At 31.8% G+C, this 72,089-nt stretch overlaps 1 protein-coding gene across 2 annotated transcripts; it reads left to right on the top strand.

The window, feature by feature from the left end:
• The first annotated feature begins 15,141 nt into the window (after positions 1–15,141).
• Positions 15,142–60,192, top strand: LOC139501117 (cholecystokinin receptor-like). 2 transcript variants are annotated; one of them, XM_071290098.1, is made up of 3 exons: positions 15,142–15,335; positions 37,400–37,461; positions 58,797–60,192. In XM_071290098.1, exon 3 carries the CDS (start codon positions 58,822–58,824, stop codon positions 60,001–60,003), a length of 1,182 nt encoding a protein of 393 aa, XP_071146199.1. In that variant the 5' UTR covers positions 15,142–15,335; positions 37,400–37,461; positions 58,797–58,821; the 3' UTR covers positions 60,004–60,192. The 2 variants fall into 2 exon arrangements, with proteins under 2 accessions (XP_071146199.1, XP_071146200.1); XM_071290099.1 differs by lacking the exons at positions 15,142–15,335; positions 37,400–37,461 and adding an exon at positions 42,115–42,442.
• Positions 60,193–72,089: the final 11,897 nt, after the last annotated feature.

Here is a 72,089-nt window from a genome sequence, read left to right as displayed (position 1 = left end):
TCTGAGTTTTTTTAGTACAGTTTCAACAGACAGAATTTCTATTACAAATAAGGCTATGCCGGTCTCAGTTTTATTATAGACTTTGATTGTTCTCATTTTCAATGATGTGTTTTGTTGTCATTCGAGTAACTCTATTTTGTCTGCATTCTTCATTATCACAGGACGTTGCCCCATTAAATGATGCATTGTAGCTGAAATTAGCACTTAAATGATTATAAAATGGTTTGTGATTGATTATTATTGTTTTCCATTTCCCTTGAATTGCTTTGTTTACATGCGTTAATTTCTCCGTTATCCTCAGCACTCGTTTCATTTTAGTATGTTTTTGGCATAACTTTCGCTCTCACTCTGTCGACATTGATAAATTTCTCTTCGACATTATTTTGTGTGCTTGTGAAGTTTGAGATCAACCCCAGTTTTTGGTGGGGTTCGTGTTGCTTAATCTTTAGTTTTCTATGTTGTGTCATGTGCACTATTATTTGTCTGTTTGTCTTTTTCACCTTAAGCCATAGCGTTGTCAGTTTTTTTTATTCGATCTATGAGTTTGACTGTCCCTCTGGTATCTTTCGCCCCTATTTTTAAACATTCGGTAATTGTCTGATCAAAGTTGTTTGCAAACTGAAACAAAATGGCGTCCTCTCAGATTATGTAAACCTTGCAATCACTTATACCGTATGATTTCTACATATTAAAAACCTTTCATATTATGTCCATATTAAAAACCTTTCCTATTGTCTACACATTAAAAAGTGGCTGCATAAAGTTGAAGAAGTCTTGTGGAGTCCAAAGTGTAAAAAATAAAAAAAACACTGTCCAAGCTTATCAATACTTGTGTATTTTTTGACACACTTCCGGAAGATTAAAAAGATACCGGGTTATAAGAAGTAAATTCCAAAATAGAGACTTTATCAACATGCAGAGATAGTCAGAAGTCCAAAGAGTAAATTGTAGTTTTATCAAATGTGCAGCTTTATATTGATTTAATTCCTTCTTAACGGAGCTGTTTCTCTCACATCTGGAACGCAGCTAAAATAAAGCCGAAGATGTTATTTACAAAATGTTTAAGAACGTTGAAATATATAATTTCCCGTGAAATTGTGCCGACAAATGGATAATTGTTTATCTTTTTCTTAAATTTAATCTTCAAAACAAGCATGATGACATATACATGTTCTTCGCATTTCATTCATCTCAAAATTTTGCATACTTTTAAGAACTATAAAAATGACACAGTAAATAAGACTTGGAGAACTTGTGACAAACCTTTAACTCGGTTCCAGTTCTGTGCGTTTAGGTATTACTTATAAATGCTGTAACTTTTGCGATAAACTGAATAAAATGTTAAAACTTTGACAAATAACAATGTAACAAACTTATAAACAAATCTGGTTTTCACTTTATCACAAAATATTAATTGGTTGGTTTTATCATCAGTGAAAACAAATTATGTTAAAGTTTTGATTAAGACTATTGTTTGTTTTTGTTAAATCATTATAAATATCAACGTTTCTGATCTATTAGCTTATTCTAATCAAAATAATCTCAAACCAAATCTGTGTAAACGAATAATTCATTACATTGTCATTTCATATAAAAGTAATAGCCAATTCATAGATTAACTGAGCATGCTTTGTCCTTATAAAAACAAAATAAATCATTGTGATTGCTTTTGGTGATTAAAAATTTTGTTCTATTATCTATATACTGAATTATTAAACAAATAAACACGCCGCTCTTTAACTTGATAACATCTACTGATTTTGTGATGTAATAAGAATATTGCAGCTGAAAAATATTTGCAATATTTATAAGTAAGAAGATAAGATAAGAAAATACTTTATTAAAGTGTCAATTACTATATTGTCATACAAAAGAATCACAATTTCACAAATGTATGCACATAAAATAGTCAGTATCGAGCCATCAAAAACGATATACGAGACACTTTAAAAACTGATTGAAAACGTATCCATTAACCTTTTTAAAGTTTACCATTTAAAAACTCATCAAAGATACAAGAAGTATATTCTATTACACCAAACGTTCGTTATGTCTCCGATTATTAATAACGATAAAATTAAAAAAGTCTAAAGTACGAAGTTGAAGAGCACCGACTATTTAAAATTATAAAACGTTAACCAAGTACAGATACGGTCATCTATGCTAGGGTTACAACATGTATTTCTAACAGTTCAAAGCTTGTGTAAGCATGCCAACACTAAGATACCGAATACTTGGATGAATAGAACTTGATCCAAACTTGACAATATATTTCAATATACAACTTAAAAAATTAAACTTGTATCCTTTAAACATTTTCTAAATTATCTTTTAGACTATTAGACTAAATGAAAATTAAAGAATAACAGTACTATAGCTGAAGAATTACCTCCGTCACTTTGCGATTTGACAGTCGCAACTCTTCCACTTCAGTACGGTTTCAATTCTAATGCATTACAAAAAGAAATAATACTTTAGAGATTGAAAAAAATGTATAAATTTTAAATAAAACAAAATTTAACGAAACTTCACGAATGATTTTGGCGCAATGACGACATGGCTAAACGTGACGTCATACAATTGACAATCAATATACAAACTGAAGGTTATTACATTACCTCTACGATTACGATTTGGATAAAACCACATCAAAACTGCGATTTTGAGGTAGGTGATTTATTTTCGATAATATTGTAATAATCGAACATTTGTTGATCCAATCGTTTCAAAATGCGGGTCCTTCCGGTTTTATAACTGGTTAACTGTGGATTTGACGGTAACTTTTCGCCAATGAAAACAAATTTTACATAAAAATTGAATTATACGACTTTGATATTGTTTTGTTATGCCAGAAAACAAATGTATTAATATTACAAAGAGAAATACTTGACCGGGACAATTCATAATTTCAATAAATTTACCGTATGAATTACAAGTTGGTCGTGAATATTTTTGATGAATGATTAAATAGTATAGTTTATCGCGTTGAAGTCTGTTTTATATGAGTGTACGCAGGTTGTAGTATCTGCCCCTTTCGTACATGAGCAGGAGTACTACGGAACATTATCTTTATTGTATTGGTGTAATAAGATAAACATTTTTTTTTTATTATTTAATGAATGGCTATTATCTATTTTGAATTTATTGAACCATAAAACTAATTTTTGACTCTTCACATTAAATGTGAAGAGTCAAAAATTAGTTTTATGGTTCAATAAAATCAAAATAAATTATTGCCATTCATTATAAATAAATTTCTATCAAAAATAAGGCTCAAAGAACTTTTTATATTATTTAAATTAACAATAACAACGTACATACATGTTGGCGTATGAATACACAACGTCAGAGTGGGCGTGTCGCCATCAAAATTGACAACATTGAAAATAAAACTAATAATTTTAACCAATCAGAAGACAGTAAAAACACTAAATTTATTTATACTCATATAACTTTTCATTGATCTTTAAAAATGTTTTACGCAACTACAACTGTTTCTTACTTGCAACTTGGAATTTAATTTTGCACAGAAACGGCAATTGTTTATCTAAACACTTTCAAAAGACAGCAACAATCATTATGTTCGCAAATGCTCACACTTAGCTACTTGAGTGAAGTCATTATTAATCAGACAACTGTTCGCGTATTTTTTTTTAGCTCCAAAAAAAGGAACATGCTGAATTCAAATGAAAGTTACTAAACAGAACTGGACTTACTTAGACAGATTCATAAACAGTCCTGAATTCACAAATATAAATAAAGACAACAGTAGTATACAACTATTCGAAAGTCATAAATCGATTGAGAGAAAACAAATCCGGGTTACAAAATAAAACCGAGGGAAACACGATCATAATATCTGTAGTGGGTATATCTTAAAAGATAATTCACAAGGCTAACGTAAGTATTCATATTTATCTGATGATGTTAAGATCAAAACGTTCCATGTAACAATACAATTCATTTACAAGTGTACTCGAGTAGAGAATGAATACGACAACCACTGAACTACGGGCTACTGACTTGGGAAAGGCAAAGAGAGAAAGTAGCGGGGTTACATTGTAAACTAGTTTAAAGGCGCGCTAACCTTCCCCACACTTCGGAAAGTGGTTCAGCAGTTCAAAATTAGAACAAACGGTATATTTCTGTTCGAATTGGCTGAATGCATCAGATCGATACAAAGTAGAAGTATATCCAACAAACACACAGACTTTATTAATAACAAAAATCAGTTAAGTACTGAAGTGCTTACGGTGATATAGTTAACAAAACTATAACAAAACTACTCAACGTACTGATCTCTGAGTACTCTCATTTACTGAAAACTAGTTCAAAAACAACTAATTGAAAAAAAAATCCTGCATCTACTCTGTTTTGAATTATTCAAATTATCCTTGTAAAAAGTGGTTTTCGTTCACATTATTTTTTGTTTTTATTAAAAAAAAAAAAAGAGAAGAAAAATCAAAGATACCTGGCCAGCGCCTCACAAAGATGGTCGTACAAAATGTAAATCATGGCGTAAACAACTGAAGGTTTATCCAGTCGTTTCTTAATCGAAGTTTTTGCACGAATATTATTTAAATCGTAACTAAAATAGATGAAGTGTTTTTCTAGTCAACAAAGACGAAACAAGAAGACCAACAATATTTTATAACAGAGCCACCCTTTCTTCAATGATATTGATAAAATTTGTAGATATATGATTGATAGAGCCATTTTTAATTCTGTTGACTTAGCAATAGAGACAGGTATCAAACATGATACAAACAGGTCTCATGTTCTACAACCTTCAAAACAAGTTTTCTTAATCTTGCGTAGACAAGTGATAGTTGATTAAATATCACCGTGAGCACTTCAGTAGTTCAGCGAAAATGTACAGAAAAACAGAGAATGTCTATACGACAATGCATGAATTCCAGATGGTGTTGGTCAAATATACGGGACACCAATTTCTTTTATAGATACACAGAATAAGTGCCGGCATGTTTATGTCGTAATCATTTCCATGCATTAAATGTACAAGCAATGTGTCTCCGATGCAAATCTAATGTGTAATTAAATGGCCAGACGACTGCTTCGTCGACAAATCAGTGATATCGATGCTCGAATAAAAAAATAAAGTACGAAGAGAAGTAAAAACCCTAAACTACGTAAGGTTTTGCCAAATACAGCTAAGTAGGTATATTCTCTATGTAGATACATGTAATCATTAGTATTTTCCAAGTTTGTAAAGGATTAATTTATAAATTTGACAGTACAAATGAGTGTGGTTAAACCATCACTTTGCATCTATTTATCGTCATCATCCAGTAATTTTCACAACAATATTTCCTTCTGAAACTAAGCACAACTTGGTCATGATCATCATTGGGGTACATATATAGCGTCGGATGATCCAGCTGACCACCGAATGTGAGTGTTTCGAGGATTTTTCATATCGGTATTAATGTTCGAATAAAAGAAAACGTACGGTGACTTATATTCCTTACATGCATTTAATTTTGACTTTGGTGTATATTTATTGCATTTTGGAATTATATCGCATTTTGGAATTATATCGCATTTTGGAATTGTATCTTTGAACATGTGAATAAGGGGTATATTTTAATAATGAAAAAAAAACCTCTATAAAGTTTAAGAAGCTGTTTTCTGGGCTTACCCCTAATAAGAACTGCATACATAAACATTATGTAGCCAAAGATGAACAACTAGCTACATAAGACCAACATGTAAACACATCCCAAAAATACAAGATGTAAAGCTGACGAACAGTAGTTTTCTAATTCGCCTATTCAGAATATAATGCATTCTGGGTAATATTTTAAAAAAACGTACACAAAAACGTTGTGATAGGTTTAAAACGTTCTAAACAATGGAAATTCAACCAATGACGTAACGTTATATTCATTTTGGTGTACGAACAATGAGATTACCCAGAGTCCTTCAGATTCTGAAAAGGTTTATTATTGAAGACCATACGGTGACTTAGAATTAATTTAAACTTTTAATATGGTGGATAGTTGTCTCATTGTCATTGGCAATAATAATACATATTATTATTTAATTACATAGAGGTAATCACATTGTTTATGTTGTTAATGTGAGAAGCGAACATTTTAATGTGTATTTTGTAATACACAGATTTTTTGGGGAATACTATTCAATAATTTTACAAGGAGTCCATTTATTTACCAATATTGTTTTATTTTTTTGTTGTCTCTGCAAACCGATTCAACACTTACAATGTCTTATATGTCTTGTTGGAAACCTTTGGTATTCAGTATGTATTTTACCTTCTGTTTATACATTTGATTACTGCATGTATGTAGGTATGGGAAAAAAGATGACTAAAAGCAAAATGTCGACATCGTCTTGTAAATGACCAAATCTACCTGTATTATTAATGTGTGAATGTTTCATTTTGGTTCAAATGGTTCAGAATTTAGTTCTGTTATGATTGGTTAACACTCGGTTGAGTTTCAGCGCCTAAAAGGCAGTATTTTTTAATTGAGGAGTCCATATTTGTGAAAAATCTCTTGCATGTTTATGTTGACTGTCCCTTTGGTATCTTTCGTCCCTCTTTTATTAAGTTACTGTTTGCTCAAATGGTGTAGGTGAGGTGTTTAATTTTTTTGTTGCATAATTAAATTATGTTATTCTTACAGAAAAAGGGCAGTGCTACATAATTTAAAACGTGTTACAATAAGGATGGGCATTTTTGCTTGCAAACACAAGGCGATCGTAGACTTCTAATTCATAAAACTAACTGCAAACAATTTAATGTACAATTGAATTAACATTTATGAAATGGTACTTATAAATTGCAAGCAAATCGTTGAATCAGCATCTGTGTTTAATCAGATTGACATTATCAAATATGTAATTGATGTTCAATGTATTGCTTGTTCAAATTCATGAGTGGTCATAATTGGCCGTAATTTGGTCTATGATGGAGAGATGTCTCGTTGGCAATTATTTCACTCCTTATCTATATAAAAATAACATGCTCTTATTTTTTTCAAATATAATCATAGAAAATAGTCTCTACAATTTTATTATTAAATTGCCTTCTCTGAATTGTCTCAATAAATACACGCATGAGACAGGTCACAATATGTAAGAGTAAATACTGGTATTTGGCCCCGAATATTAAGTCCGTTGTTTCATGTTCAAAAAATATTTCAAGTTGACGAAAAGACACGTTAGATAGTAAAATAGAAATAGCTTTGTGTAGTTTCTATTATAAGGCGTTTATATTAAGATCGCAGCTAGGACAGGAGTAGATATCTTTGTAAAATTTTACACATTCGTCTTGATTTCAACCACATTTAGGCTTAGGAAAAATAGAGCGCAGGTTTCGGAAAACTAAATATTGAAATCAGATAAATTATGTAATTTGTCGTAACAAACATTATGTTTAAAGATTTTTTTGTCGACGCATGTGCTCTGTTTCGAGAAACAAAATGGAATTGAATTTTCTTGCAATTAAACATACCTTCTTTTAAGTCAATGAATACGCTATCATTCATAAATTCTTATCTAACTCTTAAGGTAGAAATACGGCACGGTTTATACCGTACAAAAACTTATTCGTTTGCTAGTTCGGCAATGCAATCATGGGGAAAACACTCATCAAAGATACATTATCTAATAGGTTTATTATTTTATACGATAGACGCACATTTCGTTTACAGATACTCATTAGGAACGTTGGAATAAAAAACCTAAAAGATCGAAAATGAACAAAATTAAAGAGACACGAAAATAGAAAAGGTAAACAGTTGACTTGGATATAAGGAATAAGGTAATATTTTGTCTTCTGCAATCAGGCACCTGAACGGATTCCAGAAGTCGATATACCTGGCCTATTTAACTGTTTTATATGGAACGCCGGAACTGTCTTATAGTGTAAATATTTAATGTGTTCTGTCACTTTGTCTTTACGTCCTGTCATTTCTTCTTTATATTATGTGTAAATGTCTGTATTTTTTGACACGGCATCTCTGTGTTATGTCAAATTCGTTATTTATTTGGTCAAACAGTAGTATTATATGTCATTGCTAAAGTTTGTTGTGTACAATAGGCATTACATCATGCTTTTACTACTATATATTCTGTGAATACTTCGAAACTTTATGATCAACCACCTTAACATTCTCTCATATTTTATCTATGTTCTGTCTATTCTTCTTTTACGTAAGTCAGTTAAAAATTGCGTCCTGTCTCAAGTGTTATTGTTATGCCGAATGTTCTAAAGGTTTTGTTTTGATACACCTTTGTTCTATGTAAACCTCATGATATTATAGTCTTTTGGCGTTATGTTGTGTTAATACATATGTATCTCCAGTGAAAAACACAACACATCATGGTATAGTTCCTATGCGTTTTGCCGAACAATTGATACTCTCTGTGAGCATTCATTACGTCATGTGCAAATGCCATTTACATTATGTGCAAACAACGTATACGTTTTGTGCAATTCTTGTTTACCTTATGTACAAACATCGTTCCCCTTATGTGCAAACATAGTTTACCTTATGTGCAAAGACCTATTGCGTTATGTGCAAATACCTATTAAGTTATGTATAACAACTACATCATTATGTGCAAACACTATTACGTTATGTGCAAATACCGCTTACATTATGTGCAAACACCATGTAAGTTATGTGCAAATACCTATTAAGTTATGTATAACAACTACATCATTATGTCCAAACATCTATTACGTTATGTGCAAACACCTATTACGTTATGTTCAAACACCAATTACGTTATGTGCAAACACCTATTACGTTCTGGTAAACGCTTTTTTGACACAGATTAAAACAAAACGCATCAGTGATATACACTTTGAAAATTAAGAAAATTATAAGTTTTAGCTTTCTAAAAAACTCTGAACTACTTCGTTGTATTCTTTTTCAAGGTAATATCCATTGGATGATAAATGTGAACTGAAGGTTATATATGTGCATCGGGATGTTGATTTAGTATTGGAAATGTAGTATTTTTATATATTGATTGATATAAAAATGTTATATACATATTTAGTTTTTTGTTCTACTATAAGAGTGTGCGTTATACATCCATTCTTTTTATATTTTGTTCACTTTACTTGTTGAAAATTAAAATATTTACAAATATATAGACACGATTCTCGAGGTGTGTCTCTCTGGGGGTGTGCCTAGATTGACAAAAGTCATAAAATACATTTAATGCATTTTTGAAAACATTGGACAGGAACATTATTTAGCAAACAAATCGTGCATATTGCAGATTAGCAATGCAAATAAACACTTGTTAAAGATTGATATTTCAATTTTCAATTTCAGTGTGTAATATATATGCATAATAAAACGACCATGAATTAATAACATTTGATCTGAAATATAATACACATAGTTAAATTTCCGGCATTTGATGGCTTAATATCCTCGGAAGAGAACAGTTTGTAATTATTTATCACATTTAAGCCACTAGTTGCTGCTTAATATCAGCCACATCATGAAGCAAACAAACAGAATTTATATGTGACAATTTATTATTTCAAGATGGCGTGTATATAGACTGAAACTAAAAGCTCTGTCCTGTTATTCGAAGCAAAAAAAGCTACATGTGAAAAGCAAAATGCAACCTCATTTTCCACCAAAAATGACACAGAAATTAACAACTTTAGGTAACCGTACGGCCTTCCATGTACACACCAATAAAATGGAATGTATAATTGATCACAAACAAATAAACAAACACGCATTAATCATTTGTCAATAACATAAACGTTAGTCATTTAAAGTTTAACTTTTTTAAAAGATAAGCTTATTTACTGAAAAAGTCGCGACGTCGTGTTACACTTGTATGCACGAACATCGCGCGTAACGTCTAACATTTAGATCCAAAAGAATATATTTGTATGAAATTTTATATTTTTTAACAGAATATTTCTTAAATAATGATGTGCAGCAAATCCCTTTTATGAACATTTGGCTTAATTGTGTATTTAGCTATATTTATCGAACCATTCGCGTTCATGACTAAACGCATCGAAGCTTACCGTTTATACCGTATATCCCGCAATAATATTCATTGAATTTATGACTCTCCGTTCGGAAAATAGGTTGATGTTTCTAGTTTATACGACGATATTCATTGAAATATTGAACAAAAAGATAAATTTATATCAACAGGCCGTACGGTGACCTATAGTTGTTTTAATGTCTTTGTCATTTTGGTCTTTTGTGGATAGTTGTCTCATTGGCAATGATACCACAGCTTCTTTTATATATATCAACAACTGTGGAATAATGAATTGATTATAAATGTACTTTGTCGGTAAACGTGAAATTTATTTGTACGAGCTTTAGAAACAGGACGAAAAGCGAGGCTTACCGAATTTTCTCCTGTTTCGTAGCGAGAACTAATACATTTTATATATCTGACAATGTACATATATTGTTTACAATTTACACCTGGTATTTGAGCATAAGTTGTTTCAATCTTAACCATTGTCTTTGATTTTTACAATTATTGAAACGCGGACTCGAGGAAAACTCCAAAATGAAGATTACCAGAGAGAAATATATTACCGATTGATCAACATAGAAACGGGTAGCAGGAAAATTTATTTGTACATGTACAAACAAAGCAAAAAAAATGTGTTTATCTGTTATTTGTATACAATAACTAGCTAATTGCAGGATAAAAGCGAATTACTTAACTGTAACCATTTTTTTTTAAACTGGTGAAAAATTAAATGGGGTAGAAAAATAAATAGATTAGATGACTATGAGGTATGGGTGTTTTGTTAAAGGCCATACGAAGATCTATATATTGTTATTTATTTCTTTGTCATGTGGTCTCTCCAGGAGAATTGTCTCATTCATACCACATCTTTTTTTTTATAGATAGTCCGGTTTTTTTTTCTGAAATTCAAAAGGAAAATTATGTTAAGATGACCATTTTAGCAACGAAATTATTTATTATTCTTATAGACAACAAAATAAACGATATGCATATCACTTATAAAAAATTAATAGAAGAAAACATTTCAATTTACTTTAATATTTATTTTTTGGATCGTTCTTGATGACACGGTTCGAAAAGTTACCGGACCAAATACGGATAAATGAGAGTCATTATCTGGAGTTTCAAGTTGCGGGATATAATTTCGAGTATGGCCAGTGAAGGTGAAACAAGGCTGATAACCCTTTCATTCAAAAAAAAAATTATGTGTATGCGTCATTTTTGTAGATTACAGGATAATGCAGTTTTTAATATGAAAAAAAAAATCTTAAACATTTGTAGGATTCCTTAGCTGCTACATGAATCGTGGGAGACGTCATTACATTTGTAGCATTAATCTAGTACACGTTTCTCGCTAGATGAAAACCGTACTTGGAGGGTAATAACAAATCATCATGGTCTCTTGTGAAGAATTGTCACATTAGCATTCGTATCACATCTTCCTTTTTATATTGTATTGTTCCTTTCGGTTGCACCTCTTGAAAACTAAAGTCGTGTCTGTATATTTGTTATAATTTTTAACAAGTAAAGTAAACAAATTTTCAAAGCATTGAGCAAAATAATTTCCCATAAAACTATATACATTATATGTATATAGCATTTTTACACCAATCAATATAATTAATATAAAAATCCACAGTTTGTTAGAAAGGTCAAACTTTTAATTTTCTTCATTTTCAAAATGCATATCATTGATGTGTTTTGTTTTAATTTGTGTCAAAAAAAGCGTTTACCAGAACGTTATAGGTGTTTGCACATAACGTAATAGGTGTTTGCACATAACGTAATATATGTTTGGACATAATATAATAGGCATTTGCACATAACTTACATGGTGTTTGCACATAATGTAAGCGGTATGTATTTGCACATAACGTAATAGTTTTGCACATAATGATGTAGTTTTTATACATAACTTAATAGGTTTTTGCACATAAGGTAAACTATGTTTGCACATAAGGTAAACGATGTTTGCACACAGGGTGAACGATGTTTGCAAATAAGGTAAACGAGAATTGCACAAAACGTATTAATTGTTTGCACATAATGTAAAAGGCATTTGCACATGACATAATGAATGCTCACAGAGAGTATCAATTGTTCGGCAAAACGCATATGAATTACACCATGATGTATTGGGTTTTTCACTGGAGATACATATGTATAAACAAAACATCATGTCAAAATACTATAATATCATGAGATTTACATAGAACAAAGGTGTATCAAAACAAAAGCTTTAGAACATTTGACATAACAATAACACTTGAGACAGGACGCAATTATTAACTGACTTACGTAAAAGAAGAATAGACACAGCATAAATAAAATATAAGAGAATGAAAAGGTGGTTGATCATAAAGTTTCGAGCTATTCACAGAATATATAGTAGTTACAGCATAATGTAATGCATATTTTACACAACAAACTTTAGCAATGACATATCATACAATTGTTTGACCAAACAAATTACTAATTTTACATAACAAAGAGATGCCGTGTCAGGAAATAAAGGCATCTGCACATAACATAAAGAAGAAATGACAGGATGTAAAGGCAAATCGACAAAACACATTAAATATTTACACTATAAGACAGTTCCGGCGTTCCATAGTTTTAGATACGAACGTCACTGGCGCCAATACAAAATTTCAATCCTGGTATCTATAATGAGTTTATCTGGTCCTTATAATTATGACGCCTTGAAATGCTATTTAAAAAAAACCAATTTGTGACGCCTTTCTAAGACTTTTCAGAAAAAAATTGAAATAGGCTTTAAATACGTCATACTTATTTTGACTATGTTTACTTAACAATCTAATTAAACACACTATTTACTTTGCAGTAAGTATATCTACAATGTGATACGAAAATAAACAGGATAGTTGTCTCATTGGCACTCATACCACGTCTTCTTATATCAAACAACATTTCTGTCTAGCTTTATCTGTCCAGGTGAAATCAAGTTCAGGTACGAAAATTGGTTAGATATACCAAAATCTATTTTTGTAGTAAGATACATGTAAGTTTACAGTGCCGTTTGGTCAATATTACAGAGATATGAAGGACCATGCTTCCAAAAAAAAGATTAAAAAAAATTAAAACTAGTTTTGACTTTAATTTATCACATCGGGTTCCAAATTTGGAGTAATTTTATCAATTGAATGTATCTTTGAGTAACGATGTCTATCAAGGGAACAGTTTTTGCTATTTTTGTACCATGGTCGATGGTTTATAGCCGAATGCATGTTATATTATTCCATTGTTTCTCCCACGTACTGAATGACATTTATGCCAGGGAATAGCTGTTTGAATTCGGAATAGGCAGATTGAAGGGGGCAGGAGTAGAAGGAGTTGGTTGCTTAGAGAGACGCTTTTCAAGGTCTTCAAAGAATGGATGACACATTCTTGAAATAAGAATGGTCAAAAAAGGCAACAGTAGTATACGTATACCGCTGTTCAAAATTCATAAATCGATTGAGAAAAAAACAATCCGGGTTACAAAACTGAGGGAAACACATCAAATATAAGAGAACTACGACACAACAGAAACACAACACTAAAATGTAACACATACAGAAACGAACTATAATATAACAATGGCCATTTTCCTGACTTGGTACAGGACATTTTAAGAACAAAATAGTGGATTGAACCTGGGTTTGTGGTTAGCCAACACTCCCATGATAAGTGATTACAAGTGGTGATATGCTGGGTTCTTGTTTAAGTACTCCGGAAGCTCTTTGTTATCATGTTTGTTTGCTTTTTCGAAATCTGAATCTATTCTTTCGAATGGCAACCTTTTTGTTATAGAAATTGATGATCATAGTAAACTTCATTAACCAAATTCTGTAACCCGACATGGAACAGAATAGCAGAATACTGCTTACCCATAGAAGGAAACACAATGTGTAATCACAAAAATACTGAACTCAGAAGGGAAATTCAATAAGAAGAGTCCTTCCTCAAATGGCAAAATCAAAGGCTCAACCACATCAAACGAATGGATAACAACTCTCATATTCGTGCCTTGGTAAAGGCATTTTCGTATGTAGAAAATGGTGGAAGTGAACTTGGTTTTATAGCTAGCTAAACCTCTCACTTGTATGAAAGTCGCATCAAATTCCATTATATTGGCAAAGAGATGTTAACAAAACAAACAGATACAATAGGTACAAATGTCAAAAATATGGGTACAGCAGTCAACACTGTTATCATCTTAATCACTATCAAAACAAACCAATGTAACAAAGAAGCACAAAAATACACACATCAAATTTAACAGCCTCCTTTTGCTTTTTATTAATCCCTTTAATTTATGTATGTAAAATCAAACCATAAAAGATTGAAAGAGACGTAGAATCGCGCGTTTGATATCACTCAGGTAAACCTAGTATGAAAACAAACCAGACTGATAATTTAGTACGCCAGACACGCGCAATAGACCCATCAATCTGGAATTTAAAGATATCAATTCCGCTATTGTACCCTAAAACGCATGAAATGGATTGAAAACAAATTCACCTTCAATGATGGCATCTTCATAACTATTTATCATGTCAATTGATTTCCAGGCATGCTTCCTGTTCGAGAGGTTCTGTGTTTTCTTTTTGGTTAATGACCATGATGACTTCACGGATCATGGAATGAAATAAATATGTTGCACTGTCACTGTATGATGTACTACCTCAGTTCCTTTCTTGGTCACTACATATCCATGGTTCCTTTTTATTTTCAACAAACATACGCTTCGTCTCGGGTACTGAGCTCAATCCATAAGCATTGTCGGGATCTATCTTAAGGTGTTAGAGAGAACAAACTATGAATCTGTGTATTAATTTTGTTGGTTTGAATAAAACATGCATACATGAACATTAAAGGTTATAAGAAAGGAGAGAAACTGCGCGCCTTTCTCTTTCCTACCAGATACCAAAGCATTTAGGGAAGATTAGTTATATTGTTGTAAGTGTTTTTTCAAACCAGTTAAATGACGATTAAAAAAAAAATTCTAATTAATTAAAAGCAATTATTTTTTTGGACTATCATGTATCGGAAAAGGTTAATTATTAAATATTTACCTCGGTCTCTTAAGAAATATTATCCAATAAAATCAATGATTGCACTTCACTTCTTTTGTCTTAAACACGTGCCTTTATGGCAATAAAACAGCTGAAGGCGCGTACATTGCTGTATTGATTTATCTGTAATTTAAGGTATAAAGCCAGCGTATTCCCTACAGTAGGTAACATACGGAAAAGTTTCCTCTAATGAGAAATCAGAGGCAGAATTGTGTAGGATTCTTTATCTATAAACAGGTAAGTGCATATGTTGTTAGAAGAGATAATTATAAAAATGGCTGTGATTTATATGTAAGATTAGTACGACGTTTAGATGATATGTTGATGGTATTTCTTAAATGGTAAAATTTTTGTTTTCTAAACGCGAAAAAGTGCATTTGATGTTTAGAAGAGATAATTATAAAAATGGCTGTGATTTCTATGTAAGATTATTTAGACGTTTAGATGATATGTTGATGGTATATCTTAAATGGTAAGTATATTTTTATTTTCTGAACGCGATGAGTTTTAATGGTTATTGTTTTGATTTTCTTATTATATAAGAATTAATATTTCAAAATAAAAATATGAAAAATAACCATTAAATGTAGAAATGTCTAGTTTGTTTACCTACAATGATTAAGGTTAAGGACAACAAATTGATTGCTATTTTAAATCCTTTTTTTATTTCTTTTATTTTCTCAAATTGAAAACAAATAATATAGAGTGTATTATCATGATTATTGAAACTTTTAATAAATAAAGGGACAATGTTGTGCAATATATATAGCAAACACTAATGTAATTTCAAGCTGTTGGAAAAGAGTTCCATACCATGAGTAAAGAGACCAATAGCATTTCAATAAGTTGCTAGATCTACACGTGCTTTATACAACTAACGTTTTTCTTCGAGATAGGGCAATGTATGTCATTGTTGGGGAGAAGTACATATTCAAGGGTAATGTTTGACAATGCTGATGGCTAATTTGTCAACTACGAGCGTACTTATTAACAAACTATGAGAACAAGTTTAACAAAATCCAAAATTATATGAGAGGCATAGCTATTATGTATTGTAATTAATAACTACATTTTGAAAGAGACGTCTTCAAATGACAAATTGAACAGAAACATGGGAAATTTGCTAGTATACAATGTATCTTAATTAGCAATAAGTGGCACTAAATAAAAAATACTGAGAAATTGGCCCAACCTCTTTATTAATTCATTGAATCTGTCTTCTTAGTTAAAACAGGAACTTTCTATTCTAAGTATACTAAGTGGTTTACATATGACCTATTAAGGAATAATAATGAGTGAATTTGATAACTGGATATAATTTGTCAGTATGCATGACAAAAAAAGTAATAAAAATGATACAAAAAATAGCTTGAAATCTGCACATTTTATTCATACTAATTAAATTAATACACAGTTTTTAGAGATTAATTATTATAAATTATACATCAAAATTGCATTCGGTACCATACATATACGTGTACGTACGCATATTCAAGTGTTTTAAAACACTTTGCACATGTCATGCATATAATTCTTAAAAATCAATATACTTGAAGAAGGTCGTAAAAGCTAATATGAATTGCAACTAAGTAAAACGGAGTAATTTTCAACAATTATTGAACAAATTATATAACTCGACTTCGTCTCGTGATGTTTGGTCGTTTATTTGAACCAAAAATTCTGATAACATTAATGGAACTCAGATTTATGTAACGAAATTAATTGCATCATAGGATGTATATTTTATCAAAATGAGTGGTATTGGTACGAAAAATACCGATTCGTACACATTTTAATTTCTATCAAGAATGACTTTTTATATGTTTTTGAATGATGGATGAACTAATTAGTGTTCAAAAACTTAAAATATTATATATTGAAATATTAAAAAAAGTTTGATGAGGTGTTAAATATGACATTTCTTTACGAGTTTTTGGTTTGGTTAAAGCGTCCTGTATTTTTGGTTAACTTTGTCAAAATCTTTATCTATTGTTGCTGTGAGTCATCATTTTTTTCTTTACAATGTATATATGATCGGGTATATATATCTATCACGAAACACGCCAAAATGCTGTTGGAACCTTTATTATAAAAAAAAAGAAGATGTTGTATACGTAATTGCTAATGAGACAAGTTGAACTCTCCACCAGAGAAAAATAAGATGTGGTATAAGTAATTGCCAATGGGACCAATCTCAACCAAACCGAATGACATAGAATTAACAACTATATGTCAACGTACGGCCTTCAAAAATAAACAAAACCAACACCGCATGATCAGCTATAAAAGTACATCAGCTTTATACCATATATGGTTCTATGAATTTTAGCTAAGATTCAAGACTTTGCCAGAAAGAAGCATTGGTGTAAAATGAATTCTCGGGAAAATGTCTTTTTAAAACGGAAAGTAAAAAGTCTCAAATAATAATTAAATGGATTGTCTAAAAATGCTGCATGTTCGCTATGTTATTTTCTACCCAAGATATATATAACATTGACTGTAGATGTAGATAGCAAAACCTTTCAGAGATTTTGGTCTTAAATGCTCTTCAACTACGTACTTAATTTTGACTTTTTTATTCGAGCGTTATTGGTGAGTCTTTCAGACGTCTGGTCTACGTAATTATAATATAAAATAAGAAATTTGGTATGATGGTCAAAACGACAACGCTCCACAATAGAGCAAATGCCACAGCAATGAACAACTGTAGATCACTGTACGGCCTTCAACAATGAGTAAATTAAACCTACCCTACACAGTCAGCTACAAAAGGTCACGGAATGACATATATAAAAAATAAACAAACGAGAAAAACCAGCGACCCGGTATCTTTCAATAATTGTGTTTATTGTATGAACCCGACACGAAATTGGCAATTAGAAGACAAATAGTGTTTAACTGAAACAAATTGGAACAAGTTTCCAGATCACTGTCGAAATAATCGGTCACTCTTTGGAACAAATTAAATTTCCTAGAGAAACGATACCTTAGCTACATGAATATTGATACAAAACTGACTTTCATGTAAGGAACAAGAAAAAAATCAAACCTAGACATGACGTTCAATAGAGACTATAACATTAAATAACTCTAACGGTATCAAGTTTACTGCACTAGATGTGCATTCGACTACAAATTAATGTCTCTTCAGTGCAAGATCAAACATGTGAAAAATCAAAACTTATGTAATTAGGTATCAAAGGTACCAGGATTAGAATTTAGAACGCCAGACGCAAACGTTGAATATATAGTTATCAAAGGTACCGGGCTTTTAATTTAGATACATCAGGCGCGCGTTTCGTTTACTGAAGACTCCTGATGTGACGCTCTCGGCTGATGAATCCAAAAAGGAGCTACGATATAGCCAAATCGGAACAAGAAATTGGAGCTTAAATGTTTATTTGTATGTCTGTGTTGATAGATTAGTTGTAAGAGAGGTTCGCCGATTTTGTTTTTGACTTTATGTTTGGTATTTGGAATCCTCTGGTTTTATCTACATGTATGTAGTGGCATTAAATCATTTGCCAACTCACTGCTATTTTCCTTTTATAATTTCATTAAATATAGTTAAAAGTGTCATTTTTAAAACTCTTGTAAAAACCTTTTATTATTTTTTATTATACTAGATTTTGAAATAGACAAGGGTGACATTTCCAAATTTTTAGAAAAAATCTAGAAAGAATCATTTACCCGCCTAATGTATAATAGCTAATATCTCTTAAACAAGGACATGGACCTTTCATTTTTTTTTCTGCTTTTTTCGTTCTGTTATCTATCAATTCATAGCAGTCTTTTAAAAAGTAAAATCATAAAATACTGATCATGAACTCAGAGAAAAATTTTAAACGGAAAGTTACTTAGTATCTAATCAAAATTATGGCAAAATTAAAAAAAAAATGTTGTTTTGGAACAGATCAGCTAATATCCTTTGTATGATAAACATTAGCATATTGTTTGAATAGTTTTGTCTGTATCCTTGCATTGGTAATTTGTTATAATAATCACGTAACAGTTAAGCCATTATTATTTCTCTCTTTGACAAACTATAATTGTTCATTTGCATTGCTGTAGATCCGAGAAACTGATCATTATTATTTCGTTAATGATACAGATCTATTTATATTACTTATTATTGATTTGTTTAGAAATATTAACATGCATTATTAATGAAATGAATGAAATGAACATTCCAAATGTGTTGTGTAATTCCCGATTAATTCATAAAAATTGTTGTGTAATTCTCAATCAATTCATAAAATGTACTCGTGTAGTGATTTTCCGTGTTGATGTGTATTCAGCAAAAAAATTATTAAAGATAATATCAATATTTACCGATTGCAATATTGCATTAATTGAATAAGAGCACGCGTACGGCTAACTTATATAAATTTAAACAACATGCCAGAAAGAAATAAAAGAGGATGCCATCTGTAATTGCCAGATTTGTTCACACGAAATAGTTCGTAATTTGTTTATAATACCCCGCAGCTCTGTTCTACATTGCTTAAGATGAAGTATGATAGTCGACATATCGCAAAGAAATGCACAACATCCGGTGGAAGGGACCGTCTGTTATTTGTAATGAGTTGTGAACGACAAAATTCATAAATTGTTTATAATACCCAGTAGCTCTGTTCTACATTGCTTATGATCGACATATCGCAAAAAAAAAATCGCCAACATCCGGTGCAAGGGACCGTCCTGAACTTTTATAACAGAAAAAAATCGTTTCATGAGCATAATTGTTAGACTGAAGGAGCGTATAAAAATAAGAAGAGACAGTATGCATGCCAATGAGACAGATATCAACCACAGATTGATTGGCGTGTATGTCAGAAACAATTAAAAGGCCACCGTACGGACTTATACAATGAACCTAACCCATATCGTTTTGCCAGATACATTATGAGTTGCTTCGGCATGAAAACAATGTGAAACTATTTAACAAGAAAAACAACGGCCTGATTTTTAAATAAGGCAACAGTAGTATACCGCTGTTCAAAACTCATAAATCCATGGACAAAAAACAAAATCGGGATAACAAACTAAAACCGAGGGAAACGCATTAAATATAAGAGGAGAACAACGACATAACACTAAAATGTAACACACATAGACAAAATCCCACGAACATTTTTTTAAAAGAAAACAGATATGACAGCCAGCAACCAGCGACAACCACTGAATCACAGGTATAAAGAAAATAATTTTAGGAACTGGAAATTTACTTCAAATATCTTTCATATAAAAATGCAAATAATGATTGACTACGGGGATTATATCATCTTGTTTTCGAAGATCAAGAGATTGTGGCTTCGCTTCTGATATCCGTTTTGTCTGTGTTCCAAGCAATAATTTCTATGACAAGACAATAGATTCGGACATGTAAAATATATCTTGTCATAACAAGATTTGCAAATCACCGGTGTATGTAAATCCTCTAACGATAATGTATGACGGAACGAGTTTGAAACAGAATTACGGAAAGGTTTTTCTTCTGTATAAAGAACAGAAAATATAATGATACTATTAGGTTCAACCAGATATTAATTAATTCAGAAGAGTATAGGCGTATCGTTTTGGAAAAGCGAGATACTAAGATGTTTTAAGATAATGCATTTAGACGTCATATATTTCTCGCTAATCATTTGCGCACATTTCTTAACCCAAATTTGCATTTGGGTGTCACTTTTTAAAAAGTTTACAATGATAAAACATAGGAAGATTGAATAACATTTTGATAGAAAACTGAGAAAAATAGATAATTATATACTATATATGTTATACAAGATATCAAACTACTCAAAATAGATAATTTTTATTCTTATATAGTATACAAATCAATAAGTAGAAATGTCCTTATAGCTAAACATTGGGGTACAATAATCCTCAACTTCGTTAATAATTTAGCCTTCCAACTGTTTTGACTTTCGAGCCCAGCTGATGCTTCCTTTGTAGAAGAAAAAACGCGTCTGGAGTACTCAATTATAAGACTAGTCTTTGTGTGTAATACAGATTTTCGTAGACCGCCCTTCGACATGTCCAAGAGCACTCACAAACATGTTTAACTCCTCCACATTCTTTATGTGCCTGTCCAATCCAGGAACCTGTAGTTAGGTCAGTGGTTGTCGTTGGTTTATGTCTATCATATTTTATTTGCATTTCGTTTATTTTTATTTTTTTATATATAAATTATGTTAACTTTCTCAATTGAATTGTTTCATATTTTTCATGTCGGGGTCTTTTAAAACCGACTATACGGTATGTTTGTTTTTCTTATTGTTGAATGCCCTACGATTTCCTATAATCGCTTACATCAATCTTATTTGAACTGTGGTTGATAGCTGTCTCGTTGGCATTCGTACCTCATCTCTTTATTTTTATAATATCATTGGCATCTTCGGTTTGAGGAATTTTGACCGAAAATACTAGCGCGCTAATGCAATACACCGATATTTTACTACTGTTTCCTGTAAGCATTTTATTTCAAAACAGCGACGATGGTAAAAGCAGTTTTACAACACAGATTTATTCTACATGCGTGTCCCTGTCATACCTAATCCATTTCACTGCTCTGGAAACTATAGACATTGGCAGGTATGACAAATTAATCGGATGTTTATAGAGTGATGCTATGTCATTAATATACATGATAATCACAAACTGTTTCCAATTTACTTTGTCACAACATTCCCCATTTAAGTTCATATGTTATCATTTATATATATGTAATTTGCTATTATTTGATTTATAACGGCGAAGATGCCGCGGTTGATTTATTGCTCTGATCAGGATATGGAAAATTGGATTTTTTCCCGCCAATTTGACTCATAGAACATAAAAACTGACACTGGCAGTAAATCCAATGTCTGTTACAGCATGTTCGATATCAAAAAGGAAACAAATGAAGCCCGTTGATTGTCTCATGACAAATAAATTCTAACCTTTTCGTATTAAATAGGAATACTTTTTGATGATAAAGAATAAGAGCAATAATTCATGTTATATCAAAAGCGGTTTGATTGTCTGATCAGATTTTGAATTCATGATTAAAATATATAGCTCAAAAGTCATTGCATTTACATATTTGTAGTATTAAAATCGCTTTCTTCATGCATATTTACTGTGAGCTATTTGCAAAATTAATCAAACTTCATCATTTCTAAAACATTCTATAAAGTATTAAATTCACCGTGTTAAAGGTTACATCTGATTAAATATCAGTAAGCAACATTGTCGATTTTACGACTTTTTACCATAATAGTGAAATCACGCGAGATTTCATCATAATGTTTAGGGTACACACGTGCAGGCTAGCTATAATTTCAAAATTTGCAAGTTTTGTTAAAGTCCCAACATATATGTATTTCAATGCAAATTATAACCAATGCCTATATGTCTCATTTATCACATACCCAAGGGATTTAATGTACGTTTTGTTCCTGCGAAATACCGACCAAATATCTTTCCTTTATGACGTACTCCCATTAAGAGCTTGACTTATTGCATAAAGACTTGTAGGTTGACCTCTAAATGTAGTTTTGTACATGTAGTTTATGTCGTTGGATTGCTACATCTCATTTACTTAATACCAAAAACTCTCAGCGTATTCGTTATAGAAACTAATTAAGAAAAGTACACTGTTTTTATGTTTTCCCGTCAACTGTTTTCTTTGGTTAACTTAGAAAACGAACTTCAGTTACTATGGGTGTTTTAACGGTAAGGCTGTAGTACCATGAACATTAAAATGTCTAAATTCCCCTGCGTTTTAAACAAAAGGTCTTTCAATCTCATGTTTCAAAATGTATTGAATAGTTTCACTTCGCTCTCTATTTCCACATGTTCAAGTAACGGTTAATTAAAACCAAAAAATAATTCAAGATTACAATTTAGATGAATTTTTATATCTTTCAAAAATGTATTCAATATATTGCACAGGTGGGGTGTTCGTACACAAAAATAACTAGGAAAGCATGCAAAAATTAAAAGAAAAAATGACTTCAATATCAATAATTTTTAATATGTAAAATTGATGCTAAATATATAGACTCTTTTATATAAAATCTTGCGTATATTTGAATTTTGTGAGTGAAACAATACTGATCATACTTGTATATATGATACATTACTGTCAGTGAGTGATTACAGGAACAAATGTATACACAAGATCTTTGAACAACTTCAGTTAAAATCTTGGAAAAGGTGCGTTCCTTTGAGGATTAGAGTGTCAGAGTTTGACGATAATGATTTTCTAAATCTCGTCTTCACAAACCTCTATTGCATAATCTAATTGAAAAGACGTTGTTCGTCGACTCAATAGCATATATTGAATAAATGTGTCTGACTTTATGATAAAGACCTGACGTTATCGTGTGTATAGTATGTAATAAGAAATAAGATAGCTAACCGCCAAGGAATGACCTTTAGTCTATACAAAAAAATAACATAAAAAATATGGTGCACACTGAATTACCCGCCGGTATGGAAATGGCTGTACCAAGTCAGGAATCGCTGTTGTTTTCCATTCATTTGATGTGTTTGAGCTTTTAATTTTTTCAATTTGATAAGGGACCTTCCGTTTTAAATTTTCTATGGAGTTGTACTCTTAATAGCCATGATATTTACAGAGAGCAATTAGTCAAATCACATAACTTTTAAGATAGTTGTTTTGCATTCGTTTGATGTGTCTGAGCCTTTCATTTTGCCAATTGATAAAGACTTTCCATTTTGAATTTTCCTTGGAGTTCGGTATTCTGTTTTTAAAATACTTTTTTAAATATTTAATGGAAGTAATTAGTCATATTCGAGCTGTTATACAGTTTCCTTGCACTTTTTAATTAATTGTTTCTTTTGATCGTACATTAAACATATCGAATAAATGCTCTTGCACTAAAACTTAAATAAACAAAACCCCACTTCAACCTCATTAAAAGTTTCAGGCAAAGTAATTGCCAAGTATAATTATTATTAAATTTCATTAAAATCATTTCAAAATTGATAGCTCCAGAGATCAAAATTGTTCTTATACAACACAGAAACTGATTAAAAGTTATTATATTTCTATAAATATTTTGGTTTTCATCAATTTTCTACTTTGAAATAGCTCTAATTGAAATCCTTATACGTCTGAACCCTTTGACGAAAATACCATAAGGTATATTAATATCAGTCACTTCCGGTTCCGGTCTGACGTGCGCTATAATTGTAAACTTTATCTTTGTAGATGGTCGATTTAGCCTGATGTCTAGTGGGTAGAATAACTAGTAGACAAGTCTCAATCATTTAGATAATTTCAGACTTGCGAACGTCGCTTACATCATTATAAGAGGGCCTGGGTGGGGTTTACATTTATATAATAGAAAAAAAAGGTGAAGAATGAAGGGCAAAAAGCAAGAATAGAGAAATAAGCAAACATGATATAGAATATAATAGAAAAATGGGCAAAATAAATAAGAATAAAGGAAGTCTCTATCGTAAAGGTAATTTCGGATTTGCGAATGTCAGAATCATGTTATTAGAGTCTGGATTGGACTTTCAGGATAGTAAATAAATGGGCAAAAATTCAAAATGAATAGAGATTAATAGGGTGCAAAAATAAGTAAAAAAAAAGAAAAGAATAATGGGCAAAATAGATAAAGAATAAAGAAAGAATTATAAAAGAAAGTCCCCTTCCAGAACCTCTTATATTGTGATTACATTTTATAAAACGATTTACATTGATTTTTTCGATAGCAAATTTGATATAAAGAGTATAATTTATCAATTTACGTCTGGTTATGGCGTATATGTGTTTTTTCTTTGGTTCTCTCGCCGTCTCTTTGAAATGAGTTTCTGTTGTGTCGTTGTTCTCTTCTTATATTTGATGTGTTTCACTCTTTTTTTTTTCTCAATCGATTTATGAATTTTGAGCAGCGGTATACTAGTGTTGCCTTTATTTTTGACCTGTTGTTATGTTGCTATAGTCCTTTGTTTTAAAATATATTTGCTCGTAGGCTCTTACAATTTCCAAAATATTATAAAGTACAAATGGACCGAACATAAATTACTTAATTTGTACGATGCAGTAACAACACGATTTCGACTACTAGTTTTTGAATGGCTGTTTGATGATTTTTGCGAGGGGTACCTTGAAAAGACTGTGGACAGATAACAGTTAAAAAACTTATATTCGAGTTGATTGCACTCATGTTTCTGACGCCAGCGCCATTGTCAACAACACTAAAATAAAATAAAGAACTCGTGCATGTTTACTGTATCGGTACTTTAAAACAACTTTCAATTATCTTTTAAAGGGTACTGTATCAAATCAATATTAACAAACAACGGATGCCACATGTGGAGCAAAATCTGCTAACTCTTCCGGAGCATCTGAGATCACCTTCCGTTTTGGGTGGGGTTCGTATTGCTTGGTCTAAAGTTTTCTATGTTGTGTTTTGTAGTTACTGTTGTTAGTCTGTCGGATTTTTTTTTTTTTTTTTTTTTTTTTAATCTTTTTTGGCAATAGGGGTGTTAATTCATTTTAAACTTAATATGAGTTTGAAAGCAATGAACTTTGGTGTCTGTTATCTTTCTTTTATAAGTTTCGAGTGTTTCGTAAAATTTTAAACACACAACTAAAATAATAACAGTTACGGGATAAATATAAAGGAAATCTTGCTGTGTTACATGTACTTCATGTCTGTAATTCTTTAAATTTAAGGTCATGTTTCGTTATTCTTTACGTTTTATCCAGCCTTCCCTTTTTTATATTTTAGCATCCTGTTAGCATTCCGTTATTCCTCATATTTTTTTTGTCAATTTTTCTTGAACTTGGCCTATCGTCTCTCTATTCTATAAACTTGATCCATTCAGATCCTAACAGAGTACCAATGTCATATCATATAGAAAAGACAAAAGAAAAACATTATATAACATGTATAACCTTCGCTTATTTTTATGAGAAATAAAATGTTTATTAATTAAGAATAAATTAACCCCCACATAGTTATCTGAATAATGGTTAATTATTTTCCATCAGTTTTATTGGCATTAACTTTTTTATTTCCAGTAAACAGTTTTATGGTCACTGCATGGCTTTTTTTGTCCGTGATTGGTATTTTAAAAATGTGATCCCCAAGTCTCCTGCTGTTAACAATTAAAGCAAAAACATAAAGAAATTTAGTTCGAATTTTTTCGTTTTTGCATCGCAAATATATAGAAAACAGTAACTAATAACCGTTGAAATAATATACTTGTTCTTTTGTAACTTATATGGTTCGTAGTTTTTAGATTCCAACATGATATTTTGATTCTCTTTTTGCTATAAATGCAGATCGGCATCGATGGCCTTCGTCTGTGATCTGATCTTTGGTCAGATTGTTGTCCCCTTTATATACTTATTCCCCATTTCAACTCTATATTTTATTAAAGCTACAAAATACATGTAGTCTACACATGACTGCATAGAAAACTAAAGACTTTACAACATGTCCTTATGTTGCATCCGTTTATAATCTTCTTTGAAATAAGCAAGCCTAGCTCATTGTAAAAATACACGATAACATTATCACATTTAATTGATCGTGATAGCTCGTACTTTCTGTTTTTAAATCAACCAAGGTCGAGATGATCCCCGCGTGCTTACTAAACTTTAAATGTAAATTTTGTGTTTAAAATTTGTATTTCAAATTACCTGCAAACCATTATAATAATATTTATATATTAAGGTTACTACATGTCAGGGGAATACGTTTTAAAAGATAAATGTCAAAACAATTGAATTCGAAGAAAGTTCTTTAATTACATTCTGTTAATCAATAACCAAATTTCCAATTGACGGGCAGACATTTACTTAACTTTATACCATCTTCGAGGCGGGGGTATAAGAAATGGGTGCCTTCATATAAAAACAAAAAACAAAATGCTAAATTAAATTAATAATCTTTTTGCCGAAGTAAGAGTCATCACAAATAGTAGGTGCATTCTTAATGAATGTAATGTACCTAATTTAAATACATGTAGTTCAATGACATATCTCAGTTTTCTCAGAGTAAGACGATGATCCTATAAGGTATAATTGTTTGTTGTTCATTGTAAACATCTCCATGACTGTCATTTTTGTTTTGTTTTATGGTGGTTGTTTCCGCATATCCTATAATTCTTAGTAGCGACATCAAACAGATCATTGACACTCACAAATAAAGTTAATCCGTAGAAAATATTCACACATAATGCAACGCGCCTCAAAACTCATCTTCATTCTCAAACAATCTAGTAGGCAATCGATAAAAAAATACAAATGGAGCTACGAATCTTAAGATTTTATATCTATTCACAAATAATGCATCGCGCAGCAAAACTCATCTCCATTCTCAAACAATCTAGGCAACAGATAAAAAAAGTATAAATGGAACTACGAATCTTAAGATTTTATTACCTATTCAAATTATATAGTTATATCTTTGGTACTTACTACCAATTATGATGAGATGACAGGATATAATGGCGGCAGATTAATAAGGCTGATTATAAATTGAGATTCGGAGACAATTTAGATATGACCCCTATCATCAAGAGCGGACATATCACTACGAAATGTCCACAAAAAGTAGGATCTTCTGATTAGGTCTATTAGATGAGGTTTCCCCTCGGCGATACCGCGACGATCGACCATAACTAGTCTGACATCGGATACATTATTTACTAGCATTAATTTTGTTTATCTCTCATTGATATACATTGATTCTAATATTTATTACTGTTCTGGCTCTGGTAATTATAAAGTGGGCATAATGCAATACAAGTTTAATGAGTCAAGCCATTTCCAACTGATTGTTCTAGCTGTTATATTGTACTGTTATATTTGTATCCCAGATTAGATTTAGGAATGAGCACTCATAATACTGATTAACCCCGCCAAAACCTTTATGTACCAGTCCGAAGACAGGAGGCTGTCACCCGTCGGTTATCTTTTATTGGTGATAGTCTCATTTATTTTTTTTAACATAAATCAAGCCGTTTGGTTTCTCTTTGAATTGTTTCATATTTTCTCACTTCAAGGCTCCGTGCTGAAGGCCATATTTTACCTCCATTTTTAGTATAATAGTTTACTTTTACAAATTGTGACTTAGATGGAGATTTGTCTCATTGACACTCATACATGTACCACATCTTCTATATCTACATTATTTAGTTTTATAGCTGACTTTATGGTATGTAGTTTGCTCATTGTACGACCTTACATTTTTTTATTTTTTTTTACTTATACATGCTTTAAGTACCAATATACTCCTCAAACTGCTGTTTTTTTTTAAATCAACCATCTATTCAAAACATGTTTAATCTTTACTATATATATATTTATATATTCTCTTTGTCTTTTATGTCGGCATTTGACAAAACAGATTTCTCTGTTCTAAGCATAATAGTAATGCGCAACTAGAATGAAATTCAAAACAGTGTGGCTGTGGCCATTGATTGACACATTAAATTCATCCATTGACTGGGACAATTTAGGTGAACGTTTGTATGTAACAACCACTGCTCACTATGTACTTTTTAAAGACACTTAAACTATGGGGTCACCAAAGGTTCTCAACACCTTAATAAAGTAATTCGAAAAACTAATCAGAAATAACACGATGTTTTGATTTATATCAATTATATAAATCAAAACATAAAGGTTATTCCTGATTAATTTATTGAATTATTTTATAATTAAAGGCGTTAAGAAACCTTTGGTGACCCCACAGTTTAAATATCTATCGTAGGTACGTCGTGAACAGTGGTCGTTACAGACAAACGTTCATGTAAATTGTCCCAGTCAATGGATGAATTTAATGTGTCAATCAATGGCCACAGCCACACTGTTTTGAATTTTATTCTATTTTGAAGTTCTTATAACCAACTATTGATCAACTTGCAAGAAAACTAAGACCTTAATGCATAACAATATAACAAATCCCAATGTTTCTTTTCATTCGTGAAATAAACCTTGATTATAGCGAATGATCCCCTTTTTATTTGAATATAAACCCATCAAAGCATATAATAAGCAATGGCTGATTGAAATCTTTGATCTTATAAAACTTTTCTGGATTTAATCTTTACAAATTTTTCATTTCTCTTTGATAACTATCTATCCCAGGATGCATCATTATTCCCTCAATTATTGTGAAATTGATTTCCAACGCTCATTATTGTATAACATGAAAAAGCTGTCATATTGATACGTCTTATAACCGAATTTCAATATTAAACAGCAGGAGATTAAGGCACGATTAATTGCATTAATTGATTGGTTTACGCTGATTCGTCTTTAAATCAAAAATCAAAAGTAAAAAAAACATAATAAAAACATGGATCTAAGACGGTTCTGATCAATTCATTGTTACAAGAGAGAGAGAGAGAGAGAGAGAGAGAGAGAGAGAGAGAAAGAAGAAACCCGACACGGTGAAATATATAGCGACTGTCTATGAAATATAGAAATGTAAAATGTATTGTTAATTTAATTGATGTATTTTAAGTGCTTATATTCCACAATTTATTTGGATTGGAGACCTTTCACAGGAAACCTGGAAATCCTTGTCAATGAAGATTCGAGTCGCAGGCACTTGCCACGTGTGAAGTCGAAATTTTCATGTTTTCATATGCAGCACTACTAGTATTGCGAAATGCATAAACCTTTCTTTGAACTAGACCTCTGCGAACAGTAGCATTTAAAACGTGCCAACTAAGTAACTAACACACAAGGAATCAGTTAGAAAGAGAACAAACAAACTTGCTTGGATCGTTGTCTTATTGATGTAAAAGTCGAAAACTTATTGCATTGATGTTTGATAGATTTGTCTGACTAATGTCATTCTTTGAATTCTTAATATAGCCGAGACACTTTGATGGTCGTTTAATTATCTCCAGTGATCACTAGATTTGAGTTCGAACGTAGCTTCGGTAAGGTGCCTGTATTGACTACATGATAGATAGTTTTTCTACTAAAGGGTTTTGGTTCTCTCTGAGTACACCGGTTCTTCCACCGATATTAACATGGACGTCATATTAAAACCAAGAACGATGCGTTATATACTGTACAGCGTGACTGTTATGTGTATCGTGATAAACAATCTGTATATCTTAATGATACACGATATAAATAATATGAATCACCGACATTACTTTTTACCGCTAAGTTGACCATATTAGTTTAATAGACTACAAAAACCATCAAAACATGGCCACTACGAATAACTTGTTTATTATTTTGAGTTTATCATGTGAAGTATCACCCTGCGGAACTCGAATTCTGTACATCTGTGATACAAGTCAGCGGTCAGCGCTCTTACCAAATGAACTCGAACCCTGTATTTCTGTGATTCAAGTCAGTGGTCAGCGCTTTTACCAAAATGAGCTTAACTAAAAGTAGCACTCACTCACGCAGCTCAACCGCTTACGGCTTGATCAGTATATTTTATTGAAGGAAGTAATCCCGTCACACATTGATAGGAATTATATACATTTGTACATTTAATCATCTGCTCAATTTGCAACTCCCATGGGCAAAAAAGACTATAGACAGTCGTAGTAATACATACTAATCTTCGTATTTTTAAATATCAATCTTTCTTTTGCATCCTGGTAAAAAGTATAAATAAGAAATAAATGCACCTCATTTATAGATTGGACTTATTCTGAGTGAAATTAATCTGCTTTGAGAAATTTTTAGGCTAAGCGTTTAACACTCTGCGTGTTATGTCTAATTCTAGCGGTCGGTTTGACTTACTTTCTTTTCCTACAGAGAATATCTTTGTATTGATATGACACATATTGTTAAGCCTTATGAATGGTCTCTATGGACAGATTTCTAGACGAGGAAATCCCATTACAAGTAAAATAAACATATGGTACAGATTTCAGTGCAATCAACAACAGGAATCTGTTGTAATAGTAGAAACTGTCTATTTCTTCTTGATAATTGACGTTACCTATATATGTAACTGCTCGTTATATCTTGGTATCAATCTCTTTTCGACTGCCGGAGATCGTGCGTACGTCCCTGATGACATCAAAGCGCGAACTATTATGTCTTTACAATTTTATTGTAATCTGGAAGGAACACTGAAATAAGAAACAATAATTCTTATATAAGAAAATTAAGAAACAAAGACGGATCGGATCGGCTTGGAGTCATAGCAATGGGTCCAATAGAGATATACTATTTCCTTCTGTATGTTACATTATGAGTCTCCACGGTAAAATTCGATTCAGCTCGATGATTAAGTATAAATCAATGATAGTCATGTCTTTATGATCTTTTCATTATGTAATGGATATGCATATACTATTTGTAACTAGACCCCAAGCAGCTATTTGTCTCTTTTTCTATTGAATTCAAAGATTTCAAATTAGGCACACGGAAAAAAGGCACATTTATAAACCAATCGTCTAAACCCGGTCGATTCCGTTTGACAAGCGAATCCACACACGGATTGCATCAACCATTGTTTGTATATATAATATTGTAAACTTAAGGAGGAAGTAATATGTAAAAAGACAGCACTCTTCAAAATCACTGATTGGTTTGCTTTAACCATTTTCATAAATGCACGCAAAGCCTTTATGTATAACAAAGCAAAATTACGTCTGTATCATAAAATTGTGTAAAGAGCATTGACTAACTAATCTCTCATTTACGGTATTGCAATCTTACATGTATGAATTTAATGTATAACTGGTTTACCTTGGGAATCAGATACTTTCAGTCATTCAACATTTGAAAAAAAAAATTAACCCTGGATTTGAGCCATCTTATCAAAACATATTCATTGCAAACATTATCTACCAACATATGGAGCACAAACCCTCCCCAATCTGATTGAGGTCCTTTTATATTGTTTGCATGTCTATTGACTGAATTTATAACTCATAGTGCCTCCCTCACTTGTTTTCCAACCCTTGATTCGATCTATCGTGTCAAAAAATATTCAAATCAAACATTATCAACATATCAATGAAGCACATATTTTCGGCGTTATTCAGAAAGCTGTTGACAATTCGGGTTGGTCCTTGACGGCGTATATTTATTCACTAAATTTATCCCTTTAAGCGCATTGCTCATTAAAAATGTTACCTCCTTAAACTAAAGGTTATTCCCCTCAAACGAAAATAACATATATTTTCCATAGATAACCATGTGCTTGAGGCTTGCTGTAAATTAACGAAGTACATTTCATGCTATTGCAGTGACTTTAAAATTATTCGTTTAGCAAATTGATCTTCTGCGTCTTATTTGTAATGAGCAATTTATAAAGAAATTGATAACAATCGGCTAATTTTGACATCTCGACGAAATCTAAACACATACACATTAAGAAGAATGTCCTTGATCTGGTACATTAGCTATGTAGGTTCCTTGCACTATTGTAGCAATTTACAGCGATACAGGAACAACACAACTATTAACTTTGTCTTGCACGTGTATTTTAATATAACATAAGTCATAGTGGGTTGAAGACCCATTGATGGCCTTCGGGTGCTTTCTTCTCTTTAGTCGGGTTGTAGTCTCTTCGCCACATTTCCAATTTCCATTATTATTTTTATTTGGAGCATGTATTATCAACTGATGTTTGCATAGTCCCGACAGAACTGTCACACATAATCGAATATATTGTTAATATATGTGTTAACACCAAGAAAGCTCGTGGGCTCTGTGTAGTGGAATGTCTACATGGTATTCGTCGTTTGAATTTTCTTTTTGGTGGTTTAAAAAACAAAATAAGAAAAAAACAGACAAAGTCATGTTAGTCTTTTTATCAGAATTTAGATCAATTCCTTTTCTTTTTTACTATCACCTAAACATATTTTAATTGTTATTTCATGTCTTTGATTCCGTGCAAATTCCGCCTTATATATCATAATTCTTAACGTTGCAAATATCGCAGGATGAATCAAGTCACTTTTTTTTTCTTTCCGAAAATTGTTGCCACAAGGTACAGATATTGTTCATGAAATATTTGTTGAGAGCAGACTAAATTATTAGATTTATGACCCTTTTTCGCATGCTGAAATTAAGAATTCTTCAAACAAATTGCTTATCTTGATCATATTGTAATGTCATAAGACCATTAGTTGTCCTTGAAAGCAGCAGCTGCCTTTGAATGAGAAACGGACGATTTTTCTGAAGGCTTGCCAGGTATTGACGTGATTGCTAATTGAACAGGTAATTATAGATTATTTATGTTTTTTTAAACGAGATGCATTTTCTCATTCTCATCTCATCGAAGGGCGGAGCCCTGAGATGAGATGAGAATGAGAAAATGCATCGAGTTTAAAAAAAACATAAATAATCTATTTATCGCTATTATTTGTATTTTCGAATGTCATTTAATTTAAATTTCAGTAAAAAAAAGTATCTTATACGATGATAATGCATTTTCTTTAGTGGTACTATTTTTTTTGGCGTAGGCTTATTTGATATATATACGTAGTCGCTCAGGTAGTTCATTCATTTGAAAAAAGATGTCTCATCTGACCATCCGGCGTGTTCAAATATGGCGAAAACCATTTTCACTGTTGATAAGCTGTAATTTGGTGTTTTTACGTATCAAAATGAAGTGAACGGTTGAATATGTTATGTATTTTCAAAGCAGACGAAGAAATATACATGCATGAAGAAATGTACATGCAGACAGACCTACGATGATTTGAAGTAGACTTATGTAAAAAAAGGATTTTTTTATTTGTTAATAACATGATTTGATTACTTTTATTAACTTCCAATAAATTATTTAACGGCGAAATTCACGGTAAAATATTAAAACGAGAAATCATCTTTTATTGTTGACAGTTCAGCGAAGTCATCCGATAACAGTTTTTTTGCAAAATGGATTCAGGAGACATCGTTCTTGCGAAGATCACGTCTTTTCTCTTAGTAGTGTGATTCGGAACAACGCTAATGTAATTGCAACATTTGTGGATCTAAAGAAAGCTTTTGACTTTGTGGACCGAGATATGTTACTTTATAAGCTTTTACTAAACAATATCGACGGCAAAATGTACAAATCTATCAAAAACATTTATTCCTACACAACAGCTAGTATTCGTGTCAATCAGAAGATGTCGGATTGGTTTGTTTGTAACTCTGGTGTGAAACAGGGAGACAATTGTTCGCCAACTTTGTTTTCTATATTCATTAATGACCTTGTGCAAGAAGTGAACAATTTGGATCTTGGTATAAATATCGAAGACACCAAATTGTCTATGTTGTTGTACGCAGATGACATTGTACTACTAGCATACAACGAGACGGATATGCAAAAGATGTTGGATAAACTACACGACTGGTGTAAACGGTGGCGAGTTCTAATAAATACAGATAAATCCAAAGTAGTGCATTTCAGATCTGGCAGACGACAGCGTACATCTTTCCAATTCAAGATTGGAGACAATGAATTAGAGGTTACAAGTCAGTACAAATATTTGGGAGTAATATTCAACGAGAAAAAAGACTTTGCATCAAACGCAGAAAATCTAGCAAAAGGTGGTGGACGTGCTCTAGGAGCAATTATCTCAAAACTTCACAATCTGAAGGAATTTGGATTTAAGACATTTGAGAAGCTGTATAATTCTTGTGTGGTACCAGTATTAGACTACAACTCCTCAGTTTGGGGATACAAAGACTTCTCCGGAATCGATAATATACAAAACAAAGCAATTAGATATTTTCTTGGAGTACACAAATTTGCACCAAAACTAGCCATAGAGGGGGATATCGGATGGCTACCTTCTAAAGAACGACGATGGCTCAACATGATAAGTTACTGGAATAGACTGTTGTTAATGGATAATTCAAGGATTTGCAAACGTATCTTTCAATGGGACTATAGCATATGCTCAAACAACTGGTCGGCAGAAATAAAAACTATAATGACAAACATTGGAGTTATGGAAACTTTTCACAATAGAAAGAGTTGTGATATAAATAATGCAAAATCAGCACTACTTGAACAGCATAGTCTTGATTGGTTAAAAAACTTAGATAGATAGATATCCAAAACTGCGAACATTCAAAACTTTCAAAAATAATTTCTGTGCTGAATCATATGTGAACCTTAACCTACAACGCAACGAACGGTCGATGTTGGCTCAATTTAGATGCGGCATTCTACCTCTAAGAATTGAAACAGGACGGTTTAGTGGCGAACCTGAAGACAACAGACTTTGTAAAACGCAAACAATATATAGACAATAACTGTTTAGTGTCTTTAAATATAAGCTGTATTTGTACGAGGCTAGGAAACAAGGTGTATGCGAGCTTTTAGCGAGCTACTACACCTGTTTCGAGCCGAGTACAAATACAGCTGATATTTAAAGACACTAAACAGTTATTGTCTTTATCCTGCAATTAATTCTGTATATTGTTTGCGTTTTGAAAGACACAAAAACTAACATATTCAGCATTTATTTTCAATTTGTAATCCCTTGAGGCCCGCGTAGTAATATCAAAATCACACATTACGCTGAAGACGGGTTCGCAAAAAAAGAATCTAGAATGGTCAACAATAATACAATCGCTTAAGGTGAATAATTATCTATTTTAACATAACAACTAATTTCAGCAGTAAAAACAAATAACAAAGCATTGTCAAATTTGAAACAGAAGTGTACGAGTTGTCCTACGCTTCAGACTCGACATTCACTAAACATGCATGCTGAAATTGACATGGTTGATTTTGTAACACAATCATACACATTCAAGTTTTGAAATCGACAATTGTCATCGTCATTGGAATGCAACAGGAATACACATTCTGAGGTCACACAGGTTCAAACAATACTCAGTCCGGCAGTGGGCGGAGTTTTAAAGCGATATCTGTATGGTATACAGATACAGCATAGCGATATATGTAGGGCTGTATCTGTATAGTAGGACACCCAATTGCAGGATAAACAAAATTAATTGCAGGATAAAGACAATAACTGTTTAGTGTCTTTAAAGACACTAAACAGTTATTGTCTATATATAATGACAAACTTTTATCTGCCGGTTTTCTTCACTTGTCGGCCCAATTCTGTTAAAACATGATTTTACATTAAATTACACAGCATATTTGTTAATACCCGCTAAAGAAACATTTATAAGACACGTTCATTCTAGATCCAAGACGGATATATATCTTTTAGTCTTGATTATCTGCAAATTTGAAATAGAATGTTCCCTTCGCGTCAAACAAAAAAATCAGCAATAATAATTTTGGGAATCAGTAGTGGAATTGCCATGACATTTATCTTTTTCTTATACGGTTATGTTACTCTGACGGAATAAAATTTGGTATTTGAAATATTATAAAATAGTTATTGGTTAAGGTTTGATTCGTGCCATGAAGTCATTTCAAGGTTTTAAAATTACTTAAATTCATTGCTCTATATATTGGTAATTACATCAGCAAATTGATTTGTTCAATTAATGTTGGAATTTGCTGGGCAATGAAATTGCTCTTAACATGGAAAAGCGATTGCAATAATTGTTAATATAAGAACTTGTTAAAGTTATGCGTGAAATGCATTGTGACAACGCAAAGCTTTTTCACAGACAGGTTTTAAAATAGTAGGAGGCGTGGGGTACGCGTCCATGCTACAGTAATCAATATGTAATATGGTCTAGATGAGCAGGTCAAAATATAAAATTATGGAAGATAATGAATAGCGAAATACTGTCTAGGAAATAAAGACGAGAGAAAAGTGTGTTAATATTTTTAAAACAATTATGTTGTCCAGATCAATTGCAGAATACAAACAATAAGTGTTTATTACAAAATAGGTTTATGTTGTGGTCGGTTCGAAACGAGAGAAATGCTCGAAGAATTTAAGGTTATAGTGATAAAGTAGTTTCTAACCATCTACGTAATTTGATTCTTTAAAAAAAATGTTTAATTAACCATTCATATCCCATCTTAACTTTCTTCATTTCAACCATGTCGGCTCGTACAAAAACAGCTGATATTTAAAGACCCTCAAACGTATTGCCTATGTACTAGTATATGGAGCCAAAATATCCCTCTTTCCTCGACCTATTTACTGATGACACCGCACATTTGCGCTGACGACAGAGTACATTTCTACTTTTTAAGATGACAATGGTGATTTTCTAGTGTTATGCGTGTCTGTATTTTTTTTTAATTACATGCACTTGTAATGCCATAATTACTCTTGCCTATTTACCATAAAAGTTTAACTTGACTGACAAAACGATTGTTAAAAGAGAGATGCATTTCTATAGAATATAGTTCTGTTACATCACAATATTTTATTTAATTTCCTCTTATTTGTAGTTACAGTGACTACGTTATAGTACAGTTGGAACATCAGATAAAAGATCTGGAAGACATATTGCGTAAGTAGTTTTTCTTGTAATTATAACATTCTGAAAATTGAACAGTAAAACCTCAATTGGCAACATCAAATTATTACTAGATATAAGAAGATGTGGTATGAGTGCCAATGAAGCAAATCTCTGTTAAGGTCAGAATTTGTAAAAAGTAAAACATTGTAGGTCAAAGTAAAGCCCTCAACACGGCGCATTGGATCAAACCGAACAACAACCCATAAAGAGCCCCAAACATGACTAGTGTAAAACCATTCAAACATGCAAACCAACAGTCAAACTTAATATATAAAAATGAGAAAGGAGAAACACTTACGAACTACATCAACAAACGACAACCACTGAACAACAGGTTAAAATCCTAACCTAAACTCAGACAGTATCTAGTATCTTTTAAAAAAAAACTGCAGCTTGCGTTTCAACCGGGTCCTTAAATAATGTTTTTAGACAGATATTAAGTGCATGTCTTGCATATGAAAATAAGAAGATGTGGTATGTTTCGATGAGACAATCATCATCCAGCAGAGACCAAATTACATAAAGGTTATATAGAGGTAACCGTACGGCCTTCAAAACTTGAATTGTGTCTTTCCGACATTAGTTCATGGATGTCAACAAATATGCTAAAACTTAATTTAAGATAAAACCGAACTTATCATATTCACACCGAAACATCTGAAAGCAAGTGTACCAAATATCCAACTCAAAATCGGTTATACAGTGATAAGTAGTGTATCCTGCGTGAAAAACCTAGGTGTACACTTTGATCAACACCTTACGATGGAACGGCAAGTTTCTGCCATAGTAAAATCTTGTCATTTTTATATCAGTAACATTGGACGTATTCGCAGATTTATAACAACATCCGCTTGCAAGGCACTAGTGAACAGTCTAGTTGCATCCAGACTTGATTATGGGAATATTCTGCTGAACGGTATTAACAAGACTACGATGACAGATTACAAAAAGTACAAAATACAGCAGCTCGTCTTATCACCAGGACAAGAAAAAACATGAACATATTACGCCGATACTTGCCGATTTACATTTGTTACCCGTCCAATACAGACCACAATTAAAAATACTTACTTATGTGTACTGCGCTTTGAATGGCGTTGGTCCTGCTTACATTCAGAAACTGGTCAATTTGCACGTACCAAACCGATCTCTGCGTTCCAGCTCAACTAAACTACTTACAGTTCCAAAAGTGCGGACAAAGACATACGGTGAAAGACAATTCGATTTGGCAGCGGCATCTCTTTGGAATAATCTCCCGGACAGTTTAAGACAATGCAAGTCCTTAGAGTGTTTTAAATCTAAACTAAAAACTCATTTTATCGCGTTGCCTTTTAATCAGAATTTTTCCTTTCTCTTTTACGGTTTTTTACTATAGTTCATGTAGTTTTGTATAAACTTTTAATGCTTTTTGTTTATATACCTTTTTAGGATGTTTGTTTGTTTTGCATGCTATTAACCTAGATTGCTATTTATTTTTTAATTTGGTGTTTTACAATGGTTCTTTTTTGTATCGACCTTTTATATTATGGTGGGCATTTTTGTTTTATATGTTATGTTAGTACTTGAATCTAACAGTGTATGTTTTATGTTTATTATGTTTTTGTCTTTGATTTGTTTTAATTATTAAAATCGATACGTAAATCACAATTCCGAAGCAAAGTTGTAACTTTTATAAAGTATGCATAATCCGTATGTTGTTTCCAAAAAGTACCAAAAAAGGGATACCGATCCCCCTATTTGGTTGTGTAATAAAAGGTAACCTATAGTTTCCACCGTATCATCATAATAAGTTATTTTTACATTTAGACTTCCACCTGATTTTTTTCTAAATTCTAATTGTAGATTTCCTTTTATTCACAAAAATGTACTTTTTTTATGAATAATTTATACAAATTTGGGTAATTTGTAACGACTTGTATCTTGAAAAATAGCACTGTGAACCATACTTTTTATTACGTTTGAAAAAAACAAACACACATGAAACCGTGATCTTGGCAAAGTTTAAGAAAACATTCTATTTTCTATTTGGGGAAATATATACCGATCATCCTTTTAAAAAAGAAAACACGAGATAATATTACACATATTTCCAGTCTAGTGCCATCGGTGATCAGCGAATCTAGTTTTTAATAGTACAACTGTATAGACATTTACGTAAGCCAAAATGAAAATCTGTTTTTCAGTCAAACGAAAAGAAAGTTGATATCGGATAAGTGTGTACTTTTAAAACAGAATTTCGAATTGAACTTATACAAACATAAAATGTTTTCTAGAGAAGAAATACAGACATACACATAAAATACACAGCCAGTAAACATTTGATTTAAGACCTTAAAAAAATATGACTGTTTTAAGCTCGTCAATTTGAAACTTTATTAAAGTACATAGATGGCAGTAGGCTATGTTATTCGCGCTTACAAGATATGATATTATATATATGTATAGGTAGATAGATGAATACCATTGAGGTGTTACGCGCAAGGTTAAGAATGGTTCAAACGTTGTTATGCAGCAAGAGGTTACACGCAATAAAGTATATTACCATTATGTATTTCATCATTTGATATTGACTGAAATGTCATGCATAAATAAAAATTAAAATGTATCGTCAGGGAATGAGTACTTAAATGTACTCTGAAGATACGTAAATGGAACAAATCGTCATAACGAAACTTCAAAAGATGTCAATTCATTTCGTAATATAAAAGCTGAAAAATATGAAGTGAAAATTTCTTACTCAGCATCAATACCCATAGTTCCATAGTATCTTCTTACAGGAAGTTACTATAAACCAAATCAGGTTTAGTAGGCAGACCTTTGGTGATTTCTTACAAGTTTAATCACAACCTTCAGACTCTGTACGATGGAAAATATTGACATATTGTATAATAGACACTTATCTAAATTAAAATCTTACATGAAACAAGGAAGCAAATAAAACCAATTAAAACACAAGGTGTTGAAAAAAGTATCAATCTATTGAAGGACGTGGTTTTCACAGTAAAATGTTTGACGCTTTTAGTATGATCAACTCTAATAACTTCTATTTTGTGCAGTTTGAGTTCACAGTCTTACAAAGGGATTTATTTGAAGAAAAATCTTACATACATTATAAAACATTTTATCACGGAAAGTAATTGCCTTTTTATAAAGTATATTTACCAAAGGGAAAGTGAAAAATAGACGAGGTTCTGTGTGTTTGATTGATTGAACGATATTCCACGTGAAGGCGAACTCAATTGAACATTTATGTTTTTCGTCTATTTGCTGTTGACGTGTACCCAATATCATAATCTGTTTAATATACCGACTACTTTTGATATAATTTACGCCCAATTTTACCTAGAAACCAGTGGTGTGTAGCATAAACACGAGGGTTAAGCATTGAAATCAATCTTAAATCATACAGTAGACTTTCAATGGTAATCTCAAACGACTTTGAAAAAATAAGAACATTCATGCTGACTAACACATTTCGTTAAGGTCTATTTTGAATCTAGAAAGGAAAATCATAACGACAACGGTTATAAGCTTAATCATGGATATAATAGACTTTAAACGGTATTCTTAGACGTCTATTAAAACTAACAATTATCATCAAGTATAAAAAATTCGTTATTTTAACAAATTGAAGATTTGCTTTCTCATAATCGTCACTCAAGATACATGTATAATTACATAATCGTTATCAGATAAGACACCGAAAACAAATGTCAATTTATATATATAATGTGTATTATTTGTTTGACGCACATATGTAGATGGTTGATAGACGTACCAAATGGATGCGAGCTCGATGGAATAATTGTCAATTGGCTACATAATAGAGGATCTGGAAGAACGTCGGTAATTTCTCTATTTTCAAACTTGTCATACATTTTCTCTCTATTATTTTACCATTTTGATCGTTATTCTTTATTCTGTATAAAAATGTAATTTATCTTCTCCTGTATTTTCTATTCTTGATTGTTTTTCCTACTTTGTTTATTTTTTGTGTGCACTTATTCTGCAAGTTTTGCCTATTCCATTATTCAATTTTCTGTAAACCCCATCCAGACCTTCATATAAATAGCTGACTAAAGTTATTTGTTCAAATTTACCTTGGAAAACAGTGCAAAAAGTATAACAAAAGGGATAAATCACTGATCTGTTATAAAATAAATGAAGTTTCAACAGTATTTCTAATCGTGGTGTAATTTAGCGTTTTGTTAGTTTTGTCGCTTCTGGTGGAACATAAAATATTTTCATGTAGAAAAATATAATTAATATTTAATGGTATTTTCAAACGTGCTGTAAATAAACGTTTCTTGCTAGTTTTGTCGCTTCTAGTGAACATACGATATTTTCATATACAAATATGTAATAAATATTTAATGGTATTTTCAAACGGGCTGTAAATACACGTTTCTTGCTAGTTCTATCGCTTCTAGTGAACATACGATATTTTCATATACAAATATGTAATAAATATTTAATGGTATTTTCAAATGAGCTGTAAATAAACGTTTCTTGCTAGTTCTGTCGCTTCTAGTGAACATAAGATATTTTCATGTAGAAAAATATAATTAATATTTAATGGTATTTTCAAACGTGCTGTATATAAACGTTTCTTGCTAGTTCTGTAGCTTCTGGGAGTACATTTGATAGTTTTCGTGTAGGAAAAATCTGAAGAAAGTGAATTAGCAGAATATATGGTATACTGTTTGATAAAGAGATATCGATTATTTCCCGGGAGCCAGTTTTCTATAAATTGAAGTTTCATTAAAAGGACGACAAATATAACACAGCGAGAAATCTCAATTGTTCAAATTATCAAGTCTTAAGAGTCGTTCGATATGTTTTTAACATCGCAGTAAAACTGTCGTTAGAAGGGATATTTTGTCAATGACGTTCAATGGAAGCTGTTGGTTATTTATTGTAAAAACAATTTTCTGTGATGTTTATTCAGAATGGTGTTTTTGTTCACATCAAGGTATGTAAAAACTGATTTTTTATATTTATGTATAATCATCGAATTAGCCAGCTGTCATGCTGTCATGCTCAATTCAAACACCAATTTAACAATTTCTTTTCATAGAAGTGCAAATTTAAATGATTAGTTATAAGAAAATAAGACGACATGAACATTAGAGGGCACACAAATGACAAAACAGAAATTGAAGAATTTAGCAAAACTGGATCGTTTAAAATGTAAATGATTATATAATATTATTGATAATAGAAAAATAATATTAAATAAAAACATTTTTTTCATAATGCAATTTCTAAGAAGTACATATGAACATGGTGATTCATTAGATGATTGAAAAAAATTACCAGACGCACAAAGAATGGCACAAATGACAAAACATAATTTAAGAGATTGAGCATAATTTGATAGTTTAAATAGAAATGACAATACTTTTGATAATAGATAAGCTTTTAAATCAAAACACTATTTAAAGAATGTATATTGCTAGAAGTAAATTTTTACATGTACATGACAATTCATCAGTTGATTGAAAAACGACTACCAGACGCGGAAAGAAGGCCACACATGACAAAACAGAAATTTAAAGGTTAAGCAAAATTTTTAATAATTTCAAATGTATACAATATCTCGCAAACATGTTTAACCCCGCCGCATTTTTGCGCCTGTCCCAAGTCAGGAGCCTCTGGCCTTTGTTAGTCTTGTATTATTTTAATTTTAGTTTCTTGTGTACAATTTGGAAATTAGTATGGCGTTCATTATCACTGGACTAGTATATATTTGTTTAGGGGCCAGCTGAAGGACGCCTCCGGGTGCGGGAATTTCTCGCTACATTGAAGACCTGTTGGTGACCTTCTGCTGTTGTTTTTTATTTGGTCGGGTTGTTGTCTCTTTGACACATTCCCCATTTCAATTCTCAATTTTAATAATATTGATTGTAGTAGACGTGATAATAAAATTATTAACTCCATTAATGAAATAATGATTTTAATGTAACTGATTAATTTCTTCGAAGAAAGTTAAGACAAACCAGTACTTAAAAGCACAGTAGACATGGTAGAATGTGATCAATTATAGCGAATTGTGTTGAAAAAATTTATAATAAAGGTGCAATAAAATTAGTAAAATTATGACAGTGAACTTTCTCAAAAGGGTGATCGTTTGATCTTTATGTTGGTTCTTTCAAGCGTTTTACTCATTCAATTTAACAAGTAGACTTCAAATGTCTCGATATCTAATGATGGTTACTATAGAAACACAGTGACTCGTCGTGAACATTGAAATCGAAAAACAGCTAATCGAAAATAGTGGTGAATAAATAAAAATTAAATTAAAAAGCGTACAAAAAAAATCGAGTATAATGAGATACTGAAATATGGAAAGAGTGAATAATTGAGTGTTGAAATATAAAAACAAAACGGACAATAATGGTTCAAAAGAATAGTAGAAATGAGGAAAAGTAAAGAATATAGAAAGCAAAACCATTCCTGATTTCGAAATGTGTACAGTAAACGTTAAACGAACAGTATAACGTACAGTTATGTGCAAACATTACCGTGTTAACTTTTGTTTATGGCTGGTTTAAAGATTTATTTTTCATAAATCTGTTATTGCATGTGTCTAGCTGCGCAGTGGTGAATCATGATGTTCCAGTGTTTTGTTTAGCGACGTCATGACAGTATAACTAGAAATGCCAGCCCTAGTCTCACCGACTTTTACCAAACATCGCCTATAAGTACATGTTTATGTTTTCTTTTTCATATTCTTAATATCCTTAATGAAAGTAGTTAGCAAAACACTTAATTAAATAAAAATACTACACGGCTCCCGTCGTACTGATGATCATAGAGTGTATCACCAGCTCAATCTTCGGTACGGACATGATTTATAATAATGGATTTATGAGTTTTTAACATCAGTAAATTACTGTTTTCAGTTTATTTATTCAACACGTATTTCATTTATCTTCATTCATATTGTATTGAATGGTGACATATCGTTACATTGTATGACTTGTACTAAACGACTCATCAATACTTATGTTTCGTTTGTTTGCATTGTTTTTAACAAATAACACAAATGGAGGAAACTTTAACGACATTGATATTTAAGAGTTATTTAAGTAATAAACATAAAAAGTATTGTGTTTGCAAGTAAGATTATTGGAGGTTTGTTTTTCGTTAACAGATGTTTTTTTCTTTCTTCTGTAAACACAATTCTCCTTTTCTTCATTTTTTCCATAAACGGCTGCAACTTTTAATTTTTTCCCGTTTATACAAGAGAAGGAGAAAAAAGAAGAAATTGAAGGGTTCTTTCTTTTTTAAATAGAACCAAAAGGCCTTCAAGTTTCATATCAAAATATAAAAATCTAAATTTGTTGCATCCAAAGCGTATTTCTTTTCATAAAATCATTTTACCTTAATGGATCTTAAAATATATTATATAGTCCAAGCATTAAAATCACAAAAATAATGAACGCTGAGAAAATTTCAAAACGGAGAGTCCCTTATCAAAATTTTTAATGACAAAATCAAAAGCTCAAAAACATTGAATGCCAACTTTGCCTGGATTAGATGGCATCCGTTTCTTTAGGATCACAAATATATCAACTATAAATAATGTTAGAACTGTTTCTATGTTATAATTAAATCATGTCAGTAGCAAAACAAAAACTACTGGGATATTGATACTCTATGGACTTGCAGTACACATATAAGGAAAACCTACTGAATGATGTATGTCTGAATTGGGTACACATATTCATCGGAAACTTAAAACAAAAGTATGTTAAGATCATTTCAAAAAGCTAAATACGTGTGCTGGGTTTCACCAGCGCGTTTCACAAGTTTCACAAGTCAATATGATTAGCAGTTTCGGTTACAAGAAAGGCACGTAAAACAGTATGAAGCATGTGGTTTCATCAATGCATTGAACAGGACCATCTGAAATTCAGCGTCGGGTAAAAGGGAAACACGTGAATCACTATGATACATGTGGTTTCAATAGTGTATTGAACAGGTTCATATGAAAGTAGCAGCTTCGGTCAAAATAATGCAATACAATCATTATGATACCACTGTCTCAATCGTGTATCGACCTGTTCCAGATGATACAAGCAGCTTAGTCTAAAAGCAATGCACAGAAATATGCAACAGTGCATTGAGAAGGACCATCTGAAATTAGCAGCGTCGGTTAAAGGAAGGAACGAAAATCATAACGATACATGAAGTTACAACAGGACTATCTGGAAGAAGCAGCTTCGGTTAAAAGGACGGCACGAGAAGCATCGTGGTTGATATGAATTCAACAGTGCGTTGCACCGGCATTACAAAATGTAGTAACTTGGTTTATAGGAGGACAACAAGTATATTATGATATAGTATTACATGGTTTCAAAAAAGGCATTGCACAGATCTTCATTGAATTAATAATAATTTCGTTCCAAGGAAGACAAGCTAACCATTATGAAGAATGTGGTTTCTAAAGTTGATTTAACCAGGTACATTTGATGACAGAGACCACAATACGTCTGTTACAATGAATTCACGATACCAAAGTCACTGTCTAATGAGACAAATACATGTATCAATATTGTCACAATTTCAGGCAACTTTCTTGTTCTCATTTAATTTTTAATGACAGAAAATTTACCTCAAGATAACTTTTTATTCAAATTCAGCAAAGCAATCATCGATTACGGTCTCCCTGCTATTATTTACTCCCTCTGTTCATTTCCCCTGTACCTCACCCTTTTCAAATTTGTTTCTGATCAACACCCAGATGAGCAAGTTAAAGCATGTGAATTTTGTTTTCATACTTATCTGGAATACGACAAAAAAAAACGAACATAAAATTAGTATATTTGTTTTGTTTTGTTGTTTTTACTGCAATAACGCGCGGCCACGAGTACCATGTGTGATGTCTATTCAAGGAAAACTGTAATAAGTTTAAATATTCGATCAAAACCTCTTTGTAGGTTAAGTGGTAGAATCTGAATAAATCTACACTGAACTTTAAACACTAACGTAAGATAAAGGGATTAATAAACATAAGTACTGATAAAGTCTTCATAGTTCAAGTTTGTATCATTCATTTATAAAAACACACTTTTCCCTAGCAAAAATCAAGACATCATTTGTCATATATCAGTCGTTTCTTGGTATTGTATATTTACAAAGCATGCAATTTTATAAAAATTTGTAAAAAAAACTATCAATCAGAAAGCAACATAAATTCACAATAACTACTTAACTTTGATTTATTCTCCAATAAAACAGTATAAAATGTAATGCTCTACAGACACAAAAACCTTATTATCGGAATAAATATTCATTCAAATATCACTTCATTGAAGAGTTAAGAAATGGTTTTGACAGGAAAACATTACGTAATGCTAACGAAATAGGAAACGTAGAAAATCCAAATTATAGAAACTTAAATTCGTGCAAATGGGTTTCCACATGAATGAATTCTCTAATTCAGAGTGACACTTCGACAAAACCCAAGTTTACTTTGGATCTTTATGAAGAATTGATTCTTAACTAGTATGATGTATTGAAATGAAGCACTGAAGTCGTTTCAGTCAATGATTGATCAATTTGTGTTTGGCAGCCATTTTTTTGACATGTGACCTCATCAACACTCCATCATAAATGACATAATGAAATGTAACGAAGAACATCAATTTAGCCAAAAATGTAATCTTACTATCGTGACCTACTGTGCTTATTTGTTTTTTTTTTCTATGATTCCGGGTTTTTCATGGAACCATTGGTACAATCTAGTACATCTGGTGTCCTATTAATAAATTTCGAAAAATATTTAGTTGGCCTTAATTCCAACTCGTTTGATTGAAGCGTCACCGGTTAGCCTATACAAAACGTGCATCTTACATACTTTTGATTTTTAACCCTGTGTGCTAACATTTTAAATTGTGAAATTTTAAAATTGTTTGTATATACATTGAACGACAAATATATGTGACGTATAAAATTTTCTGACGTCAGACACACGAATCAATGAATGTGTTTGTAGATAGATGTTTTTGTGTTCTGTTAAATTGTTCCTTTTAAAATTGTTACACGATGATGACTGCTGTACCCATATTTTGACTAATTTATTTATTGTTGAGCCTTCGACTTTAGTCGAAAAAGCGAGACTAAGCGATCCTACATTCTGTCGTCGTCGGTGCCGTCGTCGTCGTCGTCGGCGTCGTCGGCGTCCACAAATATTCACTCTGTGATTAAAGTTTTTGAAATTTTAATAACTTTCTTATAATATACTGGATTTCTACCAAACTTGGACAGAAGCTTGTTTATGATCATAAGATAGTATCCAGAAGTAAATTTTGTAAAAATAAAATTCCATTTTTTCCGATTTTTACTTATAAATGAACTTAGTTTTTCTACGGGGAAACATTACATTCACTCTGTGTTTAAAGTTTTTAGAATTTTAATAACTTTCTTAAACTATCCTGGAATTGTACGAAACTTGGAAAGAAGCTTGTTTATGATCAGAAGATAATATTCATAAGAAAAGTTCTGTAAAAATAAAATTCCAATTTTTCCCGTATTTTCTTATAAATGGACTTAGTTTTTCTTCCAGTTAACATTACATACAGTCTGCAGTTAAAGTTTTTAAAACATTTTTAAGATTCTTAAACTAGCCTGGATTTTTACAAAACTTGGACAGAAGCTTCTGACAATCAAAACATAGTATCAAGAGGAATAATTTTTTTTTTTCATCATTTTTGTTGAGTGTGTAATTAACAGCAAAAGTAGGCGAGACACTGGGTTCCGCGGAACCCTTACAAATTTTGATGTCTGTTTAGTTCACGCATCATTGTAAATATAACGGAATGTGATGAGACTGTAATCAAAGTGAGAGGGTTAGCGCTATAAAACCAGGTTAAATCCACCATTTTCTACATTTGGAAATGCCTGTACCAAGTCTGGAATTTGACAGTTCTTGTTCATTCGTTTTTGATGTGTTTTATTATTTGATTTTGTCATGTGATTATGGACTTTTCGATTAGATTTTCCTACAAGCTCAGTATTTTTGTGATTTTACTTTTTGTTAGCCAAATTGTCAGCCTGTTATCTATGATGATTTTTCTCTAAGTTTGGTATTTAGTTGTTTATTTCAAAATAAAGCTCAGCCACAGTAACTTTGTAACATGAGCGAGTATATATTTATGTTTACATACGATGGTAAACATATATATTATACAAATATAGCCTTTGTATGAGGTCGATACAAGGATATATTGACCTGAAAGAAGTATATTGACCTCATACAAAGGCTATATTTGTTATATTATTAATTTCCGACCATATTTGTATCAAAATCGTCATTTAGGTTTGTTGGAACTTTATAGATATTACATTGTCTCCTTGACAATAACAACATATTAATTGTCATTTCTTAATTTTTTTTTGGACATCTTATGTATTTGAAGATTTATTTTCGTCAAATAATCGATCACAGATATCATTTGTTTCAAAACGTTAAACAATATCCTGAAATTCATTACATGACGTCACAAAGTATATCGGTTCTTAGATATTCTAAAAATAACCGTGCAATATGTTTTTTGCAGGTCAATATGCTTTTTGCTATCCGCCGTTTTCTCTCTACCTTCGAAAATATAGTTTAACATGTGACTATCCCTAAACGAATCAAATTTGTTAAAATATACGAATTAATAATATATATATATATACAACATTTGCAAATAAGTTGAATAGTTTTCTTAAAACTTTGACAGTGGGTCTTCGTGTAAATGAGAAGGATGCATGGCTATACGTTATTTGATTTCTAAAACCATGAATTTGGCCTTCAAACTGTTTTTATTGAATCGTCACTAATAGTTCCTATAAGGACAAAACACGCGTCTTGTAGACCAAATTGTAAGCCTTCTATCTTTGATAAGTTATGATTCATGTTTGATGTTCAGCTATTTATTTTCAAATACAGCTGAGCCACAGAAACGGAGCAAGAGTAACAAAATACATACACGTATATTTACGGCTGGGTCTTAATGTATAGGTGTAGGATGCAGCGTTATAAATAAATTAAGTTCGATAATCATTACTTTGGCATACAAACTACTTTGATTGGATGGCCACTGATGAATCCTATAAAAAATTAAACGCTCTTCTTATTGTCCAAATTGTAAGCCTTCTTGATAAAAATATAGCTCAATCGCAGAAACTGCGTAATAGAAAGGAAAATAGATACATGTCTATATACGATGGTAAGCATATAAACATAAAACATTTTCATTCGAACCTCTTTATTTTTTTAAAACTGTGAAAACATTGATAGCGGAACATAACTTTGTTGCATATTATCTTAAATATTTATGTTTTTTTTATGCCGTTGAAAATGATCTGAACATTAAGCATACTCACCAATTAAATCTTAAGTAAGCTTATAAAAAGAATGATGCATACTTTTCCAAGGCTTTTGTGAGTCATGTGTATTTGCTATAATTGTTTTTTTTAAAATTTTATTTTGGTTCATTCATTTTTGTCGGAGTTAAGTGTGACGTACATTTGGCCGAACTAAGGGCCAGCTGAATCCAACCTGAGTGTGTGTGATTTCCTTGCTGTGTTGACAATCAATTGGTGGCCTTGGATTGTTTTCTGCTCTTTAATCGAGTTGTTTTCTCTTTGACGCATTCCCCGTTTTTATTTTCAATCTAATTCCTTTAAAATGTTATATTTCATGTACTTTTATGTAAATTAATTAAAATGTCTAGGTTTATTATTGCATATCAAATTGATATTTAATATCTTTCATAGCTTTGTAAATTAAAATTTAAATTACGTTATCAAACGATAATCATTCAATTCACTGTAAAGCGTTAAAAACTTATGTTGCAATTACTGTATTTCATCAATTTAGGAATGTCAAAAAGTACAGAGCGTTAATCATTTTCTAGTAGAAACAACAAGAAAACAACAAAGTTACAAACGCACTCATACACATGAAACACATACACTAAGCTCACAACTAACAAATTTCAATATACGTTACTTATATTTTGAAAAAAATTAAAGGCAGATTTGAAAAAAAGAAAAATTCAAAACGGAAAGTCCCTTATCAACTCCAAAAATTAAAATCACAAAGACATAAAACGAATGGAAAACAAATGTCGTATTCCTCATTTGTGTTCCTGGACGTGGAGCATACATTTTCTGATTTTGAAAATGGTGGATTGACCCTGATTGATATCTAGCTAAACCTCTCACTTGTATAACAGTCGCGTAAAAAAAACATGTTTACAACAATGTGTTCAAACAAACCAAAAACAACAAAATACTATAAATTGAAACCAATAATATCTCGTCTAAGGATATATATTAAACATTATAAACGTGTGATTATCTCGTTCGCTTCGTTCAGTTATCATGCCTATTTTAATCTTCAGCGAATGCGGTCAAAACTCTTTAATAGAAAAAAAACCTCACGATATTAACTTGTATAAATAATTGATACAAATGAAGACCTCTGTAAAATTCAGTTGTCTTTTCAATTTCAACAGTATCTGTTTACTCTGAACTTTCTAATACAGCTTAAAGATGAATATCACAGACAAAGAATATAATTAAGAAGATAATGGACTAGTTGAAGGCACATCTTGATCAAATGTATTGGATTGCGAACTTAAAGTTTAGATCAAATATATTAAATCTTCACTCTTGTTTGGTCTTTTGAATTGTCTATGCATTCAGTCGTATTTGCATTCATTGTAAAAAGCTAAAGATAATAATAGTATTATATTGTACTCCTTGTTTTTCGAATTCTGAAAACTCATTACTTTAAAAAAGATCACTATACCGACTAATTAAACCTCAAATGAGATTTAGTGCTAAGAATAATTGAAAAATAACCTTCCGCCTGTTATTCTATTTTCTGTCAATTCAAAAAAGAATTAAAAAAATTCATTTCGTTTCATTAGCATTGGATAAAAATAAATCCGGCACATGTCCCTGTATTGGCTAAGATCTTTAATCAAATCATGTATTTAAGTTGGACTTGAAAATTAGAATTGTATTTGAATTTCACGCTCTCTGTATTGGCGAAGGACATTTTAGTGTATTGATACGACATTTCATCGAGTGAGAAAACCGAACGTTTATGCGCTTAAGTATAACCCATTTTAGCTCATGAATCTTTACTAGTGGCGCTTTAAGTGGAATTTTTATTGCCCATTTTAGCGATAAAAAGAAATCATTGTAGATAAATAAATTTCATATAGTATCATAACAGTATAAAAATCCAAACAAGAAAAGAAACTGCAAATATAAAATAACAATAAAACAAAACAAAAAATAAACCAAACCAAGAATAACTACAAGGTATACGTTTTCCTTACACATATTTCATATTATTTCGATAATCTGCAAAAATCCTGAAAGAACAATATGAAACGTGTAAGAGCATATTAAGCAACGAACATTAAAAGCAATCAATTCTGCCTTAGCTTCAAAAATTACAAATGGCGATTTTTTTTTTCAAGGGCTGACAGGTGATTTGTACTTACATTTAAATATGGTACACACATGTACCTCAGGTGCCCTTCATATTGTGAAATCATGATGAAAAAGCTGGATTGACTAACGATATCAACAGTTATTATATGTTATGCTCAAGTTTAAAATACAGGTCAGGAGCTAGCAAATCAGTGGTTGTCTGCCTTATTTATTTTTGTTAGTTGCGTAGTCATAAAAGAGGCCGTTGTTTTTTCTCTTTGAATGGGTTTATATTTTGCAATGTTGGGTCATTTTCTAGCTGACTATACTGTATTGGTGCTGCTTATTGGCAATTATACTACATCGACTCATACAATATATTAACTGATATCTATGAAGGACATGTCCAGATAATAAAAATTACAAGAAGAAACTAAAACAACAAAAACAAACCATAACTGAGTGAAAGACAGATGTCATAATTGAAAACTTTAAGAGAGAGAAAAAGAGGACAATAGAAATACAATAAAAAACTTCACTAAAACCAAAGATGGAGTAACACGAACATTCCAGGATACATTTCCATGCTGCGGAAGGGTTAAAAAGTCTTCCTTATGAGTGACACCCGCACGCTGTCTTGCTCATTAGGAATTTTTGAAAGTAACTCTATTTTTTGTACAATTAACAAAATGTCCACATGAGATACGCCTCGCTTCATTTACACTGGATATAGAAGATTCTAAAATCAAACAACACATCATATGCATTCATTGAAATTGCATATTTTTAAGAAAATAACTACGAATTTAAATCATATCTTTTTGTCTTAAATGGGCTTACGTAAAGATGTTATCCTCAACTGATGATCCATTAAACTTATTGATTCATACCTGAATATAATTTAAGGCAATTACTTCTAATGTCCTCCTTTTCTCTCTCGAAAATTATTAATAAATACAATGCATGTTACCTTTCACTGCTACTAAGTGTTTCACATATAAATAGATATAGGAAGATGTGGTATGAGTGCCAATGAGACAACTCCCTATCCAAGTAACAATTTATAAAAGTAAATCATTATAGGTCAAGGTACGGCCTTCAACATGGAGCCTTGGCTCACAACGAACAGCAAGCTATAAAGGGCCCCCAAAAGAAAATAGCTTTTTATTTTAGAAAAAATACTAGTGTAAAACCATTCAAACGGGGAAACCAACGGTCTAATCTATATAAAAACGAGATTAATAGTCTTAAATCGATTAAGCGAAATATAAATTGAAAAAAAGTCGGCACTCGATATCTTGATGTGTTTTTTTATTTGTTTGCTCGGTTAAGTTGCATTTTCATAGGTATATACATTGTACCTCTTATATCCTAAATATTTATGTTAAACATTGAATTGTGCTCTTTCAAACATAGCGATGTATATATTTTCATAGTATATCGGTAACATACTAGTTCTACATACTAGTGATTCAGTAGCACACGTACAAACTGTATTCCTTAATGTTTTTTTTCTATTATTTTCTAAATAAAGGACTTCGTGTTATGCGTATTGATGAACTTTCTATGGTAGTTTATGAATATATTCTTGATCAAATTAAAACAAAATATATCGTCAGTTCATTTTGAAAGCAAATAATGTCGTTTTCCTTTATCAATTTGCGTCAATTTAGATTTTATCGTCTGTTTTATTTGAACCACTGTACTTTCTTACAGACACTATAATCATTTTAAGAATTTTGTCCACATTTATTCCAACAATTCAGTCAATTGTTACATTTATATAATTGAATTGTATCACCATTAACGATATATTGTAAATAGAGCTAGATGGTGAAAGGAAAAGCAGTGACTTAAATTAAATTGCATTTGTGAAGGCTTATCGCGACAGACCAGACAAAGTAAAATGACGTAAATACAGCCATGACGCACGATGAATATCAAAAGTGAAAGTGTGTTGTCGCTTTATATCCATTACATGTTTTGTTACCATATGTTATAGTTCTTTTCAACGTTATTGGAAGTGTTCAAAAGCACTCTTTTCAAACCTAGAACCGCTATCAATTGTGAGAAAGATCGCGTAATGCACGACATTCGGTGACGGAATCTTTTCTTTAATGATTGATGTTTTCTTTTACAATTATCTACAAAAGCAACAAAGTTTGAAGATCAAACTAACCATAATGAGCCTATTAAAACAAAGTTCCAATAAGAATAAGAGAACACCATGATATAACATTCTGCTTCCTAATTGTTATAGTCTTCTTTACAATTATATACTGCTTGCTTTTTTAGCATTTGTTTATGTAACTAGGAAGTCAAAGTATCATATAAATTTTACTGCAATTTATTTTCTTTACCTTGTGAGAAAGACAATACAAGGTTCTTGTCTCTTTGTTATCAAGGAGACAGAATTGAATTGAATACAGAGAAACCTGTCTGAATCCGAACCTCTTCGAAACTTGAGATTTGTTTTCGGATTTGGCAGATGTTCTGTTTATTAGGTTCAAAACGCTTAAAATTTTATAATACTGGACTTCAAAACACATTTTGTTTTGACAGACTTTTACTTTATACGAGATTTGGTTTAGACAAGTTTCACTGTATATGGAATACATGATGAATCGTAACGGGTTCGACAAAAGTGTCTATGCGATTCCATTATTATCAACGTAACAACATCCTTAACTTAGCATGTCATGTCCAATTGTCTTTCATATCAGCGAGGGTATCAAGAAGTTTCATTACATTTTTAAATAAAACAACTTACGTATGCTGATACTAAATCTGTTAATGTTATGACGCCGTTTCCGAGTTCTGTGTTCGAGAAGGTAAACATAGATATAAAAGATGTCTTAGAAATGGGAGACTGTTTCCTATTCTGAACTGTAAACATTGCGTGAGCGGAAACTATCTGATCTAAACTGATAATGCTTATAGTTGTGACGATAGTAAACGGGAAAAGGAAATGAATGATATTAAAGTGAAGGAAATTTACTTTATATTGCACGGCACATGTTTATATTAAGATTCATGTGTTTTCAGTCATTGATCAATTATGTAATTTACATAGATCAAAACGACGCTTCCTTAACTTAAAGACGTTAGAATATTTTAAGAGTTAGCTAAATTGTTTGGTAAACGCTCTTCGGACGACAATAGTAAAATGAGTTAACTGATTATAACTGACGCAAGTTGCATATCTTGTATAGGTATATCATTGTGTAAAAAATATAAAAATATGAAATGCCCATTATATTTTTTATTTTTAAGATTTTGTAAAACGCAAAATTACTGGTTTTGTTACCATCAGTATGTAATTTACAAATAAAATTGGGAATGATAGTGGAGAATTTGTCAAACAGACAATAACCCGACCAAAGAGTAGAATATAACCAGCAAAATAAAATGTCAAAAGGTCAATAATAGATATGTTTGAAAACCCGAATACACGGAAGCTTTATGACCAAATTGGACCCAGAATTAAAGCACATTCATCTTTGGTCAATTGTGTCTATGGGAGTAAATAAATCATGTCAGCGTTTAGAGAAAAAAAGTAAATATAAAAAATGCAGAACTCAAAGAACAATTTAAGTTTGAAAGTCCTTTATCAAATGGTAAAATCAAAATTTCAAATACATTAAACGAATGGAAAACAATTGTCATATATCTGACTTGGTGAAGGCATTTCTTAATGTAGAAAATGGTAGAAAAGCAAAACTTAATAGATTTCTGCGTCCGAGCTTTTCAGTTTAAGCAACACGCTATTCGAAAGTTAAGAAATGTATCAATACTAAAAGACGTGACATTTTTTTATGACAAGAAGGGAACATCAAAATTTAGCCAAATTCGTATAAGGTTTATTTCGCAGGAAATAGTCGAAATCTTAGTTCCTTAATAGTTCACCAACGAGAAAAAAATTATCAATCATGTCAGCACTGAAGTTATCAAAGGTACAACGCTTATAGTTTGATTCACCTGTTGCGCTCTTCGTCTACATAAGTCTCATCAGTGACGCTTAGATAAAAATATTTAGAAAGTCAAACAAGTATAAAGTTGAAGAGCATTCAGGACCCAAAATTCAAAAAGTTGTGCCAATTACGGCTAAGGTAATCCATGCCAGGGATAAGAAAATCCTTAGTATTTCGATTAATTCATACTTTTGCAAACAGTATATTTATATGCACTGACTGCTGAAAAAGTATAACCAAACCACTGAACTCCAAGGCATATTAAAAAAGAAAGTCCATAACTCTAAATCAAAACATATCAATTAACTTATGATACCCTCGGGGATAGTTATAACAGTACACCAACAAAGAATAGAATGTCGGAAGCAGTGTTGACTGCGTTCGTGATACCATAGGGGACTTGTATAGCAGAACTTCAACAATTATCAAAAAAGAGCAAGTTATAAATCATGTTGGTGCTGTCTAAAAGTCTATTGAGTTGTTGATAGCCTATGGGACTAATATAACAGTTCAACGGCAAAGAATACAAAAGATATCAAACTTATTGGTACTGAAGCACTGTTTACTATTCGTGCTACCCTAGGGACTAATATCACAGAACTCAAACATCAAACATATGTCTTATATAAGAAAAACACGATATTAATCATTTTGGATTGAGGCACTGTCTCCTGAGCTCTTGGTTATCAAGGAGACTAGTATTGCTGTACTCAAACATATAATTGTATATAAGAAAAGCAAGTTATTGATAATATCTGAAGCACTGTCTACTGAGCTCTAAATACCCGAGGGGAATAATGTAACAGAAAATGAATTTAGGGACATCAAGATTATTTAAAATATCGATACTTAAGCACAGGCTAATGACCACTGTATACCATAGGGGACTCGTATAACAGTAAACCAACAGATAACTTATATAAAAAGCAAGTTATTAACTATGTCGGTTCCGGGACACTGGCTAATGCTCATGATACCCTAGAGGACTATATTAACAGTACACAAACAGAGCATTTTTTGTAAAAAGCAATTGATTAATTATGTCAGTACTTGGGCACTGTCGTCTGTTCTTGATACCCAAGGGGACTAAAACAATAGAACACCAACATCAAACTTATATAAAAAGGCAAATTATTAAACATGTCGGTTCTTGGACACTGTCTACTGCTATTGCTACCCCGGAAACTAAAATATAAGAATCCCAACAGTTAATTTATTTAAAAAAGCAAGTTATTAATCATGTCGGTTTTGGGGCATTGTCTTCTGCTGTTGATACCCTATGGGATTGATTTAATAGTACACCAATAGAAAATTTATATAAGAAAACAAGTTATTGGTCATGTCAATTCTCGGGCATTGTCTTCTGATCTTGATACAATAGGGGACTTATAGAACAGTGAACGAACAGAGAATTCATATAAGTAGCAATTTATTAAACATGTTTGTTCATAGGCACTACTGTTCTTGATACCCCGGGAACTGATGTATTAATATACCAGCAGAGAAATTATATAAAAAAAAAAGAAAATTATTACCTGTGTAGGTACTAAATCACTGACTTCTTGATACCCTCGGGGATAAATATACCAGTACACGTGCAGCAACCATTCCGTTTGCGTGTTTATATGTTAGGGTTTATCTGATCCTTGGTAAATGAATGTATTTTCCACTATAAAACAAAGAACTTCCTAGTTCTTAGATAGGTTTGCATATATATATATATATGTTCATTCAATAAGTATTATTGATTTATAAAATGTATTTATAGAAATAACACGAAATATAAATGTTTTCATGGGTCTTTTTCATTCATCTTTATTCTTTTATAAATTGTGACTTGGATGGAGAGTTTGTTGTCTCATTTGCACGCATACTACAGGTTCGTATATCCATCTAGTACACGAGGTTCATAGAGTTATATATGATATTTATTTTTCATTTGTCATTGATGTATAAAATATATATTATCATAGAAACAATTTGGTCTCTTTTGTAGGGCTATTTTACATTTAATTTACATTGCTAAAAATTCTTATCAAATTTTTTTAATGTATTTGAAAAATCCGTCAACGCTTGACCCGAAATTGTAGAGATAAAAAAACATTATAATATTAATAACGGTGATAATCTAAGCAAAAAAGTAAATCCAATGTTATTTCAAAAACCTGGGAACATGTAGCATATAATTCATGCATGGTAAAATGTCACAGATACGCTTGCGTTTGGAAGCATTATTTGTTATGATGAAGTCTTATTATTTTGCGATAATACTGTTAAAATTATCAATAATAAGTGTTTTTAACAGTTTTTGCAACCATTTATTCATAATTCCGCTTTTATCCCTTATGTATTTTTCGCCACAATTTAGTGTGGCTCCTTAGAAAAATTGAAAAATATTATTTGTTGTCATAAGATGGACGACAAAATACAATAATATCCCTTGCGGCTGCAGCTGCAGACCGCTGATTTTGTGATTAGAAAATACATAGCTGATAGGAGCTTTCCTTTATTATTATAATAATGTTGAGATACTTCCGGGAAATTTATCAAAAATTGAAATATAATCAATTAACATATAATTGTTTCATATATGATTTGTACGGACAATATCTACCTTAATAAATGTCATTACTACGCACATGACTGTAATCACTTAAATAACAATGGGTCTCAAAGTCTTTCATGAAACGTTTTCCAGACACTCATATAAACAGCAAACACAAATAAGGAGTTAAGTATTGCAGATTAAAAGAGGAGCTTAAATTTCAAAAGTAATAGCGAGTTAGATATTAAGCATCAATTTGACTTTTGCAAATCAGGACATTAAATTCGTTTTGAAGATTTAAAATGCTCTATTATTAGTTGCACAATAGCTATTTATTAATGGCATGCAGTTTTCTTTTTCAGATTCAAACTTTAATGACAAGTTACCATGAATAAAAACGTCACCATGGAAAACCAAAGCAATTGCACAGCTGGAATTATACCGCAAGCGGGTTCTGATTTTGAAAACATTGGCGTGATGTGTATGCTGTCAGTATTCAGTGTCATGGGAACGTTTGGAAATGGATTAGTCATTTATGTGTACTCTAAAAAACGTGATAAGTTGACATCTAACGTGTTTATAATGGGTTTAGCATTAACTGATTTTACTACATCATTGTTGATTATGCCATATACTGTGGTGTTTACCTTTTTAGAAGAAAAGGTACTGTTTGACATACCATGTAAAATCTTTTATTTTCTCGTTACCTCGAATGTGCCACTGTCGGCTTTTATTATGGTGGCAATAGCCGTGGATCGTTATCTTTGTATATGCCATCCATTCCTGCATCTTTTGACAGTTCCAAGAGCAAAAATTATATTGCTACTACAGCTAGTCTTTGCTGGAATACTCGGATTGATAACAGCTCTGATGCACTCTGTGTATGCCCTACCAGAAGAACTTCTAGATTTGGATCTCGAATATCCATATCACAAAAACATCAGTTTTGCTGAATGCGAATCAGTTTACACAGGAACTTGCAAGCATACAAGTAGAGTTTTCAGTGTAGAATTTAATTTATTTTATCAAAAAGTATATTCTTCCTTCTTTCTGATATCTCTACTTCTAGTGTTTACACTTTATATAATGATTTATAGATATGTCACATCACGAAGGGCAAAACGCCAAAAACAGAAGAATGCCAAACAGTTTTCAACCACAATGGTTCAGACAGAAGCGTCACAAATTGATAACTCCAAGGACAGTCATGATCACCCGCATCCTACAAAGGTTGAAGTGAACGAGAACGGAGTCAGTACAACCTTACTACCACCTGACCATCAGGAAGAACAGGTGAGACGACAGCGGAAGTCAGTGCGAGAGAAAAGGGACCACAATGCATTAGCAAATATAAAAACTGCTTTGATGCTATTCGTAGTGGCTGTTGTGTTTGTCATAGCTTATCTTCCACCCTGGCTAATGGCTCTCATGGTTGTTCAGTATGTCAAATTTGTATTTTATTCGTATTTCGTATACAACGTTGTCAATCCATTCATTTACGCGTTCATGAATCCAACGTTTCGAACAGACCTGACAAAGGTATTTGGAAAATGTTTAAAAAAGAAGTGAAAAAAACAAAGCCAAGTATTTATTATTGTAGTGATATTCATAACAGATAAACAGTATTTAATGTGACAATGACAATACATAGAAACGCTTCAGTGGTGTGGATACTAATAATGTAAAAAGAAAATGAAAGTAGGTCACGCAATAAGAGGTTTCAATTTAAAAATAAAAATTAATGATATTTAGTTTAAAGAGTTTTTATCCGTTTCTTTCAAATTGCTGTCATTATCATAGTTTATTTATGTTTGACCACTCTATTTGCACAAGTCAACCAAGATTGATCTGAAACGGTCAATTTGAACTAAACGCTCTGAAACAATAAACCATTAAGTTATTTTCAGTATCTCATGCAATCCGAAGACTTCGTTACTGTATTAAATCCTGTACTGACATGGAAAATATGCTTCAATTCAGATCTGTTCAGACTTTTTATAAATTGTTCAGATCAAAATTACCGTTTCAGACTAAAATTTCATTCGTTTTTTTTCAGTCCATCGTTGTCATTCGATAACTGTTATGTTCTCACATTTGAAAACTACCACAGATGGAAAAAAATCTGACGTGGGAAATAATGTTGAAACAATGAGATCTACCTATTTACATCAAACCTATTAGACGACTTTTTATAGGAGTTATTGTCCTTATTTGATGAATTTTGCCTAATGTTTGAGTATCATAATATAGAAGCACTCACTTTAAATAGAAAAAAAATATCAGCATGACAAGATATACAAAGAGTCAGATGGCCGAAATCGTCAGTGGAGTAGTCGCAACTTTGCGCTTTAATGACTATTTAACGACTGCTGTTTTACAAACATGACTATATTCATGTAAACTTTACTCATATATAGCTGTCTATGCGGTATCGACTTTGCTCATTGTTGAAGGCCGTACGGTGCCTATAGTTGTTAATTTCTGTGTCATTTTGTCTCTTGTGGAGATTTGTCTCATTTGCAATCATACCTCATCTTCTTTTTATAAATTGAAAAGATACTTAAATAGCCCAAATGATCACTATGAGGCAAATTTCATAAAAATACGTCCGTTCATGAATATGGGTTATTTTAGTTATTGCCTTTAAATAACGAATCTCATTTCCTGTTTGCAATTTTGTCTTTTATCTTGAAGATTAATAGATATATAGAAACTTTAAAAGTTTAAATGTGGTATATAAAAGAAATTAAAAACAAACAACAGCGAAAAATAGCAGCAACGTAAGTTATACAAAAAAAAAAGAGAATTTAGTCTTAAAAAAACAGGTGTTTTGGGAGTGATACTACATGTTCAATCGGACGGAGAACATATTTGATTGCTAACAATCATAGTTTCGGTCTTTACTTTTATCCTACGAGGAAAACTGATCTTTGTTAATTAAATCAATGTTTAATTTGTAAATACTAAATATCTTTTCTCTGAAAACAAAATAATATTTTGGGTTTAAAAATGAAAAATAAAAGAGTGATCAGATCTTAAAACATTAAATTAAAAATGAAAAGATATATGACAAATAGCTACTTATACCAGGCGAAACATTGAATGGTCCTTCTATTAACGATTTCGATGGCCTCTTGCTTTCCTATATTGTAGGAGTTCTTCTGTTTCGACCTTTTCTTGGGTCAAAACAAAGTCTTTCATGCCAAGCATATAGAATTTAGGAGTAAGAACAAATTTTACAAAAGTTAAGCCGATGATAGAATATTTTATCGGGTATATGGGAATTGTCTTCCTCCAGCAGGTTGTTTCCCTGCCAGCGAGCACATTGCATATCAACATCAGCATGTCCGCTAAAAATCAAGAAAGGCCAATGTTTAAAAAAGAAGATGTGGTATGATTGCCAATGAGACAACTATCTACAAAAGACCAAAATGACACAGACATTAACAACTATAGGTCACCGTACGGCCTTCAACAATGAGCAAAGCCCATACCGCATAGTCAGCTATAAAAGGCCTCGATAAGACAATGTAAAACAATTCAAACGAGAAAACTAACGGCCTTATTTATGTAGAAAAAAAAAATGAACGAAAAACAAATATGTTACACATAAACAAACGACAACCACTGAATTTCTCTACTATATGCTATCATCTTTAGTATATGAGTATACTATTTATCACATGCCATCAATGAACGAATCAAATTGTGTAAAGAGTAATACTAGTATTTAGTAAAAGACAGGTATTGTAAGTATACAATCCATAAATATATACAAGGATTGTAGTTAACACATATAAAATAAAGCAATCTATACACCACAAAAACTTTGCAATAAGTGACAACAGCAGCAAATATTTCTAAGGATCGTTTATAGAATTACTAGAAACATGCATGAATGATACAGACTGGTTTTGTCAAAGAAATTGAGAATCAATGAATTTATAAAAAAAAATGTGAAATAAGCTAAAACACCTTCGTAGAAATCTTTTAATTAATTGTAAAATATAGAGATCATTTACTGTTTATGTTTGATATGTCTGCTGCATCTGGATAACTAATTGCAGATGTGTGTATTTGTACAAATGTCTAAATTGAAATCACATTCTGACCAAGATAATCAATGTACGCGTTTGCCCGATTTACATGACACAATTTCAATCGCTCGTTATTAATCAGGCAATAATGCATCCCAAAACTTTACCAAATAATACTAATACATTCTAAGTCAAGAGCCTGTTAATTGCCTTTTGTTTATGTGTTACATATTTGTTTTTCGTTCATTTTTTTTGTATATACATTAAGTCGTTAGTTTTCTCGTTTGAATTATTTTACATTGTCATTTCGGGGCCTTTTCATGTTTTATAGCTGCGGTAAGGGCTATTATCTCATACCACATCTTCTTTTTTTTATATTTTACTCAATGTAGTGTTAAAAGACGAAGAAATTACAACGAAAACGATTGTTTGACATATTGCTTTGGTTCGATCTTATTTTCTCCTATATACGACACGTCTTTAAGTAATGTGTACTCCCATGTCAAATGACAATACTGAACTCCAGTTTTTTTTTAAAAGTTGCAGACGGACACCAGTATTGAAGTACTTGCTGATTACTACTGACCTTCTATCGATAAAAAAACAAACCTTGCTGATTACTACTGACCGTCTATCGATAAAAAAAACCTTGCTTATACATTGATTTTGCTCCTGCTTTTCATATGATAATGTTGGTCAAGTCTCATGTATTCAACTGAACAACATGAGTTCACTGAGGTATATACATATTGTCACGTGTGAATCACCAAATCGGTAGTAAAACCTTTAATAAAGATAACATCCCGTTTGACTTATTGGTGTATAAAATGCACCAATTCCTCTCAAAATGGTGATGTTCATTTCAATATCTCGAATAGGGAAAAGGCTTATTCTCCTACTATTTTAAACGTTAAAAAAGACACACTAACAATCTTGTAACTGTCTGAAGGAAACTTTTTGAAACGCATATTCTTAGATGCACGATTTTAATCTTAGATACGTGATTTTAGTCAAAAATGCATGATTTCAGTCAAGAATGCATGATTATTTTTTTATTAATATAAGTTTTTGTTGGATTCTGCATGTGTCTGTCCAAAGTCAGACAGTCGTTTGTTGTTGTATATATATATATATTTTTTTTTATTCATTAATTTCTACATAAAACTGGCCGCTAGATTTCTTGTTTGTTAGTTTTACATTTGTCCTTATGGGACATTTTAAAAATGATTTTGCGGAAGGGTTTTACTCATTTTCGAAGGCTGATCTACATGTATATTATATCTTAATTTCTGTGTCATTTTGTCTTTTTAAAAGATTCTTCGCTTCGACAAAACAGCATCTTGTTTTTTTTCATATAAAAAAGAGGGACGGAAGATACCAGAGTGACAGTCAAACTCATGAATCGAAAATAAACTGACAACGCCATGGCTAAAATTGAAAAAGACAAACAGACAAACAATAGTACACATGACACAACATAGAAAACTAAAGAATAAGCAACACAAACCCCACCAAAAACTAGGGGTGATCTCATGTGCTCCGGAATGGGAAGCAGATCCTGTTCCATATGTGGCACCCGTCGTGTTGCTTATGTGATAACAAATCCGGTAAATAGTCTAATTCGGTAGGTCATATGCATGAAAGGGAAGGGGGTTGTTGTTACGACGTAAGGAACATTTCCGTAAATTTGCACCTATCTACAAGTCCGACCAACTTTTTGACTTTTCTCATTCTGAAAATGCATGGCACAGTTGCGACTGTACAATTAACGAACACGAATCATTTTTAGCAAATCATTTTACTCATTCAATCCTTTCTTGTTTCGTAATATAAAGGACTATTGGTAATTGTGTTGCTCGTAACTCAAATGTAAATAATGTCACATCATGGGTTGAATATCACGTGTGTGGGACCTTGTTGGCCACTTTTGAAAGTTTTACACAAAATTCATTAGATTCGGAAACGGTGAAATGCATGTGCAAAGTCAGAAATATGACTGTTGTTTTCTAATTGTTTGATGTATTTGAGCTTTAAATTCTCCCATTTTATAAGGGTCTGGTCGATTTGAATTGTTCTTGGATTTCGTTTTATTCAGATACTAGTATAGGAAGATGTGATTTGAGTACCAATGAAAAAACTCTCCATCCAAATAACAATTTATAAAAGTAAACCATTAAAGGTCAATGTACGGCCTTCAACACGGAGCCGTGGCTCACACCAAACAATAGGCTTTAAAGGGCCCCAAAATTACTAGTGTAAAACCATTCAAACGGGAAAACCAACGGTCTAATCTTTATAAAACAAACGAGAGAAACGCAATTATTTGTTTATTTACATGTTACTTGTTGTCTGGAACGGGGATTCTTCATTCAACGAATATGATCTTTTAAGTAGAATTTGCGAGAAAAAAAGCTTTCAAAAGATAAGAGAGTCACATCCATCAATTGTCATTTAACTGTTTTATTTTCGTCTCGAAGTACATTTGTAGATATGTTTTCCAATTCGATTTTATCTACCAATCTATGTCTACATTTTAAATAATAGTTGATGAAACATTTACAGTTAATTCCTAGAACCTTTTATCGTTATTCATAAACGGTACACTCAAAATCAATCTTTATCATTGCAATTTACAGGCATATTGGTATTTATGACAGATAGGACTAATAGAATTTTTCGAAAAATTGTGAAATTAAATGTTTATCTTCAGTCAACATTCGCAACGCAGACACATGCATTTATCTACTGTCCGCCACAGTCAAATACATTTGTTTACGTCCATATTAACTAGAGTTAGATGTACTCTAACGATGTGCAAATCTAATAATTTCAAAACAGAAGAGGAAAATCAAAGAGAATTAATAAATTTTATGAACTTCAGAAAGGAGAGAGACAGGTTACATTGAAATCCTAAACTCAATCTGACATACATCATAATAAAATTAAAATTGAGAATGGAAATGGGGAATGTGTCAAAGAGACAACAACCCGACCAAATAAAAACAACAGCAGAGGGTCACCAACAGGTCTTCAATGTAGCGAGAAATTCCCGCACCCGGAGGCGTCCTTCAGCTGGCCCCTAAACAAATATATACTAGTCCACTGATAATGAACGCCATACTAAGTTGACATATTTCATCGAAATGTATTCGTACAGATACGAAACGTACTCAAATTAAAGTATACCTATTATTCTTAATCAGTAGATGAACAATGTGTCTTCAAATAAGCACATATAATTTGGAGTTTAGTATGACGTCCATTATCACTGTACTAGTATATATATATGTTTGTTTAGGGACCAGCTGAAGGACGCCCATGGGTGCAGGAGTTTCTCGCTGCATTGAAGACCTATTGGAGACATTCTGTTGTTGTCTGTTCTATGGTTGGGTTATTGTCTCTTTGACACATTCCCCATTTCCATAATCAATTTTACAAATAAAAAACCTCTGAATTGTTTTCAAGCGTCCACCGCTTTTTTCTGTATCGATTTTCATCAAGAACACTTAACACTTAATATTTTTACACGTGGCAACGTTTGGAGCTATATGAAAAAATTAGAGAAATTGTTTTCTAAATTCTATGTCAACAATGCTTATGGTAGCTTAAATTTAATTTGAGAATGGAAATGGGAATATGTCAACGAGACAACAAGCCTAGTTTTCTTTTTCTTTTTTAAATCAACTGTTCATTGTAAAATGGATTATTATAAAGCATACCAGTATTGACATAATGACTTTAAAATAGCTATTGTGTTCGCTAAAACACAAATTTAAAGATGAGAAAGAGGTATCATTGAATGTTAAACTGGCCTTTGAAATTCGAAAAGGATAACAATCATAACAGCATTTCAAATTTATGTCAGTTATTTTGATAGGTTAATAGCAATATTTATTCAATATACTTTACAGAAATAATAGTTGTATTTTTAAAACATAACTATGGCGTAAAAATAAAGTCATATATATTGCAATTTTACACATTAATTGTGCCAAAACAAGTGATCAGCTACTGGTCCGAGACCACAATTGTCGTCCCTTGATTTTCGTTCAAAAAATTTACCAGCTCGGTGAAAAACAATATCATTTTGTATTCCCCCTCATTAGGATTACTAAAATCCAAATATTATAAGTTTAGGTCAGAGGAGTGCAAGGAGGTAGTTTTAACCATTTTCTAATACTATTACTTTTGATAATATTAAACCTGAAATTTAGAAGCAATTTTGCAAATCATGTACTGTTTATCACTTGTTCTTTGTTATTAAATGAATGTACTAGGTGCTCGCCTAGTCTAAAAACTGGACAAAGCTCTTGTGAAGAAATGAAATCGAAAACATCTCTTCAAATTGTCATACGTCTGAAGCGCGTTTCTGGAATAACTTTTATAAGTCACGCCCATAGCCGAATAAATGAAAGCCAAAAATGTATAAGAAGGAAATAGTTATCAATGGTTCCAGGCGTATAATTTAATAAACCAGACGCGCGTTTTGTCTTCCGTACACTCGTCAGTGACGCTCAGATCAAAATAGTTATAAAGCCAAACAGTTGAAAAGCTATAAGATCAAGAAATATAAAAAAAAAAAAGATTCCAACTCGATCTATGAACATACATTAATACTAGTGTGTCCGAGCTAGTCTCCGCAGAACTCTATAAAGAACTGTAATATTCGAAGATAAATCATCAGTCATAAAGCGTACAAATTTACAAATATGTAGCCATATTGTTTTAAAGTGAACATAAAAGTGCATTTTTTTATGTTGAAATACTATAGAATAAGTGCCTGTAAACTAGACATAAGTCCAGATACTGCCATTTGGATCGGTTGGTAAAGTACATAAAAAAATATTGTCATACACGTGCTTATTGTCCGCAAATCACAAAACACGACATAATATTACCAAGGAATACCGCAAGTCGATATAAACAGCGCGGCCGGTGGGTACACTTAAAACCGACTTAAAGGAAGCAAGTGCAGAAAATTACAATGAGATTACCTAGTGTAAACAAATCAATTCAATGGAAAGCAATAACATTCAATCAAAATCCTTTTAAAATTCTTTCAAAACACTTGTGCTAATGTTAGCTACGATGCATCATCTGACAGGGCAATGTCCTCTGATTTTATAAATGATGCAGATGTTTTCAAGATTTGGGAGTGAAACTATTTTTATTTCATGCCACATATTCTTATATTCAAGATTATTTGAACAATTTTAGTAATATACAGTATCTATTTGGTAAAACATATTGTTTAGCGCTTTACATTGCTGCTGAATAATTTTGATATCACATTGCATATTTTACACCATTTAGTAAAATGCAATCATTGGACAATATTGTAACTTGAATAATCTATTTATTAAAAAACAGAAAGAGAGCTTAAAGGAACTTAGATTTTCCACAGAAATTGTGTGTTCCATCAAATTCAGCTAAACCGTCAATTTATAAAGATACGATCCTTAAAACAAATATTGTAAAGGGAATTATGCAAACAAAAAAGTTTCACCCTTAACTCAACATAACATACGACGGTCCATTAAACCATAAGTTAATAGATTCAGTTGTTGTGAATCTGACTAAAAAAAAACTAGCTTTAATTGCGATAGAAATTTAATCAAGGAATGTTAAGATATGCAGGGTCTTTCTAATGAGTACAAAAAGTGTTTTGAAGCTGTCTGAAAAAAGGCGGCGAAAGATACCACATGGACATTCAAACTTGTTAGTCTAAAATATACTGATAACGGTATGGCAAAAAGAAAACAGATAAAAAAAACCAAATACAAACAAAGACACACAAAGACACACAAAAAAGCAATAAGGACAGATGTGCAAAATGAACTTCACCAAAAACAGAGCATGATATTAGGTGTTTCGGAAGGGTAAGCAGGCTTTGCTTCACAGGTTGCACCCTTCATTATATAACATACTAAATAAAGGCAACAGTAGTATACCGCTGTTCAAACTCATAAATCCATGGACAAAAAACTAAATCGGGGTAACAAACTAAAACTGAGGGAAGCGCATTAAATATAAGAGGAGAACAACGACACAACACTACAATGTAACACACACAGAAACGGACCAAGCATCAGACAAAATCCCACGAGATTAACAAACATAACATCAAAACCAAATACATGAACACGTGAAAACAAGATATCCCAAAGTATTCATACCTTGACTCTATGCATAATTAAAATCATTAACAGGAGATGACGTTTTTCAATGACGAGATAGAAAACTCAACTTAGAAAAAAATAAAACCATGCATGCATATGTTTATATACTGTGGATTCATTTATTTTTCTTTCGTGAATTGCGGAAAACTCGCCTTTTCGTGGATATTTATAGGTTTCATAACGAGTGAGAATTAGATATCGATTGATATCAACTCGAGTTATTTAATTTCAATAATAATAAACGAGCCTATGGCGAGTTCATTATTATTGAAATTAAATAACGAGAGTTGATATCAAGCGATATCTAATTCTCACAAGTTGTTAAACCTATTTCTCTTATGGCAAAAAGTTGTATGTGCGTGGCCTATTTGTTGCGAGTTGTGTTGCTACGGCCGTTTTTCTTTGCAACGCGTACTGATCTTTCTCTTATGGTTGGGGCCTGTTATCTAATTTGTAACAAGTGTAATGACACGTTATTTCTACAATAATTAACAAATAACTCACTTGTTGCGCCTTAAAATCTTCTTTTTATCAAATTTTATTACATTCTGGAGAGGCACAGAAGCCAGAAAACGCCCGGTGTTTATGTATGACACCGGAAGCATACCTATGACGTCACGTAGTGTAGGGACCAAAGAAGATAACATCTTTTCGCGGAATTTTCTTTAATGAAGATTTTACACTGAAATTGTGATTGAAATTTAATTATGAACTTGTTTTGCATTAGAATAGAGATAACTGTATTGTATTTGAAGCTTTGCGGACGTCCATCGGTAGTTTTACTGTCGCATACAGAGGGAAATTGAAATTGGAAGTTGTGCCAGTTATAATGCCCTTTGCTCCGTTACATAACCGTACACGGGTTCCTTTCTTTATTTCTTCGTCCATGATAAGATTTATATTAGATAATGCAGACGATAAAGCAGACGAAAATTGTGAAAACCGGAAGTAAACAATCAGTTGTCAAGAAAAAAAGTAGTCCCGGCATGACCTTTTCCAGTGAATAATGACCTGATCAACGGCCAATGAAAATATTGGAAATTAACGAGATAAGCCAATCAAATTAACGTAATTTTGATATCACTTTTTCATATCACACTCCGTACGGTGTGATACCAAAAATATCTATTCACGTGGGAGTTAGATAACAGGCCCCAACCATAAGAGAAGTAACTTTCTTGTTTTGCCAAAGTCTGCATACAACCTGATAGAACATAAGTAATTTGCTGAACATTTAAATTCGTGGTTTACCTGTATCCTCTAAAACCACGAAAATTGGTATACGACGAGTACTAATGAATCCACAGTACGTTTTATTTTTTGTAAATAAACAAAAATCAAGTATAAAGTGAAGATGCACCAAGAGATGATATAACAAAGACAAAATTGCCATCAACGACATATCATTGAAGGGAAAAAATCTAAATATAACTGAGAAGACGACTAATAACTAGATGTTTGATATAGCGTTAAAATACTGCCAGACTTGTTAAAAGCCTCTTGAATTTAACTTGAAGTGCATGATATCAACTTAAATTGAAGCAAAGCTCATTCAACTGCAGTGTCTGGAACCGCCATTATGCAACATAATGTATCACTTAACATTTTTCAATTCAACTGAAAAGACTTTATTTTGGGTTGTGTGTGTAAGTTGCTAGCTATGTCATTTACATTTGTTCCTCATCTCATTCATATAATCATATTCTCATAATCGACGAACTTTGAATGAAAAAATAGATAATGTTATATGCATCATATGTGCATTGCAGGAAATTTTATTTGATTTAAACATTTACTTGCTTAAGTATCAAATTGGTTTCTTTTTTTTCAGACAAGGTCAAATAACGAAAACACACTTTTCTCTCTTTCCATTTAATTATAAACATTACAAAATAATATCGTGTTAGCTGCATTCGACCTTGAAACATTCAGCAATTAGATGATTATCATCTATCAATCCAAACATTTAAGTCTATTATTAACGTCTGAGTTTGTTTATTACACTGTAATCAACACTGAGATTATCAGAGCTGATTGGGATATATTATTAACTGCTTCTATGTACTGCTTGTTTTGTTCACTCATCGTTGTCAATATAATAGAATTTCTTTCGACTTGTATATAACATGTACAAATGTGAGGTTTAGCTAGCTATAAAACCAGGTTTCATCTACCATTTTCTACTAAAGAAAATACATGTACTGAGTCAGGAAGATGCAAGTTGTTATTTATTCGTTAGATGTGTTTGAGCTCTTTTTTTGCCATTTGATTTGGGTCCTTCCATTTTGAATTTTCCTCCGAGTTCAGTGTTTAATTTTATTTGTACGTACATATGTTTAACGCTAAATGTCTTTTACGGAGTTCAGTATTTTTGTGATATTACCTTTTAGGAATTGACGATAGATTTTGGCGGTTTAAAATTAGAAACAGCACATTCTTTGGAGTTCAGTAAAATTGTGATTGAGTAAAGGTTCCGATTGCTTCAATCATGCTCCATTTCATGCGATTTTCTGATATTTTTAAATCGTTATTTGTTTATTCGTTTTGGTGTTGAAACTTTGTGATGTAAACCATCTGACTCTAATTTAATATCAGAAATCAGACTATGCTGGTCAAAACAATTTATTGGCACATTTTTGTTTAAATTAAATAATTGATTAGTGCATCGTCCTGTGTATTTATTAGCTTCTGTAAAGTGAATAATAAAATTATATCTGGTCTATCATCCAAGATATCATTTTTGTAAACTACATTAACTGGGCTTTCATTTTTGCAAGGCTCCATATTTCATTTCCTTATTCTTGTAAAAGAAATTAGGTCGAAAATCACCATAAATAAGAAGTAGTTCATTTATATTATATGTACTGAGAATTATTTTTATTTTTAAAAAGAAATTATGCATCAAATTATTCAGATCCGTTAGGAAAATGTGTGGATAATTAGAAGTGAATCTGATTGTTCGTTATACCTTTAGTACACACAAAAAAAGATTATTAACAAATGGTTTAAATTCACAATAGATTTAACATTGTAACATGTATATCACGAAATTACTGTTATATTATTTTGAAAACCATTTTGTCCAAAACCTTAACTCTAAGAACATTGTTGACATGCTAGTTTATAAGGCAACATACATAGACAGAAAAAAAGGCATTCCTTAAATATTTCTTAACTATGTATAATGCGTCCACAAACGGATGCGTCTCAGTGACAAAAAGAAGAAATAAGATATGTTAAAGAAATAAAGATCAATAAAAAGAGAGAAATATGTCTATTTTGTTCATACCACTAACATTTTGCAAACTCGATCAATTATCAGGGTACGATATGTACGTGGTCGATGGTTTACGACTTTGATGATGTGTTATTATAAATATTTTGATATGAGCGTCACTGATGAGTCTTATGTAGACGAAACGCGCGTCTGGCGTACTAA

This window comes from Mytilus edulis, chromosome 13 (assembly GCF_963676685.1).
Source record: "Mytilus edulis chromosome 13, xbMytEdul2.2, whole genome shotgun sequence".
Taxonomy (NCBI): domain Eukaryota; kingdom Metazoa; phylum Mollusca; class Bivalvia; order Mytilida; family Mytilidae; genus Mytilus; species Mytilus edulis.
The sequence above is the reverse complement of the archived record's forward strand: the minus strand, read 5'-3'. Positions and strand labels throughout refer to the sequence as shown.

Bases quoted from the DNA above. Each gene is read 5' to 3' on its own strand.
- LOC139501117 (XM_071290098.1), top strand. From the start codon at position 58,822: ATGAATAAAAACGTCACCATGGAAAACCAAAGCAATTGCACAGCTGGA.